The sequence below is a fragment of the Vicia villosa genome, linkage group LG3 (genome assembly GCF_029867415.1).
Source record: "Vicia villosa cultivar HV-30 ecotype Madison, WI linkage group LG3, Vvil1.0, whole genome shotgun sequence".
Taxonomy (NCBI): Eukaryota; Viridiplantae; Streptophyta; class Magnoliopsida; order Fabales; family Fabaceae; genus Vicia; species Vicia villosa.
The window spans coordinates 16,484,607-16,555,905 of NC_081182.1; the positions used below are offsets into that span (position 1 = coordinate 16,484,607).

Consider the following 71,299-nt stretch of genomic DNA (forward strand, 5'->3'; position numbering starts at 1 on the left):
TATTTATTACTTGCAAGAAAAAAAATTAAGAATAGAAAATTAGAAAAAATGAATAAATTATTAAATTTTTTAAAAAAAAGTTTAAATATTAATTATTTTAATTTAATTTTAATTGATAATAGATATTAATATATAATCATCAAAACAAAACTTTAAAAGAAAATAAGAATATGATGTGGGGTAGGGTGTTGAATTTTATTAAACAAAACCATTGTAGTGAAAAAAAATTGAATAGGTGTTGAATTATTAGGTGGAAGAGAGAGAAGATGATGTGGAAGATAAAAAGTGAAAAAGTAGGGTGTTGAATAATGTAACCATTGTACATAGTCTTAAGTAGTAAAAATTGAATGAGTGTTAAATTATTAGATGTAAGAGAGAGATGATGATGTGGAGTGTAAAAAGTGAAAAAATAGGATGTTGAATTTAGAAACTATTGTTGATAGTCTGATAAATTGCAAAGAGATGAAAAGATTGATAGTGATTTCCTAGCCAACAAAAATCAATATTAGAATAAATCACCGAGTAAAAAAAATATACTGTTCAAGTTTATATTGCTATCCTCAACACGACGTCATAAATAAATTATAAATGTGTGTATGCATGTGACATTGAGATAAATTACTGAAGTATATATATATATATATATATATATATATATATATATTTTGAAAAAAACTTGGATAGAATTTCTTATGCGTGGTTTATACTATTTCTTAATAAAAATATGACAAATATATAATTTCTTCCTACACATATAATTTTCTTATTTTTTCACTCTCTAAACAATATTTAAGTACACTTGTCATATTTTTATTAGAAAATAGTATAAACCACACATAATAAATTGTAGTTAAGTTTTCTCCTATTTTTTTTTCAAATTAATGTTGCCATCCCCACCGCTACATTATAAATAAGATAGACAATTTATCAAGAATGATGAGATTCATTTAAAAAAAATTATTAAATAGAAGGAAAAAACTAAATTAAAAAAAAAAGAAAGTAAAAACATGGATTGATGAAATAGAACAAAAAAGAGCGAAAAAGAACACAATGGAATAAAGTGGATTGAAGTATAATGATATATTTTACATTTAATTGTTTGTGTGTTTTATATTTATAATTTTGTCGGAACAATATAAAACAAGTTAGCGCATACTAAATCAAATGAAATGAAATGCAAATTGAAAGATTAGATAGAATAAGATGGAATTGATTCCATCATGTTCTATGTCAGTTTATCAATTATTTGCAAATATAAATAATAAAATCTCATTATTTATCATTCTATTCCATCTCACACTACGAATTTGAATTATACCTTTAACTATGTTTGGATATTTCAAAACGAACGGAATGGAATAAAATATAATGCAACAGAGTGAAATGGAGTAGAGCGAAATAAATATCCCAATTTATTATAGATTAGAATAATTATGGTGGAAAAATGTTGTTCCATAACAAAAATGAGAGAGAGTAAGTAATGAAAAAAAGAAAAAGAAAAATGAGATTCTGAAAAAAAAAAAAAGAAGAACGCCGTGTTAATGGGCTGAAAGACAGGGCCCATAAAGGAGGGGTGGGGTTCCGATCCGACCAGGCTGAGTGTGACTAGGGCACAAGGTAAGCTAACTTGATTTCAATTCCAATTCCAATTCGAAGCAAGCACTAACAACTTATCAAATTCTAGTTTCGTTTCTGGGAGACACACAGTTATAAATCATTCATCAATCTTCCGTAACTAAATATTATTGCACTCAACTTAGGGATTTCAATTCAACTATGAACGCCGAAGACGACGAACTTCAACCTAACCAATCTCCTCCACCTACCTCCGATTCACCGCCGCAGCAGCCGCCGGACATCTCAACCAATGCCGACGATATCCACGACGATGTTTCGAATTTCCCCAACGACGTAGACATTGAGGCCGCGGTTGAAGGTGAGGAGACTGATGCCGCCGCGAACACGGAGGTTGCTGTTGATGACGTGGCATCGGTGGAAGGAAGTGAAATGCATGTGATGGATGATGCCTCAATTGAAGATGAAATTGTTGTGGAGGAGAAAGGGAATGAAGGAGCTGACGTTGATATGGAGTCTGAGAACGTGGAAGAGGATGAAGCTAATTTGATAGTCCAAGAGGTGGAGGTTCAAGTTGGGGATGTCAATACAGATGAAGCTCCTTTGACAGGACAACAAGAAGAAGGCGACGACTTCGAGAAGGAGGAAGGCGACGACGAGAAGGAGGAAGACGGCGAAGAGAATGAGGAAGACGGTGACGAGAAGGAAGAAGAAGGAGACGAAGTAGAAGAAGATGGTGAAGAACAACAACATGAAGACGCTGAAGAGCGAGAACAAGAAGAAGAAGAAGCTGAAGAAGAAGCTGATGCTGATGTTGATGGTGTTTTGGCAAAAGATAAAGAGGCTGCGGAGGAGATGGAGGTGGCGGAGGAGCCGAGTGCCAATGGTGGAAAAAGGAAGCGTGGGAATGGGAAGAATTCAAAGGCCAGTAGTGGGAGAGTTCCTTCAAAGAAAAAGACGGAAGAAGATGTCTGTTTCATTTGCTTCGATGGAGGTGAACTTGTTCTCTGTGACCGCAGGTATAATCCATACTCGCTCACTTCATAATTCTTTTCATTATGTTTATGTTTACTCATTTGGAAATTTCATTGTGTTTTCTTTGGTTTTTTTATTAGGGGTTGTCCCAAGGCTTACCACCCTTCCTGCATTAATCGGGACGAAGCCTTCTTCCGAGCCAAGGGAAAGTGGAATTGTGGTCAGTTTCCCTGTTCTCAGTTTCTGTTATTATCGTTTTCAACTTTTCATCATGGTTTCATTGCTTTTTAATCCAGGGTTTAGTTAGTGTTTAATTCTGTGTTCGCTTTTACTTATTAGTATGTGTGTTGTCATTGAATCTTTAGGCTCCAAGTGTTGTGATAATTGATAAAATAAAATACAATTTGGAGTTTTACTATTAATATATGATAACAATAACATGTGTATATAGCGTACATAAAACTTGCGAAAGTTGCAAGTTTGTTTCCACGTGTCTTCCCCGTATTTTTTTGAAAGTCGGGAGATAGACTATGTTAAGGGGCCAACTATAAATAGATTATGTGCATGAAGTGGGAATGTGGCAGTGTCATTTTGCAAAATAATGACAGCTGAACGAAAGGTATACTATTCATGAAAGTACTTTGCTTTAGTATTGAAATCCTGATGCCCACTTCTATTGCTCTCTGGTATTAGGGTGAAAGAATCTCACACCTGGATACTTTGTATCTTGAATCTGATCAAATAAACTTTGTTTTAAATATTGTTCTGCAGTCAATAGCGTGCTATAGCAAAGTAGCCATCAGTGGCTTCTTTTAGAAGTCTCCAGGCGCGGTTTGCTGCAGTGCTTACTATAGCAGCTAAGATTACAGTTATCCGTGTCCGATAAATGATTCAGAAAAAAACCTTCTCTTATTAGCTATTTTAAATTTGAATTTTAATGTTTAGTTACTTTAAGCCTAGATGCTTAAACTTGTTTGTTTTCTTCATTTATTTTTCGGTATTTACTTTTGTTTTCAGTATTTATATTATATTGTATTGATTATTCAAAATCTATAAAAAGTCAATTTAGCAGTCATCCCACCATGTGCTATCCTGCTGTATAGTTTTTGTGGGCTGTTGCTACATGCTGCTATCTGGGATCAATACTCATTGAAGTTGTTTCTAATAGAATCAGAATTACCTAAACTACCTGATAGCTGTTATAACTTTAGAACTCATGGGCTGAATATTTTAATTGGTTGTATTGTATGATTGTATTACATTGGTATTTGCCCACATATCTTTGTTGGTATATTGCTGGATACAATGTGATTGACATCTTGATGCAAGGGATTTTACTACTATCATTGCCAAATGTTTTAAGGAGGGAGTGATGCTGTTTTCTAGATAAGATAGAACGACTCTGAATATCTGAAATGAAATGTATGATAAATCTCACTAATTAGTTTAATAAGCTATTTGTTAAATGTAACACTGCATTGTGAACCTCTGTGCTCTTTAATTAAGGTGCATACAAGTTTTTATTTTTTTCAATTTTTATTCTCATTTTTATTATACATTGTCTGCAGTCTTGTTTAGAGAAACAGTTGTTGGCATTAAATTTATAATTATGTTTTGAAAATATAATTGAATTTGTTCTGAATACCCAGGTATTCAGTCTGTAAAAATATAGTAATATTTACATTTCTTTACCATGTCTGACTTTCTACATCTTTGATTTTAATGATCTTAGGTTGGCATCTTTGCAGCATCTGTGAGAAGAATCCATACTACTTCTGTTATACATGTACATTCTCTTTGTGCAAGGGTTGTATCAAAGATGCTGTTATGTTATGTGTTAGGGGAAACATGGGATTTTGCGAGACATGCATGAAAACTGTAATGTTGATTGAACAGAAGGAGGAGGGAAACACCACGGTATATCTTCTGTTCCTGCTTTCTATCCCTTTTCTTGTCAAATGTTTCTGTTATTCTAAAATGATGCAATGTATGTGTGTTTTGAGCCGATAAAGTGTTAACCTTCTACGCTGCTTCGGTTAATTGAAGTGGTCATTGGTGTCTTATATATACTTGTTGCTAACTTCTTTTTTGTTTTTTCTTGGGGGGTATACCTTGGCTTGTATACATGGGCAAGTGAATCTGTTCTCTCATATATGATAGAGATTTAAAAGTGTCAGATTTTTATGGAAGAGATTTAGTCAAGATCAAGATTCTATACATGCTTATGCTACGAAATGATTCACTTGAATTCCCAGCGAGTCTCATTTGGGAACATTCGTTTATGGCCCAAACATTGCTGTGGGCGTTGCAATGAAACAAGCATGGCTGCCAGTTATGAAGATGACAGAAGGAGGAGACAGTACAGTCAGTTGCAAAGATGACAAAAATAATTAATGCTGTTGCTGGATTGCATGTAGAATATCAACCAGTATTGTCAAATATCAGCCATAGCGTATATTGGTGGCGTTATTTTGGTTCTCTGCCATAGCCAAACTTGTGAAAGATGGCGGGGTCACTTGTCGGAATTTTGGCTCTCTGCCACGGAATTTTTGCTACTAAAAACACTGATACCTATAAAATATAATGAAATAGAATGGTGGTCTTTAATGAGATATTTTTATCTCGGCCAAATTATATTTATATGCTAATAAAAAATGTTGCTGATGGAGCAAAATGAACCTGGAAGACATTGTTTGGTTGTGCCGCTCCAGCTTAGCTGGAATTTTGAAGCATAAAGTAAATTTATCTTTTACTGTTTAACAAACGCCATAGCAGAATTACTGTTTAACAAACGCCATAGCAGAATTACTGTTTAACAAACGCCATAGCAGAATTACTGTTTAACAAACGCCATAGCAGAATAACTTTTCAGTATGCAAAATTAAGTTTAGCGGGAAGTAATTTTGCTCCCAAGAATCCGGATGAAGTGATTCTTGTTTGGTTAATGATTATTGCATAGATTTTCTCTTCAATTTTAGTTACCATGTTTGTCAACCACATAATATACTATTTTATACTTATCAAACTATTCCACGCCTACAATAACTACAGACCCGGCGCCGGCAACAATAATTATTCCTTAGATAACTTTAAAGATAGAATGAAAACATGTGACTTTGTAATGCCATTGATTGTGGGGACATCTACTTTTGACTGAATATTTAGTTATTTTTTCGTTATTGGTGTGCAGGGACAACAAGTTGATTTTGATGACAAAAGTAGCTGGGAATATCTTTTCAAGGATTACTATGTAGATCTAAAAGAAAAGCTGTCTCTAACATTTGATGAACTTGCACAAGCTAAAAACCCTTGGAAGGGATCTGGTAAGCTTCCTTCTAAAGATGAATCGGCGGATGAACTTTTTGATGCCACCAATGATAAAGGGTCAGATTCAGATAGCTCTTATGAGAATGTAAATTTGGGTCGGTCTAAGAAAAGAAAATCCAAGAGGCGTGCAAAGTCTCGTTCCAAACGTGGCGCAGATGGGCCATCTACAGAAGAAAGTTCTGAGTGGGCTTCAAAGGAGCTCTTGGAGTTTGTTATGCACATGAGGAATGGAGATAAATCTATGTTGTCACAATTTGATGTTCATGCTCTTTTGCTAGAATATATTAAAATAAATGACCTTCGAGATCCGCGCCGAAAAAGTCAGATAGTTTGTGATGCGAGGCTTCAAGATTTGTTTGGCAAACCCAGAGTTGGACATTTTGAAATGTTAAAACTTCTTGAATCCCATTTCTTGGATTCACAGGCTGAAGATCATCAGGGAAGTGTTGTTGATACTGAAGTTAGTCAGGAGGGTGATGGCAATGGTGACACATATACTAAAGCTGGAAAAGATAAGAAACGTAAAATTCGTAAAAAGGGCGATGGGAGAGGACTTCAATCTAATGTTGATGATTATGCAGCCATTGATAATCATAATATTAATTTAATTTATTTAAGACGCAATTTAGTGGAGGATTTACTTGAAGATATAGATAAGTTTCATGATAAGGCTGTTGGTTCTTTTGTGAGAATAAGAATTTCTGGCAGTGGTCAGAAGCAAGACTTGTATAGGCTGGTTCAGGTTGTAGGTAAATATTTGTACACCATTAACTTTCATGTGATCATCATTTGCTGCAATATACAATAAACTTTATACTTTTTATTGTTGTCTCCTGGGTCAGGTACATGTAAAACAGAAGAGCCATATAAAGTTGGTAAAAAGATGACCGATATCTTGCTAGAAATCTTAAATTTAAACAAGACAGAAATTGTATCAATGGATATCATCTCAAATCAGGAGTTCACAGAGGTGATTAAAGCTTGCCATGATATTCAATGACAGTTGATTTGGTAAATGTTGTTGGTTGTGGATGGCGGAATATGGCGGAAAACCCGCCATGCTTCAGTTACTCAAAAATGTATCTGAAGAAGCCAGGCAATCACTTAAGTAGCCATGAGTAAACCTTGAATCGGTCCACCAAAGATTAGCATGTGTAGCCCTACAAATATTTATGATCAAAATAGTCCCTTAAAAGTGCCTAATTCATCCCTTTGCCACTTTAGTCATCTATAAGGACAAAGGTGATGTTTTAGAATTTTGAGGGACTAATTCAGTGACAAAAAATCCTTGAAGGGCTGATGTGGAGCAATCTTTGAATGACTAATTTGGTTGTTTACTACTCTCTCCCATATGATACTGAGGATGAGTAATTTTTAGATTTCTTTTAATATACTTCCTTTGGTGTCAAATTCAAGCGAAAATAACTACATGCATAGTATCAATTATATTATTTTATTCCGTTTAGTTTTTTTTTATTTAATAAAAAAATAATTACATTCCCAAATCTACCATTTCTCTTCATTTAATTTTCTACGGAAACTTGTGTTATGATAACACTAAATGAACGGTATTTTGGACATGAATGTTTAACATGCTTTAAATTAATGTATTTCTTTCATCATGATATTGATTTGTTTTTCTGTTAGGATGAGTGCAAGCGCCTCCGCCAAAGCATAAAATGCGGCCTCATTAATCGGATGACTGTGGTAATTATTTTATATGTTCCATAAAATTGTTTTAGGTATTAGATGTTATAGTTTGTAACTTGTATTGAGGACCCATATTTGTGCTTGCAGGGTGACATTCAGGAGAAATCGTTGACACTTCAGGCAGTTAGAGTAAAGGATGTGAGTAATTTTTCCATACATTATTCCTCCTGAGATGTCTACTTGTGCATTTCTCTACAATTCAAAATTTCTTGGTTTAGTTTGTTGTCTTGATTTAAACTGCTTTTATCAGTGGAATTTAAAATATATTTTCCAGTATTTGTCGATGGTCATCTAATTCAAATGTTCATTTTTCTCTTACAGTGGCTGGAAGCAGAGATAGTACGGCTAAGTCACCTTCGTGATAGAGCTAGTGAGAAAGGACGCAGAAAAGAATATCCTTTTTTTCTTTAATATTTTTTAAATCCAAGTCCAGCCCTTTCTTGAACCACAAGCTTGATAGCACTTGGTTGCCTCCAATACATGTGGCAGTACTTATTGATTTTTTTATCATTTTAAGATTTTCCAAGCATTATAGTGTTTATATATCATTAGATAAGCTCAAATAAGCTCTAAAAAGGTTATTCGATGCACTCCATAAATATATTTTGGGATTATAGAATCATATTTTTTTATATGGTTAAGAAGATTCTTCAGCAGCTAGAAATTTGTTCGGATAGTATTTGAACCTTACATTTTGTTATTTTACGATTTCACTACATGTTAAAAGAAGATTTTTTCATTGTGCCTTAATGTATTTGAATACTAATCTGGTTGAGATAGATAATAGTCATTAAATTTTATTTTTGTGATAATCTTTTGCTTAGTTCAACTTGTATAATATTATTATGGTTAATCATATTTCAACCTATGGATTTATGGGGTTATAGAAATTGACCAAGAGCTCTTGATGTTGATCTTTAACTTCCTTTCACGCTTAGAGAATGTGTAGAGAAATTGCAGCTTTTGAAAACCCCTGAAGAACGGCAACGTAGATTGGAGGAAATTCCAGATATCCATGTTGATCCAAAGATGGATCCAAGTTATGAGTCTGACGAAGGAGATGAAATGGAGGATAAACGACAAGGTAATATTAATATTGTAATTTTAAATTCATCTATATTTTAGCATCTTTTTTCTGGTACTTAGTAATAATTTCATTTCTATGCCTGCAGAAAGCTTCACGAGACCTAGAGGGTCGACCGCGTTTGGAAGGAAGGGGAGAGAAATTGCTTCGCCTAGAAGTGGTTCCATTTCAAGTGATTCTTGGAGTGGTACAAGAAATTATTCTCATATGAATCAGGAACTCAGCAGAAATTTATCTAATAAGGGATTTTCAGTCAAAGGTGATGATTTTTCCAATGCTGGCGAGGCTTTAAATGATGCTCAATTGCATCAGGGGAGAGATAGGGAGTCACAACTATCTAATAGTCGAGAGAGGCAAAAGCTGCGGTCTTCAAGCTGGGAGAGTGGTATTAAAAATATCCAGCCATTGGTAACAACCGAGTCTTTTTCTAATGCGTTGTCAGAAGCTGCCACAGCACCATCTTCTGCCGGAGTAGCAGCCCCAGATGTGAAAATTAATGAAACTGAAAAGATGTGGCATTATCAGGATCCATCTGGTAAAGTTCAGGGTCCATTTTCCATGGTGCAACTTCGCAAATGGAATAATACCGGATACTTCCCTACTGATTTGAAGATTTGGAAAGCCACCGAGAAACAAGAGGAGTCTATACTCTTAACTGATGTCTTAGCTGGCAAATTTTCAAAAGAACCGTCCGTTGTGGAAAAAACTCCTAAGGCTCAAAACCACTCATCCTCGCTCTCTAGGATGTCGCCTATGGCTGCCCAAGGTTTAACAGGTAAAACTTCTCCATTGGCAGTTGAGGTCCCAAAGAATCCTGGAAATGGTTGGGGGTCCGATAGCGGTGTCAGAAATGAATCAACAAATCTTCCTTCGCCTACTCCCCAAACTGCTTCAGGTGGGTTGAGGGAGCATACTTTTGAAAATTGGTCACCAACACCCGGCCAGATGGCTGGGTCTGTCTTGGGAAATTCGTTCCCTAGCGGTATCAGAGGTTTGCAGGCCTCCGTGGCAGTAAACTCACAACCTGGTATGGCTAGTGATACTACTCAAGTACACCTTCAAGCAACAGAAATGGCACAAGCTCTGGCTGCAGGTATTGACATTAAAATGACGGCTTCAAATATGCAAAATCAGATTAGTCATAATAGTCATAATTCTCGTGCTGAAGCTCAAGGGTGGGGTCAAAATGTGGTTCCAAAGCCAGAATCACAGGCCTGGGTAGGCACTCCATCCCAAAGGGTAGAACCAAATAATTCTGCCACCATGCCTGCCCAACCGACTTCCCATGGTCTATGGGGTGATGCTGCTTCTGTTCAGAACTCTGCCTCATCTAATACAGGTAATCAAACTGGGAGCTTACCCACACATGGTTTTCCAGGCATGAGTGCACCTGGGCCATGGAGACCACAAGTTGCAGGTAATCAAGCAAATGTCATGGCTCCACCACCGCCCAATGTACCCTGGGGCATTAACATGCCAGGAAATCAGAATATTAACTGGGGTGGTACTATACCCGCCAATATGAATGTCAATTGGATGCCTGCACCAGGGCCAGCACCCGGAAATTCCCTTCCAGGATGGGTAGCTCCTACTCAGGGGCTACCTCCAGTTAATGCAAATGCAGGTAACTGGGTAGCACCTGGTCAAGGTCATCCGCATGCAAATGCAAATGCAGGTTGGGCTGTGCCTGGTCAAGGGCCAGCACCTAGAAGTGCCAATCCTCCTTGGGCTGCATCTGGTGGGAACCCAGGTATGCGGGGAAACGAACAAAGTCATAATGGAGATAGGTTTCCCAACCAAGGGGAACGTGGCACCCGTGGTGGAGATAACGGAGATAGGTTTCCCAACCAAGGGGAACGTGGCACCCGTGGTGGAGATTCTGGTCGTGAAGGTAAACCTTGGAACAGACAGTCATCATTTAGAGGCGGAAGCAGAGGAAGAGGAGGAGGTTCTTCTAGGCCTCTGGGCGGAGGACAAAGAGGAATCTGCACGTATCATGAGAGTGGACATTGCAGGTGGGGAGCTACCTGTAATTACCAACACAATTAAGAGTTGTAGGGCTAATTATTTGCAGAGGAACATCGCTTACTGTACAGTATGTCCCCATTACATGGCTTAACATTGTGTAGTGATGTGTCATGTTATGTAGAACTTGTGCATTTCATGTATTTTCTAGTTTTTTTTTGGGTATTCATCGGTCACTTCTCACTTGGATTTGGCTTATGGGAGTGATGGTTGACTAGCTACAGTAGTCAGGGTCTCTTTAGATTAATAATGACGAATGAGAGACGAGGTTATAGGTTTTTGTTTTTCAATGTTTCATCTTAGTGTTGTGCAGGGAACGCATAAATTAATGTTTTTATTTAGAGGCGTATGATTTCTTGTATCAATTTTTGTTAAATCAATGCAGAAATAGAACAAATAATTTGGTGAGAACAAGAATATGCATAATCTTTAGATATATAGTATAGATATTATTTTAAAAAAAGATTGAATTTGTATTCCTTTACTCGAGTTTAAAATGTATCCAGTGGATACACAACATAGTTTTCAATATGAAATTTTATCGTTAGGCAAAATAAAAACTTTGAAGCTTCAAAAGAAAAACATGGGTCAAAGTGATTTTAATTTCAAAGTTGATGGATTAATTTGCAGAATTTGAAAACAGTTAGGTGCAGAATTTGAAAGAAAAAAAGGTTAGGTTAAACTTAAAATTAATGTAAATTTGAGAAACGATAAAAATAAAATAAAGGGTATGATAATACCAAATGTTACGTACTAAAACTTAAGTTTTCATTTACTTGTGGACTAAGGTTATTGAATAATAACAAAATATTCTAAAATTTGTGGATCAAGTGAAAGGGTTCAAAATGATTGTTGTTTATGTGAAGCTAACCTAGTAGTGTCTACTGACTCTGTAGTAGAAGGTAATAATTAAATAAATGGTGAAAAAGAAGGGATAAGTTGATGAAGAACAATGTAAAAAAGAGGGGCAAGCCAAAACTGATGTAGAAAGTGGAGAAGGAGCGAGTAATGAGGAGGTGGAAAATGGCGGGGAAGAAATAATGCAAATTGAAGAAATCAATGGTTAAGAGCCTTATGTTGAACATACTAGAGAAGAAAGTATATGTAATTTTGATTATGTTGGTAATGATGAAGAAGACAATGATTTTAAAGCGTGATTTTGAAGAATCTTTTGATATTAATCGGATGACACTACTCTTTCTAATGCTAAGGCTACAAAACAAGTTTTTAATATTTTTATTGTCGGGGTTGAAATTTATCATTTTTTTAACGCATCAACTTGTTCAGTAAATAAGGTATGACTTCTTAAGTTCGGGTATTTATTTTTCAATCAAAGCAATATAATGAACTCTATTGCATTATGCATATAAATAACATTTCTTTTTTAAAAAATATACAAAAGTAAAGTGTTTATCTTAAATACGCCACGTCCACGAAAATGACCATTGAGATTTTCATCAGGGCTAATAAGATATCCATGCTATCACACGAGTTCCGTCTGGATTTATATTATACGTCTATCAAACCATCATTTATAAAATTTGAATTTATTTTTCAATAGAGTAACATTCACATAGTCACAAACATAGACTAATAACATACACCAACTTTTAAACATTTATATGTATTTATGAAAATTACTTATGTAAATTACTTCCGAAATCAAGAATCCATTATGTTTTACTCCTTTTATTAAAAGAGACAATAGATAAAGTAACGTGGAGAAGGATTGAGTGACTTTGAAGTTGGTGACTTTAGGTAACTTTAATTACTTTTTAATGAAAGAGAAAATGAAAAAAAAAGAGGGAAATAGAATGAGAGAGTGTTTTGTAGTGAGAGATAGACACGAAGTCACCATGACTTTGGCGCCTCAAAGTCACTGGATCTCAACCCAACATCACCGTCAAAATAAGCTTCCTATTGACAGCTTTAGAGTGAGGAGTTTTCGCTTTTTCTATTTTTTCTTCAAAATAAAACAATCAGAAATCTCGTGTCCAGGTTTCTTGCAATAGCAACAACTTTTGTTGGATTTGTGTCCCCTAAATTTGGATTTGGATTTTTGTAACTGGTACTCCCTTTTTCTTGAGGTCTCCCTCTAACAGTTAAGCCATCATCCTTATCCATAGAATGAACTTCAAGATCACTTTTCTTTGGACAATGAATTATATTTAACATCTTCAAAGGATAAGGTATTATTATTTCCATACAACATGATTTCTTTGAAGTGTTTGTAGAAAGAAGGTAAAGAGACAACCAACAAAACAACTTTATCCTCATAATCAATTTTAATATAAATACTTTCCAAATCAGAAATGATAGAATTAAATTCATCAAGATGAGATTGAATAGGAGAACCTTCAACTATTCGAATTGTATATAAATGTTCTTTGAGGCAAAACTTGTTTGCAAGGTACCAATCTTTAGTTGGTCTAGTGGTGATTGGAGCTAGACTTGGTAGGGAGAAACACAGTTCGATCCCTCGGAACTGTGATCGGGAAGGAGCTAGAACCACTTGATGCCACAACTGACCCCCGAACCGGACTAAACCAGTGGTGATAAACAAAAAAAAAAAGCTCGTTTGCAAGTTTCTTGGTCTTGTATAGAGTTTCTAACTTCAACCATAATCCTCCAACGGTTGTTTCATTGAGTACTTCACGGAGAACCTCTTTAGACAAGAAAAGTTGGATTAATGAAAGTGCATTTTCATCCCACTTGTCCCACTGTTCGTAGGTCATGGAAACTGGTTTCTTTGTCTTTCCATCTAAAGCTTTCTTTAATTTATTCTGAGTAAGAACGACTCTCATTTGGAATCGCCAAATAGAAAGACTAATCTTGTCACCAAACTTCTCAATGTCAAATTTAATTGAAAATTTGGTTGTCGTCAAATCATTGTGAATGAAAAAAATTATAGGCTAAATTGGAATTTTAATTTGATTTAAGCATTTGACGAAGAGTTTAAATATGACTTATAAAACCCTGAAAAATACCCTTTTTAACAAAAAATTTCATCTGTTAATCGGTCACTAAAGTGTCAATGTCATACAATAGTGACATAGATGTCAAGCATATAAATTTAAACTCGTTTAAGAAAATGAGTATAAACTACTAAAATGATTTAATTTGCATAGTTAAGGGACCATTATGATCCTTATTGAAGTTATTATCAAAAAGTGTATTTCTCCCTTTTAAAGTTATGTTTGATTTTTTAGCAGAGTTAATTGTATAGTTTATATGATATAAAAAAATTAAAATCACGATAAGATCATCATTATAGGAAGTTTAGAAGTCATCTTGCTAAATTGATGACTTAGTTTTACTAGGTTTTTTGTCAAGTTGGATAGGTTGGATCAGTATGATCACCTTGCTTTGTATTATGGTTTTTTGAATTAATATATATTCCTTTGATTAAAAAAAAATGTTATGTATGATTTTTTTAACAGAGTTAATTGTATAATTTATATGATCTAAAAAACATTAAAAGCATGATAAAATCATCAGATTCTTAAATATAGAGTCAATATGTCCGAGTGGTTAAGGAGATAGACTTGAAATCTATTGGGCTACGCCCACGCCTGCCACATAGGATTACCAGCTAAGTTTTCTAATTTTTTTTGTTTTTTTAATTACATAATATAGTTTTCTTTCTTTATTTTATTTTGCTTATTTATTTTATTTGTTTTCAAAATTCCTTTTTAATAAAAAAAATTGTTATTAACTTTCTTTTTTTTCACAAAAACATAAAAGCAAAAATATTTATTTTATTTTAACTAATAATTCTTATTTGATTCAAATGATTAATTTAATTTAAATTGTTTACATTGCTTAATTAATTACAAATATTTTTATTGATTGATTAAATAAATATTAGGGTTAGATATTTAATCGAAACCTTATTTTCACCGATTAAATTAATTAGGTTGAAAACCAATAATTAATTAATTTAGTTTTATTTATTCTATTAACCATGGTTAACTTGTGCCCTAATTAGGGTTTATGAGGATCATTCATACATTGAGAATCTTCCTTTTTTTTCTTTGTGCAGTTTTCAGGGTTAGCACCAGGGTTTCCTCCGACTACGAGCCATATCAGATCAAAAGCTAAGTCCTGATTCTATATTTATTTAAATATTTGTTTTTTGCCTCTTTTTTATTAAATTAGGGTTTACTCTTAAATGCTATTGAACTTCTCCTACACTCACCCTTCTGTTTATTTTTCCTTTTCCAATTTTCAGGGTTAGCCAGCCGGTCAAAGCTCGATAAGTCGGTAACCCTAAAACTTAATTTATTTTAATTTTTCCTTTTATTATTACTTATGTCAACCCTTATTGCTTTACTGGGGTTTTTATTATTGCCTTTTTCCTGTTCCTTGTTGCCTTGTGTTTTTCAGTGCAGAATAGCCAAGTCCCTCGGATACGAGGATACCTCAGCAATGTTGCCCTCGGTTCATTCTTCAGATCATAAGCCTTCTTCAGATCATAAGCCTCAATGATGCTGCCTTCAATTCGCTAATATGATCTCGTCCCTCGAAGTTGCCTACGAAGTGCTGAGGTATCCTTTGGTTGCCTAACAATGGCTATTCTGATCCTTCCCTTAGACTACCTGCCCCTCTATGGCAGGGACAGTCTTGTGGCGAACGATAATTCGACGACCCTTCAACCTCCAAATGAAAGGACTTCCCTACCCTCATATGGTATGGATAACCCTGAAAGGCTAAAAGAACATTTTTCATCTAACCAGGTAATTTGCCCCTAATTGCTTTGCTCTGGTTTAAAAATCTTTTTATTACACTTCTTCTTCTAAAAACTCATAAGGCTACGCTCATTTACGAGTTAAAGTCCTTATTTCTTCTTCTTCTTCTTCTACATTTCTAAACTTTTGACTTCAAAACTAAAGAGCAAAGCAATTAAGAGCCCATGGAAAACCATGGATGCAAAGGGTGCTTTACACCTTCCCTTTGTATAAATTACCCCCCGAACTCAGTTTTCTTTAAAAAGGTTTTTTCTGTTCTTTTAGCCTTTCATTAATTTGGATAAAATAAAAGTCGGTGGCGACTCTTGCTATCCGCACATTTCAAATAAAGTCAGTTCACCGTATTACAGTCATACTTTAGTCACTCTTGCCAGGCGTGCTGCAAATGCTATTTGTTAATAAACAACAACTAATCAATAAATAAAAAAACTGTGAAGGCAATCTTCTACAACACTATGTTTTGATGAAGACAACTATCATAAGTATGCATCAATAAAGGAAGAGCAAAAAGATTAAATAAGTTATGGATCAAGATTGCAACCTTCATGAAGATTAGCGTTGGTTGATTGATCTTCAAGTCATAATGATACAAGTTAAATACTTTTACATTGATACTACTTAGTGCTCAAAAATCATATAAACTTTCATACATATGCATGCCCAAACCCATATATGCATGGCATAAGTTTCCAACCTTGAAAAACATGCATTTTTACCCTTTGAGTTAAGGTAACCGGTTACCAACATTCATGTAACCGGTTACATTGCTGGCAGTAGCTATTTCTGGGCATTTTTACTTGATGTAACCGGTTACATCATTTTAGGTAACCGGTTACATGATCGTGTTTTTGAATTTCTGGGCTGTAACGTAACCATGTAACCGGTTACATCCTTTAGGTAACCGGTTACACCTGAACCAGTGGCAACTTTTCATGTTGAATCTGTCCCAAACGAATTTATCTTTCAAACCTTTAACCATTGCATTGTTCTATCAATATGCAACCATTCTAAGAGGCATATAGTCACCTATAAATACCATAAACTTCAGATTTAAATGTCACCTCTTTCATTACAATTTACCACCCTTTTTTATCATATATTTTCATCATATATTTTCATACAAGTGTTTCATACTTGAACTTTCATTGAAACTTTTTCTACACATTGTTAGACAAGTTTCTCATTCATACATAAACACTTGAGCACTATTATATCATTGTAAATTGTCTTGCTTGAAAGAGAAGATCAATCTGATTGATTGATATATGTTCATCAACATTTCTACTCAAATATATTTTGTTATTATTGACTTGCTATCCAAGATTGTTGGAAGTAAGGGTTGTTGATTAGTGAGAGGATTGTTCTCATAATCAAGTTAGTAAATCCAAGAGGATTGTTCTTGGTAGTTGTAACCTTGTTGTCCATAGTTTTGGAAACAAGAGGTATCCTTAGGGAGGGTGTTCTCTTAAGGACTTATTGAAATACAAGAGGATTGTTCTTGGTGGTTTTGTTAGAAGATTGTAGGAGGAGTCTTGGTATAGGCTTGTACAAAGATCTAACAATAGTAAAATATCTTTCGTGTTTGAAAGGGGACTGGAGTACTCTCGGATTGTGAGGGGAACCAGTATATATCGTTGTGTTCTTTACTTTTCCGCAATTTACCGCTTTCATCACTATTATCAAGAAAAGAAAAGAACCATTCAAAAACCTTCAAACACTTAACCAAAAATAAGTACAAGTATTCTAAAAATCGGATAAATCTTTGAAAACCTAATTCACCCCCCCTCTTAGGCGCACTCTTAAACTTACAAAAACATGTTGAATGTTTAATTGAGAAGAAAGTCAAGGTGGGGCCCAGCGCCATTGGATGAACGAATCAAATGGAGAGAGAGTGCGCCTTGACTATTGACTGGCAAATGAGGTTGAGCCACGCGCGCAAAGAGACTCTAAATAGTTGACTAACGAATCACATCGCTCCACCACACGTTGTCCAAAAGCCATCACCCACGTCATCATCCCTAACCTCGTGACCTGCGGAATTTCTCGCGAATTTTCTTACGGGATTTCCAGCGGATTTTCCTTTGATTCCTGCAAACATCAAAAACTCAACAAACATGCGTTAAACAAATTCAAGAAGCACCCAGATCCCCTATTTACTAGGCTACGAATTCAATGGTGCAATCTTTGAGGTCCGCTAAAGCCCAGAAAGACGAGAACGAAGAAACATCCTCGTTATACCCTAGCCATGGTGATTTCGTGATTCTATGCCCAAGCTTCGGTTTCAAAGTTCTAACCTGTTCTGAGTATCATCACAAACTCATATGAAACATTAGTATTAACAAAAACATGATAAAACATGGTGAATGAAATTTAAGAACCTCTGAAACATATGAACCAGGTATGAGTGTTCCAAGCATCATGGGACTTCATGACTGGTTCACTGGTAACCTGTACCACCTTATGAAGAGATTGTGACGATTTGTTCGCTCTTGGAAGGGGATGCAACGAAGGGACTCGAGTTTCACTTTTTTTATATTTTCTTGTAACTTTAGAAACTGTTTTTTGCGGCAAGCATTCCCCAAAAAAAATCCTCCTCCTAATCTGAATGAACTGCCTTCTTATAGGGCTTGAGTTTTAGGTCAACAAAAAGAGACAAAATCCATGATTGAATGCATTTGAATCCTTGATTGAAAATTACCAAAACTTACTATTTTGAACCCCATCCTCTTTCCACGTTTTCCTTGATTTTATTCTCCATATATTTCTCAATATTTGATGGGAGTATGATCCTATTCAAGTCTTTAATTATTCTTATGATTTTATTTAATTTACTTTGAATTTAAGTAAATAAAATTCAAAAATAAATGGAATAGGACCATAAAATAACTAAAATTTGATCTTTGGGCCTCCTTTAATCTTCATGTCACGTAGAAAGTTCAGGAATAAAGGCCCAATACTCAAGAATTTGAATTGGCTCTTTTAAGGTTTCATGTATTTTTGTTAGAATCCCAATTGTGTATATTTTGTATAGGGTTAATGAACTTTTTCGTCCCTTTAAATATTTCAAATTTCGTTTTTAGTCCCTCCAAAATTTTCCGTCAAGAAATCGTCCCTTCAAAATTTTTCTTCCGAACTATTGGTCCCTAACGTCAAATTTCGTAGCTAATCGGTGGCTAAAGTCGTAGCTAATCTCTAGCAAATTTGACGTTAGGGACCAATAGTTTAGACGAAAAATTTTGAAGGGACGATTTCTTAAAGGAAAATTTTAGAGGGACTAAAAACGAAATCTGCAATATTTAGAGGGACCAAAAAGTTTATTAACCCTTTTGTATATAAGTTTTGTGGTATTTCTTACACTCTTGTGCCAAATTCGATTGCCTTTTGATATATTAGTATGTAAATAAATAACTTGGTGTTTGTTTTCTAGTTAAGTTAGTTTATTAACTTTTGTAATGTGTTCTATAGGTTTTAGCAATTTTTGGCAAGATGGAATGAAAAGAAATGGTCAAAACAAGCTTGCAGTGAGGGTGGAAGACCAAAAGAAGGAGTTTTGTGCAAGAAGGTCCGCTCAGCGGAGTCCAAGCGGACCTGGACAGAGATTTTCCACCAACAAGTCCGCTCAGCGGAGTTCAAGCGGACATGGGCAGGGACGAGCAACAAAGTTGGCTCCGCTCAGCGGACCCCCTCTGCTCAGCGGACCTTGAAGACAAAGCAGATATTTTGGCTACTCCGCTTAGCGGACCTGCTCCGCTCAGCGGACCTACTTTTTCAACTTTTGTTCTTAGCCACATAAAATTAATGATTAAGAGTGGTTAGCATAATTTTTAGGATAACACACATTTTAGAAAAAAAAGCTAGGGCAAGAGAAGAAGAAAAAATACCATATCTAAAGAGAAAATCAAGATTTCCAAACATCTTTCTTCAATCTTCTTGAGTTTGATGTCACTAAATCTTGGTTTGTTGCTTGTTGTTGAAGCTTCCATGGATATGGAGGGCTAAGTTTCATCTTGTGTCAAGATTAGAGGTAGTTAGTTTGTAAATATGTATTGTCTTTGATCTATTATGTATGAACTTGGTTAATGATCAATACATGGTGAATATCTTGTTGTTTATGTTTCATTTGTTGTTTTGGATCAGTATTGAGAGATATGTTTCAAAGCTAGATCTAAAAGATATTCACCTATCAATGAACAAACTCTAGAGATAGATTTGTGAGTTGATAATCACATGTATCAAGCTTTTAAGATTATCACGTTGATTGTCGGCATGAGAGATCATCTGACGGTTAGTATGATAATAATCACGATATTGCTTTAGAGATAAATGGTATCGAGAGGATACGTGATTGTATTAATCATTAATAGGTTCATATTTATGATCGTGAGAGTACATATGAAGCAAACTAACGAACACTAATCTTGACACAGTTTTCTCAAATCGTTTTCAAACCATATTTTATTGTCTTTATTTACTTCGCATGCTATTAACATTTCATGTCACCAAACTGTTACCCAAAACCTAACTCAAAATACACTAAGTTGTAGAACGGCGATAATATCGCATTAATCCCTGAGGAGACGATACTAGAAATACTTATCCTATACTTTCTAACAAAATGGCACCGTTGCCGGGGATTTGCGTTAAGATATTATAAGCATAGCAATAGCTTTTGTGTGTTTTGAGCATAATTATTATTAATATTATCTAGGCTTGCCTCACTTTTTGGTTAGTGTTTCAGCTCTGGTTTATGCGTGGGAGTGTACTAGCAGATCAGCTACTTTTTGATCTAGAAATTGAAAGAACTACAAGGAGACTTAACAGTAAAACCAGGAGAAGAAGGAAGCTAGCCAAAGAACGAAGACTAGCCCAAGAAGCAACTACTTCATCAACACCACAAGTTATAGAAGAAGAGATGGCGGGGAATGGCGATCCACCACCACCACCAGATCCGAGACCAACATGTGCTAACAGTCCAAGAAGAACAGCCCAGTTTGCAAGAAATAACAACAACGCCAGAAATTCTGAGATGAAGATTGGCATTCTTCAGTTACTTTATGCTAGTCCTTTTGCAGGACTTGATCATGAGGACCCATATACACACTTGACAAAGTTCTATGAAATTGCCAGAGCAGTCGGAGCCCCTGAAAGAGAGGAAGAGCAGGTGTTTAAAATATTATTCCCTCACTCATTGATTGGTAAAGCAAAGGATTGGTACCTTGATCAACCCACTCAAACCATGACAAATTGGAATGAGTTAGAAGAAAATTTTCTTGATAGGTTCTTTCCTCAGTCACGGTTGCTTGAAGCAAAAACAACAATTTCAGTGTTCTCTCAAGGTGTGAATGGAACTCTCAATGAGGCATGGGAAAGGTATAAGTCAATGTTGAGAAAATGTCCGAGTCATGGCTTTGATGAACTCACCCAGATTCACATTTTTCGTAATGGCTTACAACCACAACCGAAGCTTCTTTTAGATGCTACTGCTGGAGGTTCCTTGATGCCTAAGACAGCAGCGGAGGCAATTGAAATAATTGAGAAAATGTCCAGAAATGATCATCAGGTGCAACATAACAGAGGAGTTGTTCAAAAGAAACCGGGGCTTATTGAATTAGGGACCAATGATGCTATTCTTGCTCAGAATAAGCTTCTTTCTCAACAAGTGGAGGAGCTTACAAAACAAATGGCAAGGTTACCTCAAGGAGCTACAAGATCCTAACAAGAATAAACAAGTTGCTTTGTGTGAGCTTTGTAGTGGAGACCACCCTACCGGATATTGTCCACCGATGAATGAAGTGAATTATATGGCGATTCAAAATCAAGGAGGCTATCAACAAAGACAAGCTCCTTACCAAAATCAAGGTGGATACCAACAAAGGCCGAATGTACCACAATATGGTCAAGGGTGGAGACAAGATAATTATCAACAAAGACAAAATCCTTTTCAACAACCACCACCTCAGGACAAGCCTTCAAAGTTGGAGGAGAATCTAAATCAATTTATGCAAGCATCAATGGCGAATCAAAAGAGTAATGAAGCGGCAATAAAGAATTTAGAGACTCAAGTCGGCCAACTTGCAAAACAATTAGCCGAGAAGCAAACCGGACCATCATTCACGGCAAACACTCAAACCAATCCTAAGGAGCATTGCAAAGCGGTTGTAACTAGGAGTGGGAGAGTGCTTGAAAGTGAAGTGGAGAAGGAGGCTGAGGAGGAGGAAGTTGGGATAGAGAAGGAGAAAGAGGTAGAAAGTGAAGTAGAACCAAAGAAAAATGAGGGAGTTTTAGTTGAAAATGAGAGTGAAGAAAAAAGTGAGGTAGAGAAAGAAAAAAATAGAGAGAGAAAAAGAGAAGAGAAGTCTTGATTCACTTGAAAACTTTCTTTGGTAAACACTTAACCCAATAGTACTTGAAACTTGAATGGAAAGCATTGATATTCTTATAGATAGAAATGTTCAAAGTTGGGGAGAGATGTACTTGAAAGAAAGAAAAGAAAGGAAATGGTGGTGCAATGCATTCTTTGAAAAAGAAAAAAAAAGAGAAAGAAAGAATAAATGGTAAAGATCTAAAGAAAAAAAGTCTCAATGATCTAAAGAAAAGAAAAGAATGCATTGTATGGTGAAGAACAAAAGGGTGACATATGAGTAGTTGTGTTCATAAATAATGCTTTCCATGATCATTCACCCTTTTTGTTTCAATGGCCGTGTACATATAATATCACTTGTTTGGAACCCATGCCAAGCTACAACCGAATGAAGTCCTCAGTGATCTTTGTCTCTATTGTCTCGTGTGCATAGTATAGATGAATGTATGAATTGTTTTGGATGTGCATCATTGCTAGTGAGTGTGATTTGTCCCTTATGCTATCATTGCAATTGTCCTTCAATTATTTTATGAAGCGCAACCTAGGAGATTCATTCATGAACATTATCTTTTTAATGCAATTGTGTTGAAATGTTTGTGTTTAGGAAATGGTTCATAGTCATGTTAGAATCTTGTACAAGCAAGGAAGACTTATCTTGTAGGTATGTAACTCAAGTTTGAACCATTCAATTGATGTTACTAACCTTGTGTGGTTTGTTGATGTATGTTTTTGAGCTAGCTTTGTTCGAGGACAAACAAAGATCAAAGTTGGGGAGAGTTGTTAGAATCCCAATTGTGTATATTTTGTATATAAGTTTTGTGGTATTTCTTACACTCTTGTGCCAAATTTGATTGCCTTTTGATATATTAGTATGTAAATAAATAACTTGGTGTTTGTTTTCTATTTAAGTTAGTTTATTAACTTTTGTAATGTGTTCTATAGGTTTTAGCAATTTTTGGCAAGATGGAATGAAAAGAAATGGTCAAGACAAGCTTGCAATGAGGGTGGAAGACCAAAAGAAGGAGTTTTGTGCAAGAAGGTCCGCCCAGCGGAGTCCAAGCGGACCTGGACAGAGATTTTCCACCAACAAGTCCGCTCAGCGGAGTTCAAGCGGACATGGGCAGGGACGAGCAACAAAGTTGGCTCCGCTCAGCGGACCCCCTCCGCTCAGCGGACCTTGAAGATAAAGCAGATATTTTGGCTACTCCGCTCAGCGGACCTGCTCCGCTCAGCGGACCTACTTTTTCAACTTTTGTTCTTAGCCACATAAAATTGATGATTAAGAGTGGTTAGCATAATTTTTAGGATAACACACATTTTAGAAAAAAAAGCTAGGGCAAGAGAAGAAGAAAAAATACCATATCTTAAGAGAAAATCAAGATTTCCAAACATATTTCTTCAATCTTCTTGAGTTTGATGTCACTAAATCTTGGTTTGTTGCTTGTTGTTGAAGCTTCCATGGATATGGAGGGCTAAGTTTCATCTTGTGTCAAGATTAGCGGTAGTTAGTTTGTAAATATGTATTGTCTTTGATCTATTATGTATGAACTTGGTTAATGATCAATACATGGTGAATATCTTGTTGTTTATGTTTCATTTGTTGTTTTGGATCACTATTGAGAGATATGTTTCAAAGCTAGATCTAAAAGATATTCATCTATCAATGAACAAACTCTAGAGATAGATTTGTGAGTTGATAATCACATGTATCAAGCTTTTAAGATTATCACGTTGATTGTCGGCATGAGAGATCATCTGACGGTTAGTATGATAATAATCACGATATTGCTTTAGAGATAAATGGTATCGAGAGGATACGTGATTGTATTAATCATTAATAGGTTCATATATATGATCGTGAGAGTACATATGAAGCAAACTAACGAACACTAATCTTGACACAGTTTTCTCAAATCGTTTTCAAACCATATTTTATTGTCTTTATTTACTTCGCATGCTATTAACATTTCATGTCACCAAACTGTTACCCAAAACCTAACTCAAGATACACTAAGCTGTAGAACGGCGATAATATCGAATCAATCCCCGAGGAGACGATACTAGAAATACTTATCCTATACTTTCTAACAATTTTCCCCAAATCGACTAACTTGTGCAAGCCATAACTTATTCAATATTTATCATATGGAGACGATCTAGGACTTTTTAGAAAGCTCAAGATGTCCTCTACAAGCTACTTTGGAAGCTTTTTTGCATTGGAGATTTTATCTTGATGATATGGCCCCTGTCAAAAAACAGCTTTTTGCGAGCTTCTAGAAAGACGTGTAATGTTTTGGCTCATATCTCCTAAATGGTGCATTTCTGGCCTTAGCCTATGAGAAACAAAATTGTAGATAATTCAATTTCCTTCAAGATAGGCTTTTGTTGGGAAATTTCTGATGTTCCATGTGAGAGTTATGGCTGGTCAAAGTTCAGTTGACTTTTAGTCCAAAAACCCTTATTTAGAAACTTTGAGTTTTGCTGATTTCTGAACTTTCCTTGATGAATCATGATAAATAATTGATCATATGATGAATTTTACTTCAATATAAGGATGTTGACCAAAAATCAGGAATTTTGACTGTACTTGGACCACAGTTGACTCTTAGGTCAACTAGTCGACTGTTGACTTTTTGAGCTATTGATTGAGTAATCTTGGGAATCATGGCTTGAAACTTGGCATAGAGGTTTTTTTTTTAATCATATGAGAAGCCATGAAGTTCACTTGAGGCATCAGAAATTAATTTTCCTTGATTAAATCAAAAACCCTAATTTTGGATCTTAGTCCTTAGGAGGGGGTAAGTATGCTCAGCTCATATATTGTCTTGAGCAATTGAGATTCAGGTGAGTCAAAATATCTTGTAATATGATAGGCAAATTTTGGGGTATGAAAGTTATAAATTACTAAAATGTTTTAATTTGCATAGTTAAGGGACCATTATGGTCCTTATTGAAGTTATTATCAAAAAGTGTATTTCTCCTTTTTAAAGTTATGTTTGATGGGATTCATTCAAGACAAAATTTGCAGTATGTGTAAGAGAGAGGATGAAACTATAGACCATCTTTTCTTTCAATGCATAGCCACTGATTATATATGGAGGAACATTCTTGAATGGTTGGAGATTAGGCACACACCACTTCAATGGGAAGAAGAACTCCAATGGCTAATTGAGGTTACAAAAAGGAAGGGATGGAAAGCAGCTTGCTTGAAAATGGCAATTGTTGAGACAATTTACTTTGTCTGGAACATGAGGAATAACATTTGTTTTTTTAGGAATGTACTTAATACATATTGTATAGAGGATAACATCAAAGATAACATTGTATATAAAGGATGGCAATATAGGAAGTTTAGAAGTCATCTTGCTAAATTGATGACTTAGTTTTACTAGGTTTTTTGTCAAGTTGGATAGGTTGGATCAGTATGATCACCTTGCTTTGTATTATGGTTTTTTGAATTAATATATATTCCTTTGATTAAAAAAAATGTTATGTATGATTTTTTTAACAGAGTTAATTGTATAATTTATATGATCTAAAAAAAATTAAAAGCATGATAAAATCATCAGATTCTTAAATATAGAGTCAATATGTCCGAGTGGTTAAGGAGATAGACTTGAAATCTATTGGGCTACGCCCGCGCAGGTTCAAACCCTGCTGTTGACGAATTTTTTTCCTATAGAACAAGAATATTTAAACCATCAATTATTAAAATTTTATTTGCCATCATTAACCAAAACCCAGAATTACAAAAGTCAAATTTCAAAAACTAAAATTTAATACTACTTAATAAACTTTGACCGCGCAGACAATTAGTTCTCAATTTCACTCTGTCGTCGGTGCAAGAGAGGTATCTCACTGCTAGCATAGTTACATTCCATGAACTAGAGCAACCAATTTCTAGTTGATAATGTTGGATTTGATATTCGATAACCAGTGGAAATCATAGATTGTATAAATTAAATAATAGAGGTAGTTGATGAGGTACACTTCATGCGTATGGCCACTGTGACATTTCTTTGAAATATGTATGCATGTGACAGGAGACCAAACAACTTTATGGCTTTATTTTCACGTATTATCGTTGTTTCCATTTTTGTCCGTGAATATGGTTATCAATTCCTTATTATTGGTTTGAGAAGGAAATTAATAGAATAATCCATATCTCTTACAATAGAAAAATGAATTCGCATATGAGAATAGAGGGAGAATAGTGGTTCTATTTGTGATTTGGGGATAGAGAGGAGAATCGGAACCCGTAACTAAAACATACATGTTCATAAGAACCACCACTATGCAGATTTGAATATATTAATTGTTAATGATGTGGTTATCTGACGGTTTCAAGGAACATTGATTTCGTTTATGGAGATGGTAGAAATTATGGTTGTCGTCAAATCTTTGTGAATGAAAAAAATTATAGACTAAGTGGGAATTTTAATTTGATTTAAGCATTTGACGAAGAATTTGAATATGACTTTTAAAACACTGAAAAGTACCCTTATTTTACAAAAAAATTCATCGGTTAATCGGTTAATAAAGTGTCAATGTCATACAATACTGACATGGATGTCAAGCATATAAATTTAAAGTCGTTTAAGGAATAGGTTATAAATTACTAAAATGCTTTAATTTGCATAGTTAAGGGACCATTATGGTCCTTATTGAAGTTATTATCAAAAAGTGTATTTCTCATTTTTAAAGTTATGTTTGATGGGATTCAATTAACACAAAATTTGCAGTATGTGTAAAAGAGAAGATGAAACTATAGACCATCTTTTCTTTCAATGCATAGCCAATGATTATATATGGAGGAACATTCTTGAATGGTTAGATATTAGGCACACACCTCTTAAATGGGAAGAAGAACTCTAATGGCTAATTGAGGCTACAAAAAGGAAGGGATGGAAAGCAACTTGCTTGAAAATGGCAATTGCTGAGACAATTTACTTGGTCTGGAACATGAGGAATAACATTTGTTTTTTTAGGAATGTACTTAATACATATTGTATAGAGGATAACATCAAAGATAACATTGTATATAGGGGATGGCAATATAGGAAGTTTAGAAGTCATCTTGCTAAATTGATGACTTAGTTTTACTAGGTTTTTGGTCGAGTTGGATAGGTTGGATCAGTATGATCACATTGCTTTGTATTGTGGTTTTTTGAATTAATATATATTCCTTTGATTAAAAAAAAATGTAATGTATGATTTTTTTTAACAGAGTTAATTGTATAATTTATATGATCTAAAAAAAATTAAAAGCATGATAAAATCATCAGATTCTTAAATATAGAGTCAATATGTCCGAGTGGTTAAGGAGATAGACTTGAAATCTATTGGGCTACGCCCGCGCAGGTTCGAACCCTGCTGTTGACGAATTTTTTTCCTATAGAACAAGAATATTTAAACCATCAATTATTAAAATTTTATTTGCCATCATTAACCAAAACCCAGAATGACAAAAGTCAAATTTCATAAACTAAAATTTAATACTACTTAATAAACTTTGACCGCGCAGACAATTAGTTCTCAATTTCACTCTGTCGTCGGTGCAAGAAAGGTATCTCACTGCTAGCATAGTTACATTCCATGAACTAGAGCAACCAATTTCTAGTTGATAATGTTGGATTTGATATTCGATAACCAGTGGAAATCATAGATTGTATAAATTAAATAATAGAGGTAGTTGATGAGGTACACTTCATGCGTATGGCCACTGTGACATTTCTTTGAAATATGTATGCATGTGACAGGAGACCAAATAACTTTATGGCTTTATTTTCACGTATTATCGTTGTTTCCATTTTTGTCCGTGAGTATGGTTATCAATTCCTTATTATTGGTTTGGGAAGGAAATTAATAGAATAATCCATATCTCTTACAATAGAAAAATGAATTCGCATATGAGAATAGAGGGAGAATAATGGTTCTATTTGTGTTTTGGGGATAGAGAGGAGAATTGGAACACGTATCTAAAACATACATGTTCATAAGAACCACCACTATGCAGATTTGAATATATTAATTGTTAATGATGTGGTTATCTGACGGTTTCAAGGAACATTGATTTCGTTTATGGAGATGGTAGAAATTATGGTTGTCGTCAAATCTTTGTGAATGAAAAAAATTATAGGCTAAGTGGGAATTTTAATTTGATTTAAGCATTTAACGAAGAGTTTGAATATGACTTTTAAAACCCTGAAAAGTACCCTTATTTTACAAAAATTTCATCGGTTAATCGGTCAATAAATTATTAATGTCATACAATACTAACATGGATGTCAAGCATATAAATTTAAAACCGATTAAGGAAATGGTTATAAATTACTGAAATGCTTTAATTTGCATAGTTAAGGGACCATTATGGTCCTTATTGAAGTTATTATCAAAAAGTGTATTTCTCCTTTTTAAAGTTATGTTTGATGGGATTCATTCAAGACAAAATTTGCAGTATGTGTAAAAGAGAGGATGAAACTATAGACCATCTTTTCTTTCAATGCATAGCCAATGATTATATATGGAGGAACATTCTTGAATGGTTGGAGATTAGGCACACACCTCTTAAATGGGAAGAAGAACTCTAATGGCTAATTGAGGCTACAAAAAGGAAGGGATGGAAAGCAACTTGCTTGAAAATGGCGATTGCTGAGACAATTTACTTTGTCTGAAACATGAGGAATAACATTTGTTTTTTTAGGAATGTACTTAATACATATTGTATAGAGGATAACATCAAAGATAACATTGTATATAGGGGATGGCAATATAGGAAGTTTAGAAGTCATCTTGCTAAATTGATGACTTAGTTTTACTAGGTTTTTTGTCAAGTTGGATAGGTTGGATCAGTATGATCACCTTGCTTTGTATTGTGGTTTTTTGAACTAATATATATTCCTTTGATTAAAAAAAAATGTTATGTATGATTTTTTTAACAGAGTTAATTGTATAATTTATATGATCTAAAAAAAATTAAAAGCATGATAAAATCATCAGATTCTTAAATATAGAGTCAATATGTCCGAGTGGTTAAGGAGATAGACTTGAAATCTATTGGGCTACGCCCGCGCAGGTTCGAACCCTGCTGTTGACGAATTTTTTTCCAATAGAACAAGAATATTTAAACCATCCATTATTAAAATTTTATTTGCCATCATTAATCAAAACCCAGAATTACAAAAGTCAAATTTCATAAACTAAAATTTAATACTACTTAATAAACTTTGACCGCGCAGACAATTAGTTTTCAATTTCACTCTGTCGTCGGTGCAAGAGAGGTATCTCATTACTAGCATAGTTACAATCCATGAACTAGAGCAACCAATTTCTAGTTGATAATGTTGGATTTGATATTCGATAACCAGTGGAAATCATAGATTGCATAAATCAAATAATAGAGGTAGTTGATGAGGTACACTTCATGCGTATGGCCACTGTGACATTTCTTTGAAATATGTATGCATGTGACAGGAGACCAAACAACTTTATGGCTTTATTTTCACGTATTATCGTTGTTTCCATTTTTGTCTGTGAATATGGTTATCAATTCCTTATTATTGGTTTGAGAAGGAAATTAATAGAATAATCCATATCTCTTACAATAGAAAAGTGAATTCGCATATGAGAATAGAGAGAGAATAATGGTTCTATTTGTGATTTGGGGATAGAGAGGAGAATTGGAACACGTATCTAAAACATACATGTTCATAAGAACCACCACTATGCAGATTTGAATATATTAATTGTTAATGATGTGGTTATTTGACGGTTTCAAGGAACATTGATTTTGTTTATGGAGATGGTAGAAATTATGGTTGTCTTCAAATCTTTGTGAATGAAAAAAATTATAGGCTAAGTGGGAATTTTAATTTGATTTAAGCATTTGACGAAGAGTTTGAATATGACTTTTAAAACCCTGAAAAGTACCCTTATTTTACAAAAATTTCATCGGTTAATCGGTCAATAAATTCTCAATGTCATACAATACTGACATGGATGTCAAGCATATAAATTTAAAGTTGTTTAAGGAAATCGTTATAAATTACTAAAATGCTTTAATTTGCATAGTTAAGGGACCATTATGGTCCTTATTGAAGTTATTATCAAAAAGTGTATTTCTCCTTTTTAAAGTTATGTTTGATGGGATTCATTCAAGACAAAATTTGCAGTATGTGTAAAAGAGAGGATGAAACTATAGACCATCTTTTCTTTCAATGCATAGCCAATGATTATATATGGAGGAACATTCTTGAATGGTTGGATATTAGGCACACACCTCTTAAATGGGAAGAAGAACTCTAATGGCTAATTGAGGCTACAAAAAGGAAGGGATGGAAAGCAGCTTGCTTGAAAATGGCAATTGCTGAGACAATTTACTTTGTCTGGAACATGAGGAATAACATTTGTTTTTTTAGGAATGTACTTAATACATATTGTATAGAGGATAACATCAAAGATAACATTGTATATAGGGGATGGCAATATAGGAAGTTTAGAAGTCATCTTGCTAAATTGATGACTTAGTTTTACTAGGTTTTTTGTCGAGTTGGATAGGTTGGATCAGTATGATCACCTTGCTTTGTATTGTGGTTTTTTGAATTAATATATATTCCTCTGATTAAAAAAAATGTTATGTATGATTTTTTTAACAGAGTTAATTGTATAATTTATATGATCTAAAAAAAATTAAAAGCATGATAAAATCATCAGATTCTTAAATATAGAGTCAATATGTCCGAGTGGTTAAGTAGATAGACTTGAAATCTACTAGGCTACGCCCGCGCAGGTTCGAACCCTGCTGTTGACGAATATTTTTCCTATAGAACAAGAATATTTAAACCATCAATTATTAAAATTTTATTTGCCATCATTAATCAAAACCCAAAATTACAAAAGTCAAATTTCATAAACTAAAATTTAATACTACTTAATAAACTTTGACTACGCAGACAATTAGTTTTCAATTTCACTCTGCCGTCGGTGCAAGAGAGGTATCTCATTACTAGCATAGTTACAATCCATGAACTAGAGCAACCAATTTCTAGTTGATAATGTTGGATTTGATATTCGATAACCAGTGGAAATCATAGATTGTATAAATTAAATAATAGAGGTAGTTGATGAGGTACACTTCATGCGTATGGCCACTGTGACATTTCTTTGAAATATGTATGCATGTGACAGGAGACCAAACAACTTTATGGCTTTATTTTCACGTATTATCGTTGTTTCCATTTTTGTCCGTGAATATGGTTATCAATTCCTTATTATTGGTTTGAGAAGGAAATTAATAGAATAATCCATATCTCTTACAATAGAAAAATGAATTCGCATATGAGAATAGAGGGAGAATAATGGTTCTATTTGTGATTTGGGGATAGAGAGGAGAATTAAAACACGTATCTAAAACATACATGTTCATAAGAACCACCACTATGCAGATTTGAATATATTAATTGTTAATGACGTGGTTATTTGACAGTTTCAAGGAACATTGATTTTGCTTATGGAGATGGTAGAAATTATGCTTGTCATCAAATCTTTGTGAATGAAAAAAATTATAGGCTAAGTGGGAATTTTAATTTGATTTAAGCATTTGACGAAGAGTTTGAATATGACTTTTAAAACCCTGAAAAGTACCCTTATTTTACAAAATTTTCATCGGTTAATCAGTCAATAAAGTCTCAATGTCATACAATACTGACATGGATGTCAAGCATATAAATTTAAAGTCGTTTAAGGAAATGGTTTTAAATTACTAAAATGCTTTAATTTGCATAGTTAAGGGACCATTATGGTCCTTATTGAAGTTATTATCAAAAAGTGTATTTCTCCTTTTTAAAGTTATGTTTGATGGGATTCATTCAAGACAAAATTTGCAGTATGTGTAAAAGAGAGGATGAAACTATAGACCATCTTTTCTTTCAATGCATAGCCACTGATTATATATGGAGGAACATTCTTGATTGGTTGGAGATTAGGCACACACCTCTTAAATGGGAAGAAGAACTCCACTGGCTAATTGAGGTTACCAAAAGGAAGGGATGGAAAGCAGCTTGCTTGAAAATGGCAATTGGTGAGACAATTTACTTCGTCTGGAACATGAGGAGTAACATTTATTTTTTTAGGAATGTACTTAATACATATTGTATAGAGGATAACATCAAAGATAACATTGTATATAGGGGATGGCAATATAGGAAGTTTAGAAGTCATCTTGCTAAATTGATGACTTAGTTTTACTAGGTTTTTTGTCAAGTGTGATAGGTTGGATCAGTATGATCACCTTGCTTTGTATTGTGGTTTTTGGAATTAATATATATTCCTTTGATTCAAAAAAAATGTTATGTATGATTTTTTTTAACAGAGTTAATTGTATAATTTATATGATATAAAAAAAATTAAAAGCTTGATAAAATCATCAGATTCTTAAATATAGAGTCAATATGTCCGAGTGGTTAAGGAGATAGACTTGAAATCTATTAGGCTACCCCCGCGCGTGTTTGAACCCTGCTGTTGACGAATTTTTTTCCTATCGAACAAGAATATTTAAACCATCAATTATTTAAATTTTATTTGCCAACAAATAAAATATAATGTTTTTTTAAAGATTTTTATTGTTATTTACTTATAAGGTATATCATATATTAATTTAACTTATTTTACTTATATAATAAATTTATGACTTAATACTAATCCGATGCTCGTATTTTATCTTCAGAGTTATTTTGTATGCCATAATTTTAAAATTTACCATTTGAGTCTCTCAAATTTATGAAACGTGCCACATTTTCCCCATCTTGGCTCTTATGTGTGTAGATGTTATTGATTGGCTGTATTTTTTGGTAAAACAAATAGTGTCTTTATCATGTCAAACCTGGTGTCATGACATGCATTGTTTTGAAGTTTTTCTTGTGCAGGCTTTTACCTGATGTCAAGACCGATGTCATGACATCCGAAGCTGCTGTGTTTTATTATGTTCTCGTTATGGTTATTTGATCTGTTAAGACTTTGCGCGCCTCTTTTGGAAACGTTGGATATTGATTTGTTTCAGAACAACGTTATGCGATGGTTATTCATAGGATCTTTGCTTTATGGAAATGGTTTTAATTAGGTTTAAAACCAATATTGGATCCAAGGCCCAGCTGCTGCAAGGTTATTTATAACAATTGAAGAAGCTGCTGGACGCATGTTTTTTGGTTTAGGGTTTGCCGTCCAGAAGTTTGTTGTGTTTTTGTTCGTTTTGTGTACTAGCTTTCTTGTAAGCCAAACAATCATCATGATGATTGTCTTGGTCTAGGCGTTTTTGTTTTGAGTTGTAAGAAGTACTCAAAGATTTTAAGCAAGAGTACTATTGTACTTGATCAAAGCTTTTAAGCAAGATCAAGTTGTGTTTTTGAAGAGTGTCTTCTTTTGTTATTCGTCTGTTAGTTCTTCATCACTGCTGTGATTGAGGGGGAGTGAGTAGGATCTCTGGTCTAAGGTGTTTAGATTGAAGTTGCATTGGGTAGATATTAAGTGAAAGGCGTAATATTGAGTTGTATTACCTTGAATTGATATTACTTATAGTGGACTTCCTCCCTGGCTTGGTAGCCCCCAGATGTAGGTGTGTTTGCACCGAACTGGGTTAACAATTTTCCTGTGTTGTTTTCTGTTTACACTTTGTTCATTTGTTTAAAAACATTCAGATAGTGATGTCGTGACATCCTGTAAGACATCGCGTGTCTGAGTCCAGAATTTCAATTGGCATCAGAGCAGGCACCCTGCCTGTTTTTACTGGGTGAGATCTAGGGAAAGTATTTTCTGGTTCGATGGACAAAGAAGGTGGTAGATTTATAATGAGACCACCCATTCTGGATGGCTCTAATTATGATTATTGGAAACCTCTCATGGTGGCTTTTCTGAAATCCGTGAACAGCAAAGCATGGAGAGCTGTGAACAAAGGATGGGAACATCCTGTTATTACTGATAAAGATGGCAACAAAACTCTTAAACCAGAGGAAGATTGGGACAAAGATGAAGAGGCATTGGCGCTTGGCAACTCTAAAGCCCTAAATGCTTTATTCAATGGAATTGACAAAAATATATTCAGACTGGTTCACCAGTGTAAACTAGCCAAAGATGTCTGGGATATCCTAAAGACTACTCATGAGGGCACCTCCAAAGTGAAGATGTCAAGACTTCAACTGCTAACTACAAAATTTGAAAATCTAAGGATGAGGGATGATGAAAGTATTAAGGATTTTCATATGAATTTACTCGATATTGCTAATACCTCAGGAGCTTTGGGAGAAAAAATGTCTGATGAAAAGTTGGTGAGGAAAATCCTTAGATCCCTACCTAAGAGATTTGATATGAAAGTTACAGCTATAGAAGAGGCACAGGACATCAGCAAAATGAAGGTAGAAGAGTTAATTGGATCTCTTCAAACCTTTGAGATGGGAATCAATGAAAATTCTGAAAAGAAGAACAAAAGCATAGCTTTTGTGTCCAACTCTCAAGAAGAAGTTAAGGAAAGTAGAGAAGAGAATGTATCTGAATCTATAGCTATGCTTGGTAAACAATTCAACAAAATTATGAGAAGGATGCATCAGAAGTCAAGACCTAATGTCAAGAACATCTCATCTGACATCAATAGATCTTATGACTCTGGCAGAGGAGTTAAACCAGAAGAAAAGTACAACCACAACAAAGGGATCCAATGTCATGGATGTGAAGGGTATGGACATATTAGAGCTGAATGCCCTACTTATCTCAAGAAACAAAAGAAAGGATTGTCAGTCTCCTGGTCTGATGAAGATTCTGAGAGTGATTTTGAAAAAGAATCAGCCAAACATGTCACAGCCCTTACTGGAGTTTGCAATTCTGATGAAGATGCTAGTGAAGATGAGCTAACCTTTGAAGAACTGGCAATTTCCTACAGAAAGCTGTGTATCAGAAGTGCTGAAGTATGTCAACAAGGTGAAAAGCAGAAGAAATACATAGCCCAGTTGGAAGCTAATAACAAAGAGCTTAATGAAACTATATCTGAACTGAATGGTGAAATTATCCTGCTACAATCCAAACTTGATCAGATGTCAAAATCAGTAAAAATGTTGAACAGTGGCACGGATATGTTGGAGGAGATCTTGCAGGTCGGAAAAAAATTCAAGAGATATGTCTGGTATAGGATTTGTTGGTGCAAAGAAATATGTCCAAGATAGTAGCAGAACTAAACCTGAAGCTGAGATGTCGAAGCCGATGTCAAAACATGTGACTCAACATCAGGAGAAAGGTGAAATGAAGAGAAAGTTTCAAAGATGGAGATGTCATTACTGTGGAAGATTTGGACACATTAAGCCTTTCTGCTTCAGACTATATGGATATCCAGATCAAGCTCCTTCTTACAAACCTAAGCAGATCATGCCCATCCAGAAGCAACAATGGAAACCTAAAAGTATGGCTTTAATAGCCCATACATCTCTTAGAGTTTCAGCCAAAGAAGACTGGTATTTTGATAGTGGATGTTCCAGACACATGACTGGAATCAAAAATTTGCTTGTTGATATCAAGAGTCATTCTACTAGTTATGTAACCTTTGGTGATGGAGCTAAAGGAGAAATCAAAGGAGTTGGAAAATTAGATTGTTCAGGAGTGCCAAATTTAGAAGGTGTTTTGTTGGTCAAAGGCCTGACTGCCAATCTCATAAGCATCAGTCAACTCTGTGACCAAGGATACCAAGTCAACTTCACCAAAGCTGAGTGTGTGGTTATTAATGAAGAAAAGGAATTTGTAATGAGGGGTGTCAGATCCAAAGATAACTGCTACTTGTGGGTGTCTCATGAATCCAGCTAATCTACTGTTTGTTCTAAAGAAGAAGAAGCAAAGCTGTGGCACCAAAAACTTGGTCACCTTCATCTAAGAGGTATGAAAAGAATTATTTCTCTTGAAGCTGTAAGAGGAATTCCTAAGCTACAAATTGATGAAGGAATCTTTCTGGGCTACTCTACAAACAGTAGAGCTTATAGAGTATTCAACTCAAGAACCAAAATAATAATGGAATCCATAAATGTTGTGGTTGATGATGTTCACAATCAAGCAGATGTCACAGAAGATGTCGGAACATTCTGGGATTTTACAGCAGAAGGTTCTACAAGAGAAGATGATTGCAGTCCCACTATCACAGAAGCTGAGACTGAACCCCCTAACAAGAGTCCTTCTATAAGAATTCAGAAAGATCATCCTAAAGAACTTATTATAGGAGATCTCAACAGTGGAGTTATTACAAGGTCAAGAGAAGTTGTCTCAAACTCTTGTTTTGTGTCAAAAATTGAACCTAAAAATGTCAAGGAAGCATTAACAGATGAGTTCTGGATTAATGCCATGCAGGAAGAACTAGGCCAGTTTGAAAGAAATGAAGTATGGGAGCTGGTACCAAGACCTAAAGGTACTAATGTCATTGGAACTAAATGGGTTTACAAGAACAAGTCAGATGAACTGGGAACTGTTATCAGAAACAAAGCAAGGCTAGTTGCTCAAGGATACACCCAAGTTGAAGGAATTGACTTTGATGAAACCTTTGCTCCTGTTGCCAGACTTGAGTCAATTAGGCTATTGTTAGGGATTGCATGTATTCTGAAATTCAAACTATACCAGATGGATGTGAAGAGTGCTTTCTTGAATGGATATTTGAATGAGGAAGTCTATGTAGAACAACCTAAAGGTTTTGCAGATCCAAACCACCCTGATCATGTATACAAATTAAGAAAAGCTCTTTACGGTCTGAAACAAGCCCCTAGAGCTTGGTATGAGAGACTAACTGAGTTTCTTACTAGCAATGGATACAGGAAAGGAGGGATAGATAAAACTCTTTTTGTTAAAGATGAAGGAGGGAAGATTCTGATAGCTCAAATCTATGTGGATGATATTGTATTTGGTGGGATGTCAGACAAGATGACTAGACATTTTGTTGATCAGATGCAATCTGAATTTGAAATGAGTCTAGTTGGAGAATTAACCTATTTTCTTGGGCTGCAAGTCAAACAGATGGAAGACTCAATCTTTCTCTCTCAGAGCAAGTATTCTAGAAACATTGTCAAAAAGTTTGGAATGGAAAATGCTTCTCACAAAAGGACACCAGCACCTACCCATTTGAAGCTGTCCAAAGATGAAAAGGGAACCAGTGTTAATCAAAGTCTATACAGAAGCATGATAGGAAGTCTGTTGTATCTTACAGCCAGTAGACCTGATATTGCCTTTGCTGTTGGGGTATGTGCTAGGTATCAAGCAGAACCCAAAACCAGCCATATCAATCAAGTCAAGAGGATCCTGAAATATGTGAATGGTACTTGTGAATATGGAATGCTCTACTCTCATGGGTGTGAACCCATTCTCACTGGATATTGTGATGCAGACTGGGCAGGAAGTGCTGATGACAGAAAAAGTACTTCAGGAGGATGTTTCTTCTTGGGTAATAATCTTATTTCATGGTTCAGCAAGAAACAAAATTGTGTGTCCCTGTCCACTGCAGAGGCAGAATACATTGCAGCAGGAAGTAGTTGCTCTCAGCTTGTTTGGATGAAACAAATGTTAACAGAATACAATGTCACACAAGATGTCATGACATTATATTGTGACAATTTAAGTGCCATTAACATTTCAAAGAATCCCATTCAGCATAGCAGGACCAAGCACATTGATATTAGACATCATTACATTAGAGATCTTGTTGAAGATAAAACAATTGTCTTGGAACATGTTGCTACAAACCTTCAACTAGCTGATATTTTCACAAAAGCCTTGGATGCAAATCAATTTGAAAATCTAAGAAGCAAACTGGGCATTTGTCTTTGTGAAGGATTATAGCAATTAATTGGGTGTGAGACCAGCACTATTGCTCACTTGAATGTTAAGTATACTCTGCTGATGGTGGTGATGATCATACTGTTGGTAGTGATGGCTGAGGAGGGTAAGGATGCTGATGCCCGGACTAGTAGCTCCAGTGATGTGGAGATGAGTAAGGAGGATACTGAAGATACTGTTGGTTCTGAAGTGTAAATCTTCATCTGTTGTTTGGCTCCTTTTGTGGCTAGAAAGGGGGAGAAGTGAAAGTGATAGATGATGACTTGGTTGTTGCTGGTTGTTGCTGTTAATGTTTCTCTGGATCCTCTTGTCCTGACAAGGGATATTCTGTTACCAGGACAAGGGATATTCTGTTACCAGGACAAGGGATATCCTTGGATGTACTATGATTAATCAAGCAGGATGTTGTTGGCTGACAGAATTTATTTCTCTGGATCCTTGTTTCTATTTGCTGCTGCGCATACTCTAACCTCTGTTGGTATCATCTATTATTGTTTTAGCCAAAAATTCGCCAAAGGGGGAGTTTGTAGATGTTATTGATTGGCTGTATTTTTTGGTAAAACAAATAGTGTCTTTATCATGTCAAACCTGGTGTCATGACATGCATTGTTTTGAAGTTTTTCTTGTGCAGGCTTTTACCTGATGTCAAGACCGATGTCATGACATCCGAAGCTGCTGTGTTTTATTATGTTCTCGTTATGGTTATTTGATCTGTTAAGACTTTGCGCGTCTCTTTTGGAAACGTTGGATATTGATTTGTTTCAGAACAACGTTATGCGATGGTTATTCATAGGATCTTTGCTTTATGGAAATGGTTTTAATTAGGTTTAAAACCAATATTGGATCCAAGGCCCAGCTGCTGCAAGGTTATTTATAACAATTGAAGAAGTTGCTGGACGCATGTTTTTTGGTTTAGGGTTTGCCGTCCAGAAGTTTGTTGTGTTTTTGTTCGTTTTGTGTACTAGCTTTCTTGTAAGCCAAACAATCATCATGATGATTGTCTTGGTCTAGGCGTTTTTGTTTTGAGTTGTAAGAAGTACTCAAAGCTTTTAAGCAAGAGTACTATTGTACTTGATCAAAGCTTTTAAGCAAGATCAAGTTGTGTTTTTGAAGAGTGTCTTCTTTTGTTATTCGTCTGTTAGTTCTTCATCACTGCTGTGATTGAGGGGGAGTGAGTAGGATCTCTGGTCTAAGGTGTTTAGATTGAAGTTGCATTGGGTAGATATTAAGTGAAAGGCGTAATATTGAGTTGTATTACCTTGAATTGATATTACTTATAGTGGACTTCCTCCCTAGCTTGGTAGCCCCCAGATGTAGGTGTGTTTGCACCGAACTGGGTTAACAATTTTCCTGTGTTGTTTTCTGTTTACACTTTGTTCATTTGTTTAAAAACATTCAGATAGTGATATCGTGACATCCTGTAAGACATCGCGTGTCTGAGTCCAGAATTTCAATGGGAAAGTTGAAATGACTTTGTGCAATTTTAATTTGCAAAGGTAAAAACCATTGAATTTGCCACATATTTAACCCTTATTAAGAAAAACACAATTCATTAACCAAAACCCAGAATTACAAAAGTCAAATTTCATAAATTAAAATTTAATACTACTTGATAAACTTTGACCGCGCAAACAATTTGTTCTCAATTTCACTTTATAGTCGGTGCAAGAGAGTTATCTCACTGCTAGCATAGTTACATTCCATGAACTAGAGCAACCAATTTCTAGTTGATAATGTTGGATTTGATATTCGACAACCAGTGGAAATGATAGATTGTATAAATTAAAAAATAGAGGTAGTTGATGAGGTACATTTCATGCGTATGGCCATTGTGACATTTCTTTGAAATATGTATGCATGTGACAGGAGACCTAACAACTGTAAAGCTTTATTTTTATGTATTATCGTTGTTTCCATCTTTGTCCGTGAAGATGGTTATCAATTCCTTATTATTGGTGTGAGAAGGAAATAAGTAGAAGAATCCATATCTCTTACAATAGAAAAATGAATTCATATATGAGAATAGATTGGAGAACAATGGTTCTATTTGTGATTTGAGTATAGAGAGGAGAATTGGAACCCGTATCTAAAACATACATGTTCATAAGAACCACCACTATGGAGATTTGAATATTTTAGTTGTTAATGATGTGGTTATTTGAAGGTTTCAAGGAACATTGATTTTGTTTATGGAGATGGTAGAAATTATGGTTGTCGTCAAATCATTATGAATGAAAAAAATTATAGGCTAAGTTGGAATTTTAATTTGATTTAAGCATTTTACAAAAAGTTTGAATATGACTTTTAAAACACTGAAAAATACCATTTTTTTACAAAAAAATTAATCGGTTAATCGGTCACTAAAGTGTGAGTGTCATACAATACTGACATGGATGTCAAGCATATAAATTTAAATTCGTTTAAGGAAATGGGTATAAACTACTAAAATGCTTTAATTTGCATAGTTAAGGGACCATTATGATCCTTATTGAAGTTATTGTACTAACATGAACCCGACTAGAAGATACGAGATCAAAACGTGTGTTTCACCTTTTTAAAGTTATGTTTGATTTTTTAGCCGAGTTAATTGTATAACTTATATGATTTTAAAAAATTAAAAGCATGATAAATAGACTCTTAAATATAGAGTCAATATGTTCGAGTGGTTAAGGAGATAGACTTGAAATCTATTGGGTTACGCCTCCGCAGGTTTGAACCCTACTGTTGACGTTTTTTTTCTATAGAACAAGAATATTTAAAACATCAATTTTTAAAATTTTATTTGCCAAAAAATAAAATATAATGTTTTTAAAAATATTTTTATTGTTATTTACTTATAAGATATATCATAAATTAATTTATCTTATTTTACTTATATTATAAACTTATGGCTTAATATTCTTCTGGTGCTCGTATTTTGTCTTCGGAGTTATTTTTGATCCCATTATTTTTAAAATTACCATTTAAGTCTCTCAAATATATGAAACGTGCCATATTTTTCTCATGTTGTCTATTTTACTAGTCAACGACTCAGCGTCAATTAGGTAGTCTTTGTGGCTCTTAGACCAAGTGCAATGGGGAGTTGAATTGAAGTCAACATGGGAAAATGGTGTGTAGTGGTGTGTGTAAAGTGGTGTTGAGTGTGTGTTGGAGGAGAGAGATGTTGAATAAACTCAACACCAATTAATCTGTCCCAGAGGCTGACGTGGCAGCGCCTCACTGGTCCAAATCTGGCGCGTGTGAGCCACTCTCTAGCAGTGAGAGTGGGCTTTATCCCACGCGGAGAGAGAGAAAAAAGAGATAATTAATGACACTTGACTGTTTCTGATTGGCTGGCCAGATTTTTATCCATTTAATACTTTGAACTCAATTATTTCGTTGCAAATTAATTTTTTTATTTTTTTTTTATACCAAAATTCATGATTTTTTTTTCTCTATAAATAGAGACTTGGTTCATTTGATTTGGACACAGAAAAAAAACCAAGTTTTTCACTATCTTTCTCTATTATTATCTTTCTATTAGTGTTTTTTTTTAAAGTTAAGTGTCTTATTTTAGTGAAATGGATCCCAATAATCATTTTTTAATTTAAGATGATTTGTATCGTATCCAATTATTTAAATAAATTTTGTTTTTATTACAAAAAATTAAAAAATAAATTATTAATTATTTATTATTTTAATTTAATTTTAATTGATAATTGTAATTTTATGTAATCATAAAAATAAAAATAAAATTTAAATAAGAATATGAAAATAAAAAGTGGTGGGGTAGGGTGTTGAATGAAAAACCATTGGAGAGGGTAAAAGTTGAATGGGTGTTGAGTTATTAGGTGGAAGAAAGAGAAAATGATGTGGAGTGTTGGGAGTTGAAAAAGTGGGTGTTGAGTTTTTCAACCATTGTAAATGGTCTTATGTGAAATCTGAAATGACATTGTGCAATTCTACTGCCATAATTTCAGTTGAGGCACTGAATCCACTTCATGCTACTCCCGAGGTGACTTCAGAGTGTGATCCCGGTACCTCTGCTCTAGAAGATTCGGTTTGATTTCTCTTTCTCCCTGTATTATTTTGTTTACTTTAATGTTTCATAGGATTTTTTCCTTGACTGTCACAACTATTAACATTTATAAAAATACTTTTAACTCATTGATTTCAGTGTTATTTAGTTTAGAGCCCTGCATTTGGCTCCATTTTATTATTGTTGTTATGATGCACCGCTGGTTGTTTGCAAATTTTTGTAACACTTATGGATTGGCTTCTCTGGGCTCCACCGCTTAACGCACATGGATTAGCTTTATTCGAATTAGGGATGGAAACAGGTAGGGTGCGGGTTTTACACTACCCAAACCCGCACCTGAAATTACCACCTGAACCCAAAGGCTATTCGGGTAGAAAAATAACACCCATGCCCACACCCACACCGGTTGGGTTCGGGTTTTTTCACCCAAACTCAAACCCGTAGCAAAATACATTTTTCCTGCAATTTTCTTACAACTTTCCACTATAAATATATATATATATATATATATATATATATATATATATATATATATATATATATATATATATATATATATATATATATATATATATATATATATATATATATATATATATATATATATATATATATATATATATAAGCGGGTGTAGTTTCAGGTTTCGGACGCGGATTTCACACTACCCAAAATCTCACCCAAAATATTGGGTGGCACCCGAACCCAAACCCAGTCAACTCGAGTTTTCACCTGTTGACTCGGATTTGGGCTCAGGTGAGCCCCGCGGGTTTGAGTCTGCTTACCATCCATAATCAGAAATGTGTGTGTGTTATTTGTCTAAGCAAAAATGTGTGTATTCTTTGTCTACACAAAAATGCATGTATTCTTTGTCTACGCACAAATGCGTGTATTATTTGTTATTCTCATCTTCAGCATTCTAAAAAGAAAGATAGACAAAAAAGTATACAATAGAGGAACTAAATAGAGGATGGATATACATTTATGTTAATAATGAATTGAATTAGTTACAATGATACAGTGGAATTACTAAATAAATAAACCTTCAGCAATAATTCTTATCCTGGCAAAGTAGTGTATTGTTGTATAGTTGATTTCCTTAAGGACGTGTGTTGAGGACGACCGCTGGAATCTTTAACTGTCTGAAGTGATAAAGAAAGGATATAACAGGGTTGGCGTGCTCAATTGTGAACAATTTTGTAATCAACGCTCGCCTCGCTTTACCTTAGTAATGTAGCTTCAGTTGTGATGTGAACTTCATCATGACCTATTGGATCCAGCCTGAAAAGGTCTTTATTCATTGGCTAGAGATCGTTTGGTACCAATAAAAGGAGCTTCTATACCACATCCACATCATGCATTAACTATGAACTTGTCGTATTTTTGACGCCGCAACAGTGAATACCGCGTTAGCGGCGGAAAATACATGTGACATAAGATCGGAGGATGCAATGTGAACCTTAGGCATGTTCTCTAAGAAAACTACCTTCGGTCTATAGTGTATATCTATATTTGGATCTAGGATCCTTTCTTTTGTTGCTTTACAGAGTTCTTGATGGAATCTTAAATATGAGAATCCAACGAATCGTAGTTGAAACAGAGATTAATTGGATCAACTGTGACAAATCTCCGTGTTTGCTTATGAACGTTCTTGATTCGGTGACTTAAGGAGGTTACGAGCTGGTGAGTGGAGATTGAATATGAAATCATGGAAATCGTATGAATCGAATATCGTTTCTAATAGAAGGCGCCATTATTCCATTCAAGAACGAGAAATAGATATAGTTGAAGAACTCGTGATCTTGAAATAGTGGTGATGATCTCCATCACGACAGTGAGGGATGAACCTGCATAGCATAGTTATGCATATTTTTTAACTTTATACCCATTTTAGTTCATATGCAATATTTCAAAGCTGGTCAGATACTTCAACTCTAATCCAATTTTAAAATATTGATTTAATTTATAATATCTTTTAATTCTATATTATTTGTGCCTTAATTTTACTACTGCAATACTTGGACGAAAAAAATAATTTTTTATTAAAAAAAAAAAACTCTCATATATTACTACTTGTAAAATAATAATAATTTAAAGATAATATATTGAGAATTTTCTTGTTTCCAAATAAAAATTTAAGATGACATAGAGATTAATAATGAACAATATAATGGAGTATATCTCAAACTAAAAAGTCTTTGGAAGCAACCTTATTCACTCATTTGGCATATAGATTTATCTAAATCTAGGGCATTCTTCAAGGATTAGAAGAAAGTTAAAGCAAAATAGAATTCTTTGAGTGCACGCAGCACCAAATGGCAAGAACAAATTCCAATATTTGGCTTAAGAACAAAAAAAAAATATTTGAAATGCCTCTTTTTGTTTTCTTCACGAGAGAGGTTAGTATATTTTGTTTGTCCCTTTTCGTCAACCATTAATTTTTTTTGGAATCCACTACTCCACCTTCTCAACTTCCAATCAACTACAAATTCTCACTTTCCCAATAATGAACTCACACAACTACATAGTTAGCATCAATTTTTAGGCAAACCACAAGTTAAAATTATCTATATTTCTAACAAAATAAATTAGTGACACTATCAATTAAAAAGAATGATTTTTAATACACTTTTTATTTATTAAAACGGTTACTTTTTTTTTGAAATAATCATAATCTCATATTAGATTCTATTTTTTTTATCACTACCGATATACTCCTCAGTCCCAAATTATAAGAGAAATTCTCTTTTTAGATTCATTGAATAATTAATATATCTGGTCAGTTCTAAAAAGAGAATTTCTCTTATAATTTGGGACAGAGGGAGTAGTTCGATTCGGAGGTCAGTTCTAACATCAAGTGATTTCAGTCCCCTTTCGATCACAGTTGCGGAGGATTGAATCCCATATTAGATCTTAAAACATACTAATTTAATCTCAATATTAAATCAGAGTTTAACACATTTTAATTTAATAAAAATATCATACTGTTGAAAATTTGCTTGAATTAGCTTATTATTTTCTCCGATTCCTTCATAAAAAGACACTTTAAAAATTCTATGGAAAATTAATGTACAAAATAATATTAAATAAACATATTTTTTTCTTTAATTTATCCTTTTTATTTTAATTGAAAAAAAAGAAATATTAATTAAACAAATATTTTTTATTTTTATGTAAATTTACAAGTATAAATTAGGATAATTATTAATTTTAACAAACACTATTGTACTTGTTATTAGTATCGTAGTAGTGACTCTAAATGCAGTGTGAAAAAATATGATATTCGCCTAGCATTTGAGGCCAATATATAATCTTTCATTGACCTAGTGGGACGTCTAGAGTCATATAATGTTATTTCTTCAAACTTGACAACCCCGACTTCGCTCCTTTAGGAGTTGTGGTGGGTGAGTCATATTCAAAGAAGTCTCACGACCTGATACAATTTGTTGGGCCCCATTTAATAACTCATGTGCATTCCATGTGATTGCAACTCAATGGGCCAAGATCATTGATTATGCATGGGCCTAAACTATAATATTCACGACGACTCATAGTTCCTCAAACATAAGGTCTATAAAGGCGAAGTGGTTCAAAGGAAGACAAGATTGTTCACAAATAGTGACTCGTCTATGGATAATGAGATAATGTTGATCTCTTCTTTCTCAAGAAGACAGGAAGGACAATGAGAATGGTAATGGCCTCACTTGACACAAGCATGGATATTTTTGTGATGAAGTGGTGAACTATGGCTCATGATCACCACTAAAGCAAGAGTGAAGGAATTTCACAAAGTACTAATAATTTATTCTATTAGTAATAAGGATGATGTCATTCTAGAACCATGTGTAGATGGTGAGAAGGAATACATAATTGTAGTATTCAAATTTCGTGATTAGTTTATAAAAATTATTACTAAAAAAGCAAATTGTATTAGTATCATTAAAAATCAAAGATAAATATAGTGGAAAGAAAATAAGATGATGAAATAGATATTATAATTAAAAGAGATAGAGTTAGGGAGATGGCACCTGAGAATTATTTAGGTTCAGCCAAACGTTGGTCTAGTCTTGTCCCCAAGAGATCTTCTTGAGATTTCACTATAAAATTGAGATTTTATAGGTTATGTCCACGAACCTTTGATGCAAGTGAATCGAGATATTTTACATTGTCTTATTCCCCCAACCAAAAGTGAGATTTTCCATTGGTTGAACTCACAAACTAAGTATGGATTTTACAGGTTGATCTCGATAATCAAACAAAACTTTGTAGGCTGAGTTCTGTAATCAAACCGAGATTTTAAAATAATTTATCTCAAGAACCAAACTCAATTTTTTAAGATTATTGCACTCTTGAAAATAACAACAATGGACCGACACCAGTACAACTCTTTCCTCACAAGTGGTTTTCATTACAAGACACTAATGCAACTTTGGTGGAAAAAAGTGTATATATATATATATATATATATATATATATATATATATATATATATATATATATATATATATATATATATATATATATATATATATATATATATAAAGTTTGGATAGAGATATAAATTGAGAAAGATTGGTGAAATCCTGAATTATGGAGTGAAATGAAGTGAGGATGCGACTCCTCTATATAGGAAAAGAATTGGCTCAGAAAGGAAACGATCCATGGGTCAATTAACTTACCTAATCGATTAGGTTCTAAGTCTAATCGATTAGACACTTCAAATAATTGATTATTTATGCCCAATATAGAAAGTTTGGATAGAGAACTACTACCAATCATTAAGACACTGCCATAATTGATTATATAATTGATTTTACTTCATCTAATCGATTAACCTTAGGATCTAACCGATTAAGTCTGTGTGTGAGTTTCCTTAGTATCTTAGGAGTTACTCTCATACTTTCACAAGACTCTGGTCACACAGACAAACACGACTAAGCGATCTTTCACACTTCCTCTCTTTCACAACTCTGACATTTTTGAATTCCATTGTCATATACATTGATCATAATAAGAACTTCAATGGAACCTCGAGTCTCCTACTCGATAAGGCTTAAGATGTCTTCAAGTTAATCATCATCATCAAAGAGTTGGAAAATATTACCACTGACTTCAATAATTATTTGTTTTGTCGTCATCAAAACACTAGGAAGGTTATCATCGGAATTATTAACTTCATACGTACAAGCCTTAGATTTACAATTTCCACCTTTTTGATGATACAACACGTCTCTCAGGGAAGTGGTAAAAGATAAGAAAGATAGATAAAGTTTGGAGTGGTTAAACTCCCCCTCGCATAAGTATAGAGTAAACTTTACTCCTCCTACGAGTATACTTCTCCCCCCTTTGTCATAATAAAAAAAAGTGGAGAAAATAAGTATAGTAGTGTTTACCTAAGATTTTGGTAAACAACCACTAGTCTTCCAAATTTGATACTTTGGTTGCTTACAGGATCGACTAGATTGATCCTAGAACATATGTGTATAATTTTTGTTTTAGTTTTTCTTAATATTAAGTTGTTTGACGGTAATGGTAAACTTAAAGATATTAAAGATAATATAAAGAGTGTTTATTAAAGTAAAAGGCCAGGAATGTAACTTCGACTGGAAGGTAAATGGAATGAAAAAAGGGTTTTAATGCAAGTAAATTGACATTGAAATATAGATGGTGTTTCATACGTACGTGTTCTCATAAACTCTTTCCTCAACAACACTTAGATACTTTGGGTGATTTTGAGTTTGGTACAATATTGAACACACATAAATCTAATGCTAAGACTCCTATTTATACTACTTTGACAATAGTGGTAACGAACAGTCTCTTCTCCAGAGGATGACACGTTCTGTTTGCATGTGTTTGGTCCCTTACAGGCTTCCACGCGTCCTTTTAAGGAACCGACAAGACCAAAATACAGTTATCATCCTTATTTCGAATTGGCCTTTGTCAAACTCATGTCCATGTCATTCCAAAAATATTCTAAGTCCTAGTGTAATATCATTTCGCCAATATGACAAATCCTCTCAACAAATCCCATTCAAAGAACATCACTTTGACTTTTTCATCAAAATCAACTTATCTACTTCAAATATTTCACTAATTTTTTATTAATACATCTCACATCTTATGGAGCGTCGAAATTACAGCTAACAAATTGCCCCCTAAATAAATATTTTTCGACCAAAAAAAGAAAGGGACATTTTTTATAACTTTCTACGCAATAATACTTATTGTTGTGACGTCATGGTCATTAGACCACTTCTCCCAAATGTCTCATCAAGACATGCTATGATGCAACCATTATCATTATTCATATATACTAGGAGTAATGTGGTAATGGAACAGGTAAACGCATACTTAACCTCTCAAAAGTATACATGTGCCCCACTAACTTCTCCCTTTGTTTTTTTAAAAGGAAACGGGAACGATATTCCTCTTCTATAAATAGCCTTCATCTTCATCATTTGAAATTTTTCCAACCCTGAGCTCATAACCTCAATTTCCTCTTGCGATTATTTCCTAGAAAAAAACTCTAACAGGCTTTTCTCCTTGCTAACTTCACATTTCCAAATAATGGTGCATCTAAAGATCAAGAACACCAAAGCTGGAAAGCAAAAAGAGGATCCTTCATCACCTGTAACCCATATTACAAGTACATTGTTGATGGGGAACCAGGAATGTGTTCTCGAACTGCCTCTTCTTGAAGAGAAACTCAAAATTTACCAATTTCAGGTACTAATCCCTTTAACTATTATTGGTGAAACTCATGCATATATGGGTCCTTTGCCTAGGCCTAACGCTGATGCTAAAAAAATCAAGGAGTGTTTCCTGTTTCCTGTCAATTTTGATGCCAACAAAGCTATTTTCACTCATTTCATAGATGAACACCATGACACCATTATTGATGAAGTTTCAGATGAAGAGCATATTGCCTTCCTAGCACTTTGGTCGTCACGTTGTATTTTTTGTTCGAAGGCTCTTCAAGTGGCAAAGTGATTTTTAACTTTGGCGAACCAACTGCATATTGGACATAAAATATGTCTGATTCAACTGATCTTGGGTTGGCTCCTATTGCCTACCTCTAGTTGTAGTTAAATGCCACTTTTGAGCCTTTGCTTCCAACTTGCAAAACAATCAATGAAGAAAACGAAAAAGATCAAGAATAGGACAATTGAAGGGACACAATAGGCTCTCCTGACCTCAAGTGACGAAGGACCCAGTTTGCAAGAATCCTTTACTAGGTACGTGATGATTTATGCCAAATGCTACAACTTCACTCCTTCCATGGCTTCTTTTGCCAACAGAAATCATGGCCCTGAGTGGCTTACTAGAGAATTTCATATTCCTTTGACAGACCAAGAAGCAGAATCTTTGGCCATATGGGAGAAGTTTCTTATCCCTAAACTGATTGCTACTAGACTGAGGCCTTTGAAGAACCAGATAACTTTAGTCAGCTATCAACCCAATCCTGTGTCTCGATAGTTTGGCCTTGTCCAACCAATGTAAAATCTCTTTATGACAAGTAAGGCGCCCTCTACCTTTACAACATATATTTCATCGAGGTCGAATGCGACAAATATTCCTCTCGATATGCCAAAGTTTCCAGTCTTACTCCTATCTCTTTTCAACCATCATTCTAGTGTACATTATAATTTGATACTTGGTGGAAGAACTACTACACCAAAGGTCATCTTCATGTCGACATAGAACATGTTCGAGTTATTTCTCCAATACATGAAGGTATGGAATGGGAGGACCCTTCGACTTGATTTCTAAAATTCCCCTATTATATGCCCTTGACTTTTAATCATCTGGTTCACCTTTTTCTTAGCCCTTGATGGAAAGCAACAGATCAAAGACAAGGCCTCTGTTGCGAGAGAAAGTGTTGCAGCGAAGAAAGCTGTTGTTTCCTCCAAAAGTGGTGATCAAGACGAAGAAATCACTCTTACGAAAACAACAACAAAAGTAACCTTCATTTTTAATGTTTCATCATTTGCATGTATAATTTAAATGGTACTAATACCTTTGTTATTTTCAGGTATGTCGCAAACCTCCTCCAACTCCCTAAAAGCGAAAACAGAGCAACCCTCAACCCAGGCCAGTTAAGCCAGATTCTGAAGATTTATCCCCAGATACTTTAAAACCTGCCAAGAAGAAGAAGAAGAAGTTGAAAACATCTGAGTCAGTTCCCCCACGGAAATCTAACATAAAGCTTCAACCAACAAAGTCGGCTGCTCAAAGAGTCATTGTTGTGTATTATTTATCTCACATGTATTATTTATAAAAGTAAAACACATTTAGGTCTTTACATTATTTATTTTTAACAATTTGGTAACCGTAATTTTAAAAAATAAAAATAAATTAGACAATATTCATGAAGTGTCAACTTTATATTTGATAGTGAACTTATTTCACGATGCAATGAAAATCATTTCACAATTTCGTATGGATTAAGAATAATTCGTAAGTTGTTTGAAAAAAATAGAGCATGAAATAAATGATATGGAATGTATTTTACTATTTTTTTTATATAATAACATAAAATACATTGAAAAAACCCTTTATTAGAGGATACATAGAAGAATATATTGTTTGTAAAAAAAGATTTTGTAAACCGATCAACGAAACCAAACCAAACTGAATCAAATCAGTTAGTTCGGTTCGGTTTCATTTTTTAAATATACTAAAAATCGAAGCAAACCAAACTGAGTGAGATATCATCGATTCAAACTTTTTTTACCAAAAACTGATCCAAATTCAATCGATTACACCCAAATTTCCATTGTGTAAATCCAATAGCAAACATGAATCCATGACTACTAGGTCCAAATCGTGGAGGTTGAGATGAGCGTGGAGGACGAAATGGAGGTGCTGGTGGTTGGATTGACGAAATTCCATCTATTGAAGGACGTGCAATGAAAGGTGGCGGTGAATGCCTAACTGGAGGATGATACTATAATGTATGATTGAACATATGAGACTAACATGCCTGAATTAAATTTTGTAAATATGATCTTTGTTTTTGTTAGGGACCAAAATATGTGTCAGTTTGATCCCTTAAAATTTTAAAATGGAAGTGTTAATTTTTTTTTCATAAATATTGTCTAATTTTTTATTTTTAAAAAATATTATGGGAACCAAATTGTCCCAAAAAAATTAATGTAGGAACCTAAATATTTTTTACTTTTATAAATAATACATGTGGCATAAATAATACACTTGACAGTCCAATCATGATACATAAATAAAAAATAAATTGATTTGAAAAAATATTAACATATGAACTAACATGACTAAGTTAGATTTTATAAAAAACTAAATAGAATTTTTTTTCTCAAGGATTAATCTAGACTATACAGTTTTTTGAAGGACTAAAATGGATCTTCAATATCTTTTTATAAATCAACAATTTTTTTTTTTTTTTGTAATTTATAGTACTCATTAATCTATCATATAAGAAAATTACATGTTATGGAAAAGACTAAATTGCCTTGCTGCTCATACAGGCTGCCACGTGGATGCCTCATTGAATTTCTTTAATCTGTTATACAACTTATCAGCTTATTCATTATTTTGGTTTGTTTTCTACACTTCTTTTTGAAACTCATATGTCATATTATAATATAAATTATTTTTATTACCTTCCCAATGCAAGATTATCTAACTGCATACTCAACCTTGTCAACCTTTCCAATTCAAAGATTTTGGCATAAACACAAATCTTTTTTAGCTTGCATATTCAACACAAATCTACCTTCCCCAAATTCAAAATCACTTTCTATCTTCCTCGTATTTTTTCTTCTCTCTTCCTTTACCTCTTTCAACCTCTTCCTTTCTTCTCTCTTTCGCTACCTCTCTCTTCTTCTTTCTTCTCTCTTCCATTTATGCTTCAATTATGTTATTCTTCTCTCTTCCCTTTTCATTCTATTTACATTAATTTTTTTAGATCTACGAAAAATATCAGTGATGTTTTTTAGATCTATGATATCTAAGATGATCGATTTGGTTTTTAACTTCACTCTTTTTTTTGTTTTCCAGGTTCTTCAGGTTTAATCTATGGGTTTCTAAATTTCTTCGACGTCAGCAACAACAAATAATTCGTAGGTAAAATAGAAAGGTATGATTATGTGAGAAATAGAATAATCGGGAAAGGTAGGGTTTTTATTTTGTTGGTGTTGATAATGAAAAGGGGATAATTTGTGGTTAGGTTTTTAAATTAGAAATTGGGTTTGATGATTTTGAGTTATGATAATTTTTTGGGTACTGTGATTGATTTGTTGAATTTTTAATGTTGTTCTTTCATATTTGATATATCTCATTTGATATATCTCCGAAGCTTAAAGCATTTCTACTTGGCCAAACTGAGATTAATTTTAAACGGGGTGATATTTTGTTGAAACTTATTTTTGTTAGATTTACTGTGAATTTGAGATGAAAAAACATATTGCAAGGTATTTTATTCATTGATACATTTATTGATACATATATATTCATTTGAAGTATTTTGAAAAGTAAAATATTGGATCTGTTTCATATATTTCTTTGTGCATAGTATATGTTCTGTAATATTAAATTTTCTGTCTCACTCATATTATATTGATGATACAATTTGATTAAACTGAATTTTAGTTTTCAAAAAAAATATGTTATTGGACAAAGTTGTGAGGTTTTATCAACAATGGAAGAATAAAATGAAGAGTATTTCTTGCAAATTGATTTTTTGAGTACCACAAAATAATATTAATTGACCTTTATGTTGCAATATAATATTATAAATACAATATATTACCTATTTATGTGCTAATATAATTAATTGTTGTTCTGGCAGGTTGGCAGGTTGAAGTAAAAAATTTGAACACATTTGCATCAATTAGCAGGATCCTACTTTATTTTTCAAAAGCATATCCATAACCATACTTTGCTGAAAATCCTTACACTAATGTCATCTTACACTAATGTTCTCTTATGCAATGTTGAGTATTAACTTTATGAGAAGACTAATACATGCAAAAATTTCTTTATAGGTTTATTTCTTTTCTTTACAAGTTCACCTCTCTAACAAGTTGATCATTATTATTAGTATGTGTGAGCTAGTTTTTCTGAAAAAATATTTATAGTTTAGTATAATCATGTATATAAATATGTTAATTAAATTTAAATATCATTAAAAAAATTATTATTTACCTATTTTAAAATTTATTCAATATAAATTTATGATTGATAGAATTTTGTTATTGTTATAACTATTATCATTTGTTTTTAAATTTTAACAGTTAGTATCTTAATCCAGTAGAAGGAAGGGACATAATACCATGGACAAACTACACTTAATATTTCATGAATGTTAATAGAAAATATAATAATTTATTTTTAATAGAAAAATGAAATATTATTTTTTTGATACAATATTTTTTTTATAAGATTTAAATATTTGATTACAACTTTTGTATCTATATTATAAATTTTCATATTTTCAATTTCAAAATAATGATAATTTGTTTTAGAAATACAATTTCGTTGATATTTATAATTAGTAATGCTATCTTAAATTTACTTACAAATATGTGTACAATAATCTTGAATACTATGTGTTGTGTATATAGAAAGTGGAGGAGCCAAAGAGTATATGTGTAAGTTGAAATAAAAAATCATTAATTATCTTTTGCTGGGTCATATTAACATGTGATTTAAGGAAATGTGTTAATGATACTATAATTATAAAAAAATGTAATGTAATAAAATGATATTTAAAATTTGGGTCATGCTAACGAGTGCCCCGGGCACTAATTAAGCATTTCTAATAAAGAAAAAATTCTATATTTAATGCTTTGAATACTCACAATATTCTATGGAAAAGTTAATTATTTGTTAAAAAAACTTATCTTTTTACTTTATTAACTTATGCTCAATTTATCTTTTAAATTTCTTAACCAATGTCCATGGGGCACTCGTTAGAATTACCCTTAAAATTTTAAAACATTGAACGCACGTATCTCAATACTACATAAAAGTAATTGTAATAAAGTCATAATTAATTGAGAATTTATAAAGTTTAATTGAGACTTTTTTATTTTGGGCCACATTCCACTATAAATGCGTTAATTATATTAATGAATCAATAAATTATGGGTCTATAAACGTGTCCACTTTTAACTTTGATTATCTTCTCTTAAATGTAATGTTTAAATGTTATTTAAATTCTTGATTTGATTAAATATTCTTTCAAAAAAATTGATGGAGAAATATATAAATTTTGAGTATCATATAAATAATTATTGTAACTAATTTTTTATTATTCTCTTTATATATCATATTTAAATAATACACTGTTTTTAAAAGAAATGAATAAATACGAGAAAAAATTATTATTGATCTAAATATTTTTATATACGAAAATTAAAATCTATTATTGATTATTTTTATATACGAGAATTTACTATTGATCCAGATATTTTTGATAACGATACCTAAACAAAAATAATATTTATACACAGGAACATGAAGTTATTGATCAAAATATTGATTATTAACGGGACATGAAGTTACTGATCAAAATATTTTTTATTAATTATGCATTCAATTATTATTTTTTCACGGGTAGCCAAACAAAATATTTTCCTATTAAAAAATATGTATTTGAAACAAATGCGCGTCTCGTACCAAAAATCGAACTCGATATTCTCTGAACTTCGTTCGAAGCATGAACTCGTTTACCACTTGAGCCTAACTGCTTGGTTTAAGATACACTTATTTACTTTTATGAAAAAGTATTTTAACAAGATTTAATTAAAAATGATTAAATATTACCTAAAGTGCATTTAATAAAACATTTTTTCCAAAAAAATAAGTGGGTGTTAGTTAACCTCTTCTGTAGATATTTGTTATAATTTATTTATTTATTTAAAAAGAGTGTGTTAATAAATAATAACTAAAAATTTATTAAATTTATTTTAAGGTGTACTTTACTAAAACACACATTCAATAAAAAAATAAATGTGTGTATCCGAGCAAAACCTTATAAAAAAGCTAAGAAGGATAATAAGAACTAGCCGTCTACCCGTGCGATGCACGGTAAATTTAATTAAAATACTATTACTAAAAAAAGTAATTTTAAGTATTTAATATTAATGGTGTTTTTTATAAAAATATTAATAATTTGTATAAATTAAAAAATAAAAAATATTTTTAATAAAATTACAAAATATGCAAAGTATAAAAATATTTTGAAAAAATTATTCACTAATTTATTTTTAAAAATGAACGTATTACATAAATAATAAAATTAAAAATCATTGATAAATAAGAATAACACAAACCATAATAAAAAAAAAGTAAATAAACCAAAAATTAAACATAAGTAAGAAATAGAAATAAAGAATGCTAAAAAAATAAATGACATAATAAATTAAAAGTAATAAATATCAATAATATTAAATAATTTCAAAATCAATAGCTACAAAAAATATAAAGAATTAACAAACATAAATAAGAATAGAATAAAATCACAATTATTTAATGTTGAATTATAAAAATAAATTAAAAATAATACTATAATATTTATCTCTTAATCCTTCATTTTTCACAAGAGTTTAAAGGTAGTGCACTGACAGTGTAAATTAATTTTACACATACAACCAATCAAAATTCTTACACTTGCCATGTCATATTAGTTTTTTTAAATTAAAATTGTGTTTTAATTGGATACATGGTGGTGATTGGTTGACAGTGTAAAAATATTTTACACTGTCAGTGCATATCCCTTTTCTCTTTTCACAAATCCAACTTCTTTATTTTTGTTATTTATTTATTAAATTAATTTATTTTTTTAGGGTTGAAATGTGGTGAGTGGTTATGTTTTATTATTAAATTAAATAATTTATTATTTATGATAAAGTGGTGAGTGGGTGAGTGGTTTATGTTTTATTTTTGTTATTTATTTATTTATTTATTAAATAGTATAATTTATTAAATGAAATAATGATTTGTTATTTTTTTATTAAATAGTATTATATTTATTATTAAATATTATGAATTATTTATTAAATTAGTTTATGATAAATAGTATGATTTATGTAGTATTGTATTTATTATTAAAATTATTATTATTACTATTAATTTTATTTTAATTATTAATTATTTAATTAGTGAATTAATTTTGGAGGGAGTTTTGGAGGAAAATTTTGGTGGGAAGAAGTTACAGGATTATAATTATAATAATAGTATGATATGATATTAAAATAATAAATGTATTATTTTCACATAACAAATAACAAAAAAGACGAAACAAATTTTGTATTAAATGGGACCCAATCGAAGAAAAAGTTATTAAGCCCCACACCATTACACACCTCTTCCTTATTTTATGTTATGCTCTCATCTCATGTATTGTGCTATATACTCTCACTCTCTCTCTCTCTCTTTCTCTTCTTTCTCTTTGCATGTGATCTCGCTGACACACTCCTCGTTTATTTGTCGGCGCTTTCACAATTCTCACACACGCACCCCCTCCTAAGTCCAAGTCCTAACCCGAGATAACCCTTTTCTTTTTTTACTGTCCCATTTCAGTTTATTACTGCTATTGTTACCGTGTTTCTCTATTAAATTAAGCAACTTCACTTTCAAGTCTCATCTCGTGACACACTGCATTATCATTTATATAAATAACAAAACCCACTCACCCACACCACATTACACTGCATTTATTCATCACAACCATTCCAATACCCCCATTTTTCTACTACTTCAAAAATGGCCAATTATCTCACCCTCTTCATTCTTCTTCTTCTCATTGTAGCAACCACCACCGCCGCACACGACTACACTGACGCATTATCAAAATCAATCCTCTTCTTCGAAGGCCAACGTTCCGGATTCTTACCTTCCGACCAGCGACAAAAATGGCGTGCAAACTCCGGTCTCAGTGACGGATGGACCTACAACGTCGATCTCACCGGCGGCTACTACGACGCCGGCGACAACATCAAATTCGGCTTCCCCATGGCGTTTACAACTACAATGTTATCTTGGAGTGTGATTGAATTCGGAGATAACATGCCGCCGAATGAACTCAGAAACGCCTTAGTCGCAATTCGTTGGAGTACTGATTATTTGCTTAAGACGGTTTCTCAGCCTAACCGCATTTTCGTTCAGGTACGGTTACTCACAGTCACGGACGGTTACACTTTTTTTTTTTTTTTGGTACAAACGGTTACACTTTTTGTTTCCACAAACTTTTATATTCTATAAATTAATTATTTATTGTTTTTAGATTAATTATTTTGCTTTTTATAATAAAATTAATGTTGAATGGACCACTTTCTATCTTGAAATCCGTGATTTTCATCGGCTTTGCAACTGTTGTTCTAAATTAATGCAATTTTTCATTTCTTTACCCTTTTAGATCAACCACGCGCCAATCATGCCAGTGTTACTCACCTTCCATTTCATTAAATTAATAATAAAATATTGTTATTTTTATGTTAAAAAATTTAGATTAATAACAGTGCTGGTGAGTTGCGTTAGTGAAAAAGTTTTTGCAATTTTGATCGGCATAGGTGTTGCGATACTGATTACGGTTTTTATACTGAATTAAAGATTTTGATTTTACTATTAGGTGGGTGATCCAAATTCAGACCACCTATGTTGGGAGAGGCCAGAGGATATGGACACTAGCAGGAGTGTGTATGCTGTTGATGCGCCTAATCCAGCTTCTGATGTTGCCGGAGAAACAGCTGCTGCACTTGCTGCTGCTTCCATGGCTTTCCGTTCATCGGATCCCGGTTATTCAGAGACGTTACTAAGAAATGCTGTTAATGCTTTTCAATATGCTGATAGTTATAGAGGTGCTTATAGTGACAATGCTAATGTTAAGGGTGCTGTTTGCCCTTTTTATTGTGATTTTGATGGATACCAGGTTAGGTTCATTTCATTTGATCTATATTATGTTTTGGCTTTTTCCTTTTTGATAAGTATCCTATGATATTGCAATGTATTCACGTGATCAAAGATTCCACAATAAGTTACTGATACTTTATATACCTATCAAGAAATGGACACGTCGACACCGACACGGAAACGCCGATTATAATGTGAAAAGATGAATAAATTAAATGTAATCACAAACGTCTATCGCATTTGTATCGTGTTGTTGCTCTGGAGTTATATAGAAGCCAAACATGATTTTAAGTATGGTTGATTCACAAATTCATATGTTTTAATGAAATTTTAATTACTAAAGATAATTAAAAACTGAAACCAACCGTAGTTACAAAATTGAATTATACTATTATTACTATACCATGTTAGTTTGGTGGTTTTTTTATACCTCTTTCAGGTAATGGGCTGTTAATGTTATTCTCTGATATTCATCTTGTACACTCAATTTCTATTTATATATTTGCAATTATTACAACAGGGATGAGAAATAAAGTAGAAATAAATGAGAAATAAACAAGTGATATGAGAATTTGAAGAAATTAGTTTAATCAAAAAAAGAAGCGGTGGGTTTGGAATTTTGCTCTTGTAGCTGATTTTGTGTTTTGTCATATTGGAGTATAGAATATAAAATGATGATGACAACTCTCTCATAATGAAAGTCTTGGACTAATTTGCATCTTGAGAATTTCTTGCACTGTTTGAAAACTGACACGTGATTATGCTTCAATCACCATCGAATTAAATATGAAATTACAATAATAACTTAGATTTTGACATGTCAATTGTTATTCTATTAATTGGTTTTGATACATTGTACAGGACGAATTATTATGGGGAGCTGCATGGTTAAGAAGAGCTACACAAGATGAAAATTTTCTAAACTACATTCAGAGCAATGGTAAAACACTTGGTGCTGAGGACAACATAAATGAGTTTGGTTGGGACAATAAGCATGCTGGCCTCAATGTTCTTGTCTCCAAGGTCACACGTATTCCATTTCAAGTGAATTAAATACAGAATATGATATTTTTAAATATATGTTGATTATTGATTATTAACGGTAAATAAATTGTTATAGGAAGTACTAGATGGAAATGTAGAATCTCTTGAATCTTACAAGACTTCAGCAGAGAGTTTCCTATGCACACTGATACCTGAAACATCGAGTTCGCATATTGAGTACACTCCTGGTGGACTTATATACAGACCAGGTGGAAGCAACTTACAACATGCAACTTCAATCGCTTTCCTTGAATTAGTCTACGCAAATTACTTGTCCCGCACGTCGCAGATCATAAATTGTGGAAATGTTCAAGTTAGCGCGCAATCACTTCGCGAGCGTGCTAAGAGACAAGTTGATTACATTTTAGGTGATAATCCGTTGGGTCTATCTTACATGGTTGGTTACGGTAACAATTATCCGCAACGTATTCATCACCGCGGATCGTCTTTACCTTCTGTTAATGATCATCCTCAAAAGATTGAATGCCATGAAGGGTCAATTTACTTCAACTCAACAAATCCTAATCCAAATGTTCATGTAGGAGCCATTGTGGGTGGACCTGGAGAAGATGATGTTTATGGGGATGACAGGGCTGATTTTAGAAAGTCTGAGCCAACCACATATATCAATGCACCATTTGTTGGGGTTTTAGCATATTTTGCCGCTAATCCTTAGTTGGTGACTACTAGTAGTATATAATATGAATATTTCATATATATACAGATCTAAGTATCTTATTTTGTAGATAGATATACAGGAGAAGCTAATGTGTCTCTCATCTTGAGAAAAGCAAGAAGGAAGAGGCTTGCTTGTTGGCTGGAATGGATACATATAGGGATATTACTGAATTTGAAGTGTCACAAAATATGTGACTTTTTTTTTCATTGAAGGATGAAAAACAATAACTTATTTGCAATGTTTTTTTTTCTTCAATTTGACAAGAATTGAGTAAGATTGTCATATTGTGGTTGTTTGTTAATTATCTCAAGTTAGCAATGAAGCTTTCTGTTTTGATTGTGCTTATAAATTATAACATGCATACTTTATTTTTATTTTTTTTCATTTGGCAAACACAAACTATAAATGCATAATTTCTGGTGCAGTTGGAGGGTGATTGATGAGTATTTGAGCTACCACAACAACACCAATCTGTATTAATTGGTCTCATGAACTCAAGCACCTTATTGATCCGTATTTCTAGTTGTACCAACAAGATTTGCCTTAGCAACCCATGCGAATATCATTAATTTTGTGGCTTTATGAAAGTATAACTGATGTTTCACAGGAGTGGAACACTAATGGGGCCTAATTAGGTGTAGTTTGCTAAATCAAGCTTTAAGGCCGTGGCCCTCTAGGCTAGCATTCTTGAATTTTGCAATAGAATAGGATCCCTATGGAACTTTGCATTTAAAAACTCTTAATTTCTTGTCGTAAACATAATTATAATTGATAAACAAACCAACGAATAGTTACCAGACATAGTAATTAGGGGTGGGAATAGGACAGACCGACTAACAGGGACCTATGGCTCAGCCTACATAGGTTTAGGTTAGACCAAACTTTTTATGTAAATAGAAAAGACCTGAGCTTTTTTATAAACCTAAACCTATTAAGCGAAAAAGACTAGACCACATGTCATATAAAGAGTCTTTTAAGTTTATGAGACCGGTCTATTTAAATAAATATGAATAATTTTATTATTATTGTATAGTATTTTGTACTTTGAATTAAAATATAAAAATAAATCTTAGTTATCTTGAAGAAATTATGAAAATAAGATGAAAAAATATGAAGAACAATTTCATAAGTTTCTTCCATAAGTTCTCTCAAACAAATAGTATTACAAAATTTATGCTACTAGATAAACTCAAATAAGCCAATGCAAACAAACATTTAATCTCACAGATCTTTTAATTTGTTAGTCTATATAAAGTTGAGTTGAATGACTTATTTACAAATGTTCAAATGAAATAGACTTTTAAGTAGGTTAATAAGTCAACCAGGCCTTCAAAAAAGTCAGACTCAGGCCAAAAATAGAAGCCTAGGATAGGCTACATGCCACACTTAGACTTTGAGTTTTTTAGCAGGCCAGACTCAAGCTTGGCAAAATCTAACTCGGTTCAGCCTATTCTCACCCCTAGTAGTAATGAATTAAGTTTTCTATACTTAACTTGGTATTCAATGTTTAGACAATATGTAAATACGTTGCAACATTCTAATACAAAGATGAATTTGAAAAAAAGAATCTTTTAAGTACCATATTGTTAAAAAAATATGTGTGTCTATGTTAATTGACAAAACTCTGTTTCACATTGGTTAGATAGATTACATATTTTGTCTAACTTATTTCATTATATAAGAAATATATATATATTTCATTCTTAAATTTCTTGAGTTTTTTCTTTCTCATTCTCTTTACTCAACATTTTTTAATTGTCAAAGTACAAATTTCTTTTCTTTTCTTTCTATTTATTGAATTTTTCGATTTTTTTTAAATTTGTTTTTAGAGAACTATTTGAATTTCCCATATATGAGAAAGTTGAATTTTTCAAATATTTTCTTAATTTTTCTTAGAAGAATTATTTGAATTTCTCCTTATTTAAAAATTATTTTGAATAGTCAAACGACCATTACTGAATTCTCTTTGGAGAATTATTTGAAATTTTCATCGTTTGAGAAATTATTACGACTTCTCTTTATATCAGATATTACGAGTGATATTTAAACCATATTCGACTTGCCTTTGTATTATCAAAGGGTGTGCTTCTAGACCGATTATCTATCGGGCAAATAATAATCGTGTGGTATAGAAATTGATTGTTTTATCCTTGAGGTTTCGTGGTTGATCATTTGTCTTGCACAATTTTGGACTGTGTCGCGAAATATCTTAAAGTGAATGATCTAGTGCGCAAATCGACTCGTAATTTCCTTAGTGGAATTTTTTAAAAATCGTTAAACACAATTTCAAGGCGTTTTCAAACTATCATGGCTACTGAAGAAATTATTGGTACTTTGCGGCTGATGTGTCTTACTAGGGATGGAATAGTCAGGCAGGCCTACAAAAGCCTATAGCTCGAATTTCAATTCCTTCCTCGCTTAGAAAGATATTTTAAAATCCAACATCTAAATGACCCATCTTGTTAAGTGCTCGGTTTAATCCAGATGATGAAGTATCTATTTTGGGGGTAAGTTCGTTCGAACATTTATAGAATATGCAAGGAAGTTCCTTCGAAACTTTCTGGATGTAGTTGCCAATGCCATTGCTCCTTTTCTCTATATTTTTATAGCATGTCTCGGGTCTAACTAGAGCTTTTGATATGAAATACACAAGGCTCTTGTTAGATTCCAGCTCTCTCATCAGGACGAATCTTCCTACTTCCCCTAAGACTTCCACATGTAAAAGGTTTCTCTATGGAGTGTGATAGTGAGTATAATGGTGTGGCCTGTTGAAGTTGGTATTTGTGAGTTTGTTTGAAGTCCCACATTGCTTAGGTTCCCGGACTGTTGGGTGTATAAATATGTGAGGACAACCTCACCTCTTGCGCTAGCTTTTGAGGTTGAGATCCAAGCATATTTAACATGGTATCAGAGCCGGGTTAAGGACTGCAATGTGGGCGTTTGGCCCATGCCCACGCTAGGCGTGAGGGTGGGTGTTGAAGTTGGTATTTGTGAGTTTGTTTGAAGTCCCACATTGCTTAGGTTCCCGGACTGTTGGGTGTATAAATATGTGAGGACAACCTCACCTCTTGAGCTAGCTTTTGAGGTTGAGATCCAAGCATATTTAACATGGCCATCTCTTTTGTAAATAATTTGAACGCCCTATCGCACTCAGGTGACCACTTGAACTTCGCCTCTTTCCTCAACAACCTATAAAAAGGACATGCATGTTGTGCACATTTAGAAATAAACCTGTTTAAAATGGTTAGTATACCATTCAACTTTTAGACCTTTTTATTTGAAGTTGGAGCGCTCATACCACAATTTCGCACTTGTCAGGATTTGCTTCAATTCCCCTCTCCATTATATAGAACCCCAAGAACTTGTCGGCTCTTACCCCAAATGTACATTTCTCTTGATTGGGTCTCATATTGTACCATCAGACTCATTTGAAAACCCGTTGGAGGTGTTGCGCGTGAGACTCCTCATAACCGGACTTTACGATCGTCGTCCGTGTATACTTCCAGAGCGTCTCCCTCACCGCTTTCTGAAAAACCTTCTTCATCATTCTTTGATATGTTGCACCAGCTTTCTTCAACCTGAAAGACATAACATTGTATTGATAATTGGCTTGCTCAGTCATAAATGTTGTTTTCATCTTGTCGGATCTAAACATATGTATCAGGTTATACCCGTAATAAGTGTCCATCAATGATAACAAATTGTACTTGATTGAATTATCTACAAGTTTGTCAATGTTTGGGAGCAGGTAAAAGTTTTTGGGCATTACTCCATTGAAATTAGTATAGTCTATGCACATCTTACATTTTCCTGAAGTTGTTTTCACAAGAATAACATTAAATCTTTAGTCTAACTGGACTTTCACTGTGCTTGTGGTGGTTCAGCTTTCTCAAGGGTTTGCCTTCTTCTTCGATAGGAGACATACCAAGCGTTGGGGTTAACATTTAGTTAACGGTAGGCCACCGTGTGGTTGATGTCAAATATCTCGTGTAGAGAGATAGTGAAAAGATATGTGTTTCCCTAGAGACATTTGAATAGTGTGGACTTTATTTCAAAGGGAAACCCTTATCATATCTTAATCGACCGAGCGAAATTATCGCCGAGCTGGATAACCTCGAAATCGCCATTTACGATGGGCCTAATTCTGTCTTCGTGCACATTCAAATCAAACATACTGACCTTCCACAGGCCTTCATCTCTCACTATTGACGAAGTGAGATGGTCTTTAAGAATGGCTTCTTTGATATGTTTTGCTCACTTAATGGCAGTGTTGATCATGGTCTACTTTCCTTCCTTGTCATTGTACGTTACCTTCAGGTGAACTGGGGATGCCATCACATCTAGTTTTTTCAAGAAGGATCTCCTAAGGATACCTGTGAATGCGTTCCTACACTAAATCACAAGGAAGTTGAGGGTTACCTTCCTCTCGGGTGCTCCTTCTCCTAATGAGAATGTCATATTTGTCATTCCCCAAGGGAGAGTTATCAAATCGTTGAAGGCCATCAGATCTCCACCGTGAAACGATTTCAAATCTGGTTGACGAATGCTTAACTTCTCTAAAGCGTCGACATAAAAGACGTTGCAAAAACTTATGTCATATATGAGGAATCTTGGTAGAGTGCGATGATTGCTAAGATTGGTGACAAATCAAAATTTGGATCTACATTTATCTTTTTACGAGCTAGGAATCACCAACTGATATCGCTTTATGATTTGATGTCAATTGTTGTTTGGAAGAGCCACTCTGGTGGTGGACTTATGATGGATGTTGTTGTGTTGTGAATCTTATCGATAAATGATAATTGCGGCAAGACGAGATTAGAAGATTTAATAAGGTGATATTGTAGCTCATTCTTTTTAGTGTAAATTTGGACTTGCTTTTCCAAGCCCCAAAATCACTTACATTCCGCTTTAACTTAATTTTTTTTCTTTTTGTTTGAGTATGTTTTTTTCAAAAGAAGTTCTTCTTTTTTAAAAGCAATTCTCTTAGAAGATATAATTCCTAACATTTGTGTTAAGAGAATAGATGGAGTGGTTGTTGTAAGGTCCTACACCATTATTGACCATTATCGGTATAAAACTATAAATTATCATAAATATATGGATTTATACTAAATATTTATTTAAAAAATATATAGAATGTGATGTAAGGGAGCACTAGATTAAAAAAATGGCAGACTTTTTTTTTTGTGCTTGTTAAAAAAAAACACCATCTAGTTTTTGAAAAATCTGACTTATTATCGAAATTTACAAAAATGGATATGTGATGCAAATGTCAATCGGAATTTCAAAACAATCAAGTATAAAATTTTTTTTTGCAAATATTTTAAAAAACACAAAATAACACCAATTGTTATGAAACTTAATAGAATAATAGAAAAGAGAAAGAAAAGAATATAGTATATTCTATTATTTATATTTTAAATGTAAGAGATTCTGATACAATATGGATCATATTTAATATGAATTATATTTGTAGGATATATGTGATAAATGAAAAATTAATCTGAAATCTTTTAATTGATAGACATCCATAATCATACCATTTATAACACTAATGAATTTTTTGAAAAATTAAACGAACTGTTTTTTTTTTACAATTAGTAAAACCCACAAAGTTGTTATATTAGAATTTTTTTGATAAATCTAATATGGATGTAAGGTGTAGCAAAATTTTGAAAAATAGTGTACATTGCTACATTAAACTGTCAAAATTATAAAGAATAATAATTAAAAGGATTTATAGTTAAAATTTTAAAAACTGTAGAGGTGTGGGGTTCATGGGGGTGCAGGCAAAGTTATCTAAAAATCGAACAAGCCTGGAAAAGTAAAAGCAGCCCAAAAGCCCGTTAACAATACGACGTCGTGCAGCTTAGTACCTGGTTCTCCAATCTCTCTCTGGTTATTGTTACAAAGTGAGAGTGAAAAAGAAAAAAGGGAAGAGATTGAAAAGAAATCGAGAAATGAGCTTAACATCGGCAGCTTACGTTGCTCGGCGCGCGGCGCAGAAGGAGAAGGTTCGGATTTTGTATCGCCGCGCCCTTAAAGACACTCTCAACTGGGCCGTACATCGCCACCTATTCTACGACGACGTATTCATCTTCACTCTCACTCATTCCCCAATTTCAATTAACCTATTTTCTCTGATTTTTTTTTTCATTTTCAGGCTGCAAACCTCCGCGATCGGTTCGAACAAAACAAGCACGTGGTGAGTTTCCTTTATCTCTTCAATTTGACTATTTTAGATCATCGAATCTTGCAATTGCACTTGCCCTAATTTTCGGGACTGTGTTGTGATTGGAATGTTCTGTTTGCTATAGCGAATCTGATTTTGAATGTTGTGTTGTGCTTGGTTTGATTTGCAGGAAGATCCGGATACCATTGATAGGTTAATAGTGGATGCTGAAGCTAGCTACAATAAATGGCGCCATCCTGATCCCTATATTGGTAAACAAATCAAACACACTCACTGAAGAGAATCTCTTGATCAACACTGCTTCTTTCTTTTTGTTTCAGAATAATTTAGTTTAATTTTTTTTGTTATACCTAGTAGCGCATGAATGATAGGTAATGAGACATTTTGCTTGGCAAAAAGTGAGGTTGGACGAGTGGTGATTGGAGATGAGGGGACTATCCTAATTAAGAAAATTATATGAATCATTGACAGCAATCAGTACCTGTGTTTGTCTCTGTAATCTAACTATTAAACTTACAAAGAGAACCATTAGTATGAGAAATTTCATTTTGTCATTTACCTCAGCTGCAATCCGCCGTCAGGCATATACATTGTCATTGTGTAATGAGAATGATAATGTATTGCCAATTTTTAGTTTTTCTAGTCTTAGGGGTTTTTGCAATCCGCCTTTGGTCATATAGGCACAATGACAATGAAATGTATCGCCGCCAATTTTTAGTTTTTCTAGTCTTGGAGGTTTATTTTTCTGATTTAATGCATTTTTGACGCTACCTTTTTTGTTCTCATTTCTTCTATTTAACAGTTCCATGGGCACCTGGTGGTTCCAAGTTTACTCGCAACCCACCTCCACCTGAAGGGGTAAGTCATTGTGGTTATACACTTGGTTTATCTTTTGCTTTCTTATTTGCACCACTTATTTTGTACTTATATAAATACATATACATGAACATGTGTGTGTTTGTGAGAGGATAAATTCATTCAATGAGATAGATATACACAGAGCCCCATGCAAGATGCTAACATGTTCTTGTAGCTTTCTGTGGCTAACATGTTCAATATAGTCTGGAGTGAATAAGTTTGCTCCAATTTCCCTCTGAAGTTATTCACTAAACATGCGTTTGATAATATTAGAAGTTAGCACAATGATTTCCTTCATAATTTTTCTCTCTATGATCCCAATAAGTTGATAGGTAAATAATCAATTTTAATTTTTGAACTAGCAATGGAATGTTTGAAATAGTCCAACTAAGGTGCCAGGTTGTCATAATAATTGTATAATGAAGATGAAGAAGGCTATGAAATTGATAGGTTTCTTAGTTGTAGGATGGGATCTTATATGGGGGAGAGACTGACTTGTAAATCAAAGTGAGTGGGAAGGAAAAAGAGAAAAAATATGTTATAGAGGGTTGTTTAGAGGAGAGAAGTGGTTGTATGTTTGCAGTTTCAACCTATAGCTAAGGGCCATGGTAATTATATGCTCTTACTTCCAATATTTTCTTCTTTTTTCTTTACATTGCTAGTTCACATGACACACCCATACAAACCGGTTCTAAACAAAACTGCTAATCGAAAATTGTCTTATAAAGACAGCACACACATATTAAGTATACTCAATTTTTTTAAAATTTTTTTTGAGTGAAATAGCTTCCGCTTTTGTTGAGATGTTAGGAGAGGGAGACTTTAGTGTATGCAAACCCAACTGGCTTTGCAACAAGTTGATGCTCTAGTGCATTAGGTCAGTCGGTTGAATGTTCATTCGGCCAAACTTAGCTCCTGGATAGCAATTGTTGCTGGCATCACTAAGTCCTTCTCAGACCTGCACGCCGAGGTGTGAGAGACATTTGAACAGAAACACAAACATGTGGCGCTGCGGTCCACAAATAAACCTATTGCTAACAGTGTTATCAAATATTGGCCATGGCGGATTTTTTTATGACCGTCATGGCCAGGTTGTGAAGGATGGCAGTGCCAGGGCGTTTTATGGCGGCTTAAAATGTTGAATTTTTTTTTTGCTTCATGTCATCTGCCATCATTAAAATCCACTTGCTGATTGGTTACTACTGTCTAGGAAGCAACTAGAGAAGAGGAAGATAAACTTCTTGATAAGTTGTCTACCTGCTTTCTAGAGGATCATGCAGCTTTTCATGCGGGTGGTATTGATGGCTTCATTGACATGGTTTAGGGGCCTCGTAAGAGAGAGAAAATTGGTTATACGTGACATTTTTGTTTAGGCTTATAGCCTGGACCAACGGTTGTTGACTTGGAGAATTTGCTCTATGTATTTTCTTCAACTTTCTTATGAATAGTACAAGGCAATTAATAGGGTGGGGAAGTATCTCATGAAGACTATGGTGGACTGTTGCTTGGAAATTGCCCAAACTTCGATGACGTCTAACGTCGCCCCACCTTTAAGTAAAAAGTTCCCCCCCATGTCCTTACTGCTGAGATAGTGATTGATCGGGGTTGATTTGACAAAAACAAAAGAAAGCAAACATAAGTTTAGTTTTGAGCATTAATGTTTGTATTTATTATTTGTTTTCTGTCGAACTGACCTATTTGGTTCACTGTTTCTTTCATGAGGAAAAGTTATATCATGGACCTTCTACCTGAGAGGAGAGGCATCAATCATTTTTAGATTAGTTATTAAATGATTTTCAAGAATTGATCCACCAAGCACTTTATCACCCTTAAAATCACCATATCAAATCTCACCCTTTCTTACATAAGAATTGTTTCTTTCAGAAATTTACTTCACCTGTGTGCCAATTCCTATTTGCTAGGCTTTTATCACACACTCCTGGCCCCTCTTATAAATCTATTTATCACCCTCCTTGTGTACAAAATAACATGGTCTTGCACTATAGAACAATAGTAAGGTCACGCGCTGTTTTCCACTATTCATCAGATAGGATATATTTGTAAAATATGATAACAGCTGATGTATATAGAAAATAATAGGAGTTCCATTCTCCATTTGTGAGTACAGCCGTTGTCCTTGTTGTATGCGGTTTTAATCATGTTTGCCCTTGTTGTATGCCAGCTTTTATCATGCTCCTAGTTGGTTTTGCTTCTGTTTCTTATATAACATTATATTTATTCCGATATATGTGGCTCGGGATGTGCTCTTCCTGACTGGATTTGTTATTTGTGTTCTTGGTGCAGATTGAAATAATTTATGATTATGGCCGTGAAGACAACAACTGAAGTTTTTTTTTTTCTTTCAACCCCTTGCAATAAATAAAGATTTGCAATCAAGTTGTTCTGTATTACTAGATTGTGGATTAAACCACCTTCATTAATCTGTATGTGATATAATTGGGATAGTTGATACAGACTGAGTCCGTGCTGATGATGTTGAAGATATTTAATTGCTTCTGAACCAGTGGCTCCTGGAACATTGAATGTGTTAAGCATCTGTCGTTGGTAGTACTTTTTTGTGGGCTCTGTCGTTGTTACTTGTTAGTTCATGTTGGGAGTTTTTAATAAACAAAACTTGTTGCATAGTTGTATGCAAAATTCTTAATTTTGATAAGTTCGGGATTTCCTGGAAAACCTTATGATATTGAGCTACAATATGAAACCATTACAGTGGTTAGTGAGAGTTACTTTACTTCCTACTTGATCTGATGAGCACAGCAATATAATCCACGAGATATCAGATTTCTTAGGAATATTTGTAAATAAAATTCCGGTTAATGAGCGAGTATAACGGTGAAGACACATAAAAGACTAGCTGACATTTGCACATAGAGGTGTGAAGGCACATAAAAGACTAGCTGACATTTGCACATAGAGGTGTTTTTGAGTAAGGCTCATCAAATGATTGAAAAACTCTTGCAAGAAATGTTTGGCTTAGATATTGTTAGCTTGGGACAAACCTGAAATTTTAAGTGCTTTATTTTCGGTAATTGATGATTTCAAATTTGTCTTGTTAAAAGAAAATTGTATTTTTGTCGATATGGTGAAACTTTTTTGTATTGAGTTTTAAAAAAGATGTGTGAGGTAGCTTAAGTGATGTTTGTTAATTGGTATAAATAGTGAGTTATTGGTCAAGAGTTTAACCTATTGCAACCCAATCTTAGTCAACTAGTTCATCAACAGATTAGTTTTTCCTTTATTTTTGGTTTAAATTACAAGTGTGTGGTTTGCTTAATAATGGTTTTTCCGCCAAAAACAGCTACTAATTGTTAGGAAATTGATGAACATTGGTAATGTGTTTCATAATTTATTTATTTTGACAATAGAAAAATGTGATACATGGAATGTTAAATGGGGATGTGGATAGTAAACCCAAGGTCATAAAGCTATTTGATCATAATGATCGGATATACAATAAAAGATATGATTCCTCTAAATTGTTAAAATTGTTTATATTTTTCACTTTTTCATGTTTTGTTTAGTTTCATTAAACATGTTTTAAAAATGTTAACAATAGGGTTTGTTCCATTGTTAAGTAGTTGACTCATACCCAAAAGATTATGGATTTTGAGTTGGCTCATACCTAAAAGGCTGCGAGTTTAACTCCCATTTTTTTAGTGAAATTTGTCCAAATCACTTAAACTTTATATAACTTAAAAAAAGGTTTTGAAATAGTCATCTAAATGCAATTTGAACTTGTCCATGATGATGATGAGATTTCCTATTATATAGTTTGGTTTAGCACGCAAAATACGTTGCAAACAGGACTCCTTCCCTTTTTGATAAACCTTGTACTAGTAATCTTTATTGTTTAATAAATTAAACTATCCCTCTTGCTTTATTATTTTTAACATGGGATTCACATACAAATTAATGAAAATATATGTGATTCCTTAGAAGAAAAAAATATATGTATTTTTATAAACACTAGTTTGAGTGGGGTCGGTCTTACTCCAAACACAAATATAGCCAAAATCATAGTATAAGCTGTTAATGAGTTGAAGATGTATCCTATGAAGCAAAAGTGTCGTTTGCATATTTAATATCTAGAAAAAACCGTCCTTGTTGTGTATTCAAGTTATTTTTTGCTTCAGTTTAGATGAAGATGGTGTCAAACACGACCATTCCAAGTGTCCGTTCAACATTGTTGCGCATAATTGGAGGTTTGATTTCGATGACGTTGCTGTTGTGGACCATCAGAAGTGGATATCAAACTGCAACTGAACCTAGGCGCCAATTATATGGCCAATGGATTTCACATGTTGGAGTTTTGATCATGCTTTTTGGTTTCTTGCTTCTGGCTATAGGGCTGCCTATTATTGCAGACTTGTTTCTTGGGTTGTCGGAGGAGCTACAATATCCGGAAGAAATTGATCTTCGTCGGAGTATCGTCGACCTGAAAATTAAAGTTGACGCTTGTGTCTAGTTTTAGCCAGAAATTATGTGATGAAGCAGTAGATTAGGCTTCAACACTTGGATAGACACATTTAGGCTTTATTTTTTCACCTTTTATATATAGATGTTGTTTGTTTTTTTTACTTATTCTAAATAAACATGTTAGTTCTCCAAATCATGAGTGAAAATTTTCCTTCAAAGGTACTGAGGGTTATGCTTAATTATAACACTCGTGCTGCTATATTGGCTTTTATAGAAATCAAGGTTGATCACCATATCAATCAACTACAAAGTAAATGCACAAGTGTTTGTGGATATGATCACCATATTCATGCTTTAACGCTGGATCTCCGCGTCTATAATAAAATCCTACACCTAATAGTCAAATATTTACTCTTCTCTTTATTTAGGGAACAAAATTGCAAGACTTTTACATAACAAATTACCCGTGCTTGATATGATGTCTGTCACTTTTCTCACAATAAGTGTGTACCGCTTGATAACTGATATGT

General features: G+C 33.6%; 3 protein-coding genes, 1 long non-coding RNA gene and 3 other non-coding genes across 7 annotated transcripts; all 7 read left to right on the forward strand.

The window, feature by feature from the left end:
* The first annotated feature begins 1,596 nt into the window (after positions 1-1,596).
* Positions 1,597-11,072, forward strand: LOC131660436 (zinc finger CCCH domain-containing protein 19). Its single transcript, XM_058929686.1, has 10 exons — positions 1,597-2,594; positions 2,691-2,770; positions 4,283-4,467; positions 5,741-6,626; positions 6,720-6,847; positions 7,525-7,584; positions 7,675-7,725; positions 7,909-7,979; positions 8,520-8,671; positions 8,760-11,072. The coding sequence occupies exons 1-10, from the start codon at positions 1,777-1,779 to the stop codon at positions 10,718-10,720; spliced, it is 4,392 nt and encodes a 1,463-aa protein (XP_058785669.1). The 5' UTR covers positions 1,597-1,776; the 3' UTR covers positions 10,721-11,072.
* A 14,317-nt stretch (positions 11,073-25,389) lies between these two features.
* TRNAS-UGA (transfer RNA serine (anticodon UGA)) lies at positions 25,390-25,471 on the forward strand. The gene has a single exon. It is a non-coding gene; the product is annotated as a tRNA-Ser (tRNA).
* Positions 25,472-27,105: 1,634 nt separating this feature from the next.
* TRNAS-UGA (transfer RNA serine (anticodon UGA)) lies at positions 27,106-27,187 on the forward strand. Its single transcript has one exon. It is a non-coding gene; the product is annotated as a tRNA-Ser (tRNA).
* Positions 27,188-28,819: 1,632 nt separating this feature from the next.
* Positions 28,820-28,901, forward strand: TRNAS-UGA (transfer RNA serine (anticodon UGA)). Its single transcript has one exon. It is a non-coding gene; the product is annotated as a tRNA-Ser (tRNA).
* Positions 28,902-51,319: 22,418 nt separating this feature from the next.
* On the forward strand, positions 51,320-51,877 carry LOC131660441 (uncharacterized). Its single transcript, XR_009300841.1, has 2 exons — positions 51,320-51,450; positions 51,700-51,877. It is a non-coding gene; the product is annotated as an uncharacterized LOC131660441 (long non-coding RNA).
* A 4,249-nt stretch (positions 51,878-56,126) lies between these two features.
* Positions 56,127-59,708, forward strand: LOC131660440 (endoglucanase 24-like). The gene is made up of 4 exons (XM_058929688.1): positions 56,127-56,811; positions 57,275-57,574; positions 58,417-58,578; positions 58,676-59,708. The coding sequence occupies exons 1-4, from the start codon at positions 56,410-56,412 to the stop codon at positions 59,273-59,275; spliced, it is 1,464 nt and encodes a 487-aa protein (XP_058785671.1). The 5' UTR covers positions 56,127-56,409; the 3' UTR covers positions 59,276-59,708.
* Positions 59,709-65,183: 5,475 nt separating this feature from the next.
* On the forward strand, positions 65,184-69,026 carry LOC131660442 (NADH dehydrogenase [ubiquinone] 1 beta subcomplex subunit 9-like). Its single transcript, XM_058929690.1, has 5 exons — positions 65,184-65,370; positions 65,445-65,486; positions 65,644-65,725; positions 66,277-66,332; positions 68,637-69,026. Exons 1-5 carry the CDS (start codon positions 65,242-65,244, stop codon positions 68,676-68,678), a joined length of 351 nt encoding a protein of 116 aa, XP_058785673.1. The 5' UTR covers positions 65,184-65,241; the 3' UTR covers positions 68,679-69,026.
* The last annotated feature ends 2,273 nt before the right edge of the window (positions 69,027-71,299 follow it).

Excerpts from the sequence above, each read along its gene's own strand:
- LOC131660442 (XM_058929690.1), top strand. The coding sequence starts at position 65,242 with ATGAGCTTAACATCGGCAGCTTACGTTGCTCGGCGCGCGGCGCAGAAG. Across the intron at positions 65,371-65,444 it reads GCCACCTATTCTACGACGAC|GCTGCAAACCTCCGCGATCG; the intron begins GTATTCATCTTC and ends TTTCATTTTCAG. Across the intron at positions 66,333-68,636 it reads ACCCACCTCCACCTGAAGGG|ATTGAAATAATTTATGATTA; the intron begins GTAAGTCATTGT and ends TTCTTGGTGCAG.
- LOC131660440 (XM_058929688.1), top strand. The coding sequence starts at position 56,410 with ATGGCCAATTATCTCACCCTCTTCATTCTTCTTCTTCTCATTGTAGCA. Across the intron at positions 56,812-57,274 it reads CTAACCGCATTTTCGTTCAG|GTGGGTGATCCAAATTCAGA; the intron begins GTACGGTTACTC and ends TTTTACTATTAG. Across the intron at positions 58,579-58,675 it reads TCAATGTTCTTGTCTCCAAG|GAAGTACTAGATGGAAATGT; the intron begins GTCACACGTATT and ends AAATTGTTATAG.
- LOC131660436 (XM_058929686.1), top strand. The coding sequence starts at position 1,777 with ATGAACGCCGAAGACGACGAACTTCAACCTAACCAATCTCCTCCACCT. Across the intron at positions 6,848-7,524 it reads CAAATCAGGAGTTCACAGAG|GATGAGTGCAAGCGCCTCCG; the intron begins GTGATTAAAGCT and ends TTTTTCTGTTAG. Across the intron at positions 8,672-8,759 it reads AATGGAGGATAAACGACAAG|AAAGCTTCACGAGACCTAGA; the intron begins GTAATATTAATA and ends CTATGCCTGCAG.